The sequence below is a fragment of the Solenopsis invicta genome, chromosome 13 (genome assembly GCF_016802725.1).
Source record: "Solenopsis invicta isolate M01_SB chromosome 13, UNIL_Sinv_3.0, whole genome shotgun sequence".
In the NCBI taxonomy this organism is placed as follows: domain Eukaryota; kingdom Metazoa; phylum Arthropoda; class Insecta; order Hymenoptera; family Formicidae; genus Solenopsis; species Solenopsis invicta.
The window spans coordinates 14,195,996-14,265,645 of record NC_052676.1 but is presented as its reverse complement, the minus strand read 5'-3'; the positions used below and the strand labels follow the sequence as shown (position 1 = coordinate 14,265,645).

The following is a 69,650-nucleotide window of genomic DNA, read 5'->3' as shown; positions in this document are numbered from 1 at the left end:
AGCTCTTATATATATATATATATATATGCTGTTTGAAACGAAAACTCGCTCTCATTCTTTTTAAATATGATGTTTGTGTGGAATACTGTTCCACATAAAATTTTATATTTTTACATGTAAATAACATTTTGTATTGTTATTTAATCTTGTACATAAATGAAATGTTTAATTCAAATTTAATCTTTTTTTAATCCATTTTAAGGCTATACTAAAATATTCTGGTGAAAGAATTTTACAAATGCAACAGATATATATACAAATTTCTTGCAAAAATTTGACTGCAGAATCTTTCAGGAGAATTAAACAGAATGAGGAAGCAGATCATAACGTCCTGTTGACAGAATCTTTCAAGAATCTGCTGCAAGATTTACAGCAGTCTTGCAGAAAATTGCTACTAGGGTATAATGTATAAGACAATAGAAACGGGAAAAAAGAAACATAACCTCGAAAGAGCTAGAATAATACTTGTGTTATTTCCTATTACATTTATCTATGCTCTTCATTGTACATTAGACTCTAGATGCTAATACAGTTCTGATTAATTTATGACATGTTAAAACAAATACATAACTGAAACCCATTCTACAATTGTGTAAACGTGATTGTAGAGCGGTTATAAGACATAATTGTAAGCATTAGTTGTAAACGTGGATGAAATTCGACTATCTCCTACAACGTACTTTAAAACCGTAAAGCCTGTTTTATAATAGTAAACACAATAACGTAAGGTTGTAACGTAAGAAATGAAAATTTTTCATTCGTTTACGAGTTCTTAAAACAACGCCTTGCAACCTTATGATCTTGTGTTTATGCTATTGTAGAATAGGCTTAATAGCGGCTTACAATTGCGTCTTACAATCACTTCACAATCACGTTTACGCAATTGTAAAATAGGCATAAGACTTCGTGTAGGTGATAAGCTCTGATACCGATGATATCCCATACAGCACAGAGAGATTGCAGGAACATTGCAGAATGATTTCATTGAAACATTGTAATATTGCATTTTGATTGCGAAACATTGCTGCAACATTGCTGGAAGATTGCAGCAACATTAAGATGTACGCTTTTGGAAATATTGCATCAAAACGTCCCATTTTTCCAAAACATTCACATAAATATTATTACATCACATAATTCCAATAAACAAAACAATATTTGTGTAACATTTTAAAAAACATTTTTTGCAAAAAAAAATTCTCGGAAATATTTTTTCGGAAATTTCCAAGCGGTCACCCATCCAAGTCGCAACTCCGCTGAACGTTGCTTGACCTCCGTGATCGCTGCGAACTGATTCCTCACGATGACCTGTGAACACTTTATGCTGATATGTGTATATAACTGGTAGATCAGGTCAATATACGTTATCAAAAAAATGAAATATGTATAATTAAAGCATAATATTTATATAAACAAATATAAAATTATAGTTTTTTTTACTAATTTTGCAAATGCAGAATAGCATGTGGAATAACTTTTCTGTTATTTGTTTAAATAAGATGCAATTAGAAAATATATATCAATATAATACAATAATTAAATTAAATATAAAAAAATTTGTATTAAAAAAACAATTAAAAAATATTGTTTGTTCATTGGGCTGTAGATCGAGGTTTCTTCAAATATGAATTTATTTCGTCTATTGATATAAATATTTATGTTTCTTAACAATACTACGATGCACACAGCACCACGGGACCGCATGCCTTTTTCTAGACGTTTTAGAGTCAACATTTGAAGGATGTCTGCAGACGTCTATGCAAAGTCGATTTGCAATCAACTTTGAAAGCCTGACTTGGATGAGTCGACTTACAGTCGATATATGGACGGTTGTAGTCTTAGGGAATGTAGAGATTCAACGGAAAATTTAGTAATGTTGCCCGACCTTAGTTTGCTAAATGCGGATGAATAATTATGGATGAGTTAAATTAATATATTATTATATGCGAATATTCTGCTTTGGCTCTTTATTGCCACCACTTTATTAAAAAATTATGGTATTGCAATGTTTTCGGAATATTACTGGCATATGCCATACGATGTTACAGGCATATTGTTAATTTATGTTTCTGCAATGTCTCCGTAATATTGCATTGCAATCTGCAATATTGCAACGTTGCTGCAATGTTGTTGGAATTTTCTGTGCTGTGGGATTAATAAACACGGTCGACATAGGTATATTTTTTGTAATTTAGTATTTTAGTTATAATTAATAAATTTTTGTAATTGCCAAGTTAGTTTGAGGATAATTGAAAAAAATATTGGCTGTTTAGCGGAGAAAGTAGATTCTTTAATATTATGATTGATTTGTACATTTTGTTAAGAAAATAATTACGAATTTTGCTATCTATAATAATAATTTTTTTTTAATTTTCTTAAAGGTAAAAACGTTTTTTAATTAAAAGACCACCAAAAAGTAGTGAGATTTCTACAAAAATCTTTTTTTTTAAAAAAAGAAAAAATGTACCCCAGGTATAAAAAAGTGTGATATAGTATCTTCCAAAATTCTTAACAAAAACCGTTTTTTAAAAAAGTATCGTATATTAGTCTATCTTATATTAAAAACATGTTTTTAAATTAAATAATTCCAAAAAAGATTAGATCATACAATTAGCCAGGTATTTATTAGACATAAAATACAACAGAGTATTTTTCTCTAAACCCACGTAAATTCTAAACTTTTTTAAAACATATATATCAAAATGAAAAACAACCTGGCGTGCTCGAGTCTCTTTATATTACATCTTATATAGGTATTTAATACGACTCGGACACGCCAGGTTTTTTTTCACTTTGATATACATGTTTTAAAAAAGTTTAGAGTTTACGTGGATTTAGAGGAAAATACTGTTGTGTTTTTTTATGTCTAATAAAATACCTGGTTAATTGTATGATCTAATTGTTTTTGGAACAGTTTAATTTAAAAACATGTTTTTAATATAAAATTTTATTATATATAAACATTTCTTACTTGAAGGTGTAGAAAAAATCTATTATTAAAAGTGAAGCAACTTGAACCTATTATTTATTACATAAATTAAAAGAACAGAAAAATTAAATTGTAAATATTGTGCAATAAAATATTGTAAAAGAAAAATATAAAATAAAGCAACAGTAAAGTCTCCAAGATTTATTTCTGAATACTCTGTGTCCCAGATAGCCAAATAATTGCAAGTTGTCGACAACTTGTCACAAATATTCATATTAGTTGTCAGCAAAGCAACAGAAGGGGGTATCCTCTTACCATTACGTTCTTGCCAGCAATAGTTTTTAAAATATAATACCAGTAAGTTTCCAACAACTTATCAGCATTATACTTATTACAAGTTATAAATGGGAATTGTTGCTCACATGTTGCTGTCATGTTGCTCGCAGATTGCTATAAACAATTTTTAAAATATAGTAATGGCAAGTTCTAAACACAACTTACCACAATATAATAACACAGATTGACTTCAATAATTTTTCTCGACAATAAAACTCAGCATATTGATACTAAATTGACTAAAACATTTTTGTCGCATTAAATAAAAGGCAACGTAATAGCAATTAACAAGCAATTTAATCTGCGCGATGATTTGCTTTAGATTGAGTTATCACGTTTTGCTATCTGGGTGTGTCGCAATATACAGCAGAGGTTAGATGAAATTCCTTAGTCTCTTCATTCTCTTATTACCATGCGCACGCGCTGAGATTTGTTAATAGCAGTTACGGAAATGGATAACATCATTTGGAAAAAGCGCTTGTGTTTCTGTATCTATTTCGATCATATCAAATACTTACTCGTCTATTTTTACATGATGAATGTACGCTACAAAAGAGAACTGAAAGGAAGAGATGACTTCCCACAATTGTCCTCGCAGTGCAGTGTGCACTGTTCCACTTTTATGCGATATGTACGCGTTACGTATATATGCACATACATTAGTGATTGCATGCTCTTTCGTATTCGAACCACTACTATTCAGGGAATGAAATTATAAAATTGTGTACATGGGTCGCATCTACTTTTAGATTCACTCTGCTGGGGAATTTGCACAATGCACTCATTAGCCAGATTCGGTGACGGAAATCTCGAAAAATTCTCGTTCTGAAGAAAGTGTCGTTTATTAATGCTAGTAACGCACGCAGCTTTATTTAGAATGTAATGAATTGAATCCTCAAAAAAAACGAGGGGTGACTCATTCGATAAAAGCGCATGGAACGTTCCATTGACGAACAGTATCGTGGTGCATCTTAAAGTATATTTATTTACTGATCACAACAGAGAATAAAATGAAGACGATGCTTTATGAAATAAATACTTTATTTGGACAATTTTTCTTATTAAATTTCCATTAATAATAATCACAATAACATTATTAGAATAATAATAATAATAGTAATAATGTGACTTTATAATCTTAATAATAATAATAATATTAATATTAATAAATATTTTATACATACATATATGGATATATATGGATTTTTAACATAAATTAAATTAGAGATATGCAAATTAAACATTTGCATGGTTGAATCAAATCGAATCAAATATTAAATCTCTTTAATACAAATCAAACTCGAATCAAATTTTTCAGGATTTACGTTATATGCTAATACACATTCAATATAATAAAGAGTACTTTCAATAACGTTGCAAATTTTTTTAATGCGAAAAAATTAATTACTGCACAACTTTGAAAAAATATTTTACCAATCATAAGAAAGTGTTAAACAATTATAATAAATAAATATCAGTCAACGAATGAGCACGTTTTGTAAGTTAATACATACATAAATGTGATCAATTCGAAATATTGAGGTTTTGAAATTATTGGACGATTTTAATTTGAACCTATATGATTCGCGAAAACAAATTTGCATTGTAATTTGCTTCAATTCGATTTGAATTCAAACATTTCACATATTTTTACATTAAATAATGAATTGGTCAAATAAAAACTCTTTTTAGTATTAAATTTAAAAAATATAAAAAATATATAGACTGAAAAATATTATCTATTGAACATATATATATATATATATATATATATATATATATATATATATATACACGCACACACATGTATATAGTATATATATATATATATATATATATATATATATATATATATATATATATATATATATATACATGTGTGTGCGTGTATATATACACAAATTAATAGTGATATATCATAAATAGATTTACAGAACTTTTTTGTATTTATATTTTTAGTAACATCTTTCTACGATAATTATTTCATAGTCGATGATGTAATTTTATAAGTAGGTCTACAATAGCGTCGAGTAAACGAATAAAGAAAATACAAATTTTCATTAATGTTTAATAGATGGACATGTTGTAACGTACAACAAAAACATTTGTTAGCGTTTATCAGTGTTTGATTTGCGTTTGGATTGATCATTTATAATGCGTTTTACAGCCAGGAAAATTTGTGTACATGATTGACGGGAATGTAATGAATTCATTATCCACTCTGAATCCATTCCTGGTATACTATCGACGATACCATCTATACCGCCTTTCCCTTCTTCTTTCATTTTTTAATTAAAATTAACAGTTATGCTAAAACTTGCAACATCATTGTATTATTCGGCATTTTCATGTATGTATACGATAAATGCTGAATTTGATTAAATGTGAAAACTTTCATATTGAACATACATTGAACACAAATTCACATTCGTTGCTCTTTCGTTCAATATATATTCGTCTTATGATAATACAGCTAATCAGTTGTGTGTATAATCGAAATAAAACTGTTTACTCACAATTAGTGATTAGCACCCGTTCCCTCACCAACGAACCGGGGACGATACGGCCATCCCTCAAATAACAAAAATTCAACTAAACTCTGTGTAATCTCGTTTTAAATGTGGAAAGCAAAATCTTTATGATGTGTAAAACTCGAAGTAGATTGTGTCAGCAATTCTATCCGCGCTTTTTTACGCTGTTACTATTGCCCTTACTGATACGCGTCAACCAGCAAATCAACACTGTATCACTACTATACAAACATTTCGAATTCGATTATGATGAAATATCTCTAGGTAGCACCTCTGTGATGTACACCCATGGAATTTGATTCTGTCCATGGGGAAATTTTCCAAATTAGAAAGAAGTCGCTATCTTTCTACATACTTACAGTTTATGATTAACGTAACGACCAATAAAATCTAGTCGTTACATTAATCATAAACTGCGAGTATGTAGAAAGTGGTGACTTCTCAATTTAGAAAATTTTCCCATGGACAGAATCAAATTCCGTGGGTGTACAACATGCATAAACATGTAAAACAAAATGCTATCGCGGTAGCGCTAGTGCTGCCGCCGGAATTACGCCAGCGACGTCGTGGCGGTGAGATAAAATATTTCGACAATATTTCAAAAGTATTTTGCTGAAAAACAAAAATTAAAATGATATTAATGTCCAAACAAAATTCTTTATACGGTTTGTTACAATATCGAGTAGCAATTCATTTTGTTCAAAAAACTATCAATTTATTGCTATAATGTTAAAACTTTTTGTCGCATTATCATTTTATATTGTTGAAAGGTCAATTACTAGCCCAACAAAATTCTCTTGTGATTATTTAGCAAAAATGCTCTTTCCGTGCACTCTTAGAAATATTACATCGTAATATTTCTAAAAGTGGACATTTTAACGTTGTCGAAAACTTGTAGAAACATTACAGAAATATTTTGCAACTTCCATGCAATATTACAATGTTTCAATATAAGATTTATATAATCTTTCAGTGCTGAATGAGCTGGTGTACATAAAAATATAGATGCCACTGGATATTAATCTAACCTAATTGTAAAACTGACATCACGTATTACTTATTTTTACATTGATTTGTATATGATGATTTTAAATGTTCATCAAGGCGCATTAATGTATGCAATCGAATTCGTTAATGGAGAAACTTATTTCTAGAAACAATTTAAAATAGAAAAGAACTTAATTATTCTCATTGTCAATCATATTTGTCGACGATTTCCATTCTGTTATATAAGTATAAGTGAGCGATTATTCTTGTATTATTTAAAATTAAAAATTAAAATTAAAAATTTTTGATATTTTTTGCTTAAATGTTTTGAATTGAAACAATTTTTAGAAATATAAAAAAAAATAATTTAAAAATGAATATTTTAAAAATTGTTTCAGATTAACATGATATCTAAAATATTTAATGAAAAATTTAAACTACTCTAAAATATTAGACACAAATATTCGTGCTAGTATAATTTAGTATACTTTATTGTCAAAGCTCTTCATTTACTTTCATTTCGATATCTTCTGAGAGCTTAAAAATCAAAATTATTTCATGATTTTATTAAAATAGTTACGAAATCTTAATAATGCTACGCTTTGTATTGTACGTATTTTGTTTGTTTTTTTATTTATAAGAAAATAACTCCACTGCGTCTATCTGTATCTGTCGATGATGTGAAGATATGCAAAAGTCTATGTATATCTTTATAGAAAATTTATATTTTCTGCCATAATACCCGTCATTCCGCATAACTTTCTATTTTTCTGAAATTTGCAACTAAATTCGATAATTTCTTACTTTCGTTTTTTATATTCGAATCAAGTCATGTCAAGTATTCAGAGAAAAATAAATCGATATACATATACAATATTAAAATTTACCCTTGTGTAATTATTACTCGTGTCCCCAGTGAGAAATAAGAAGTCCAAACTATATCGAAACGGCATCAAAATTTGATCTAATATCGATTCGACATTCAAACGGGTTTAATTTCGAGAAATTTTTAATGTCAAAAATAATTCAATTTTGAGCAATTTTTGTCATCGAAAGCATTTAAATTTCAAACAATTTTTGATATCAAGTCACTACGAATTCACAGATATTGACAAACTTAAAAGGATCTATAGCATCTCCAGAAATCCATTAATTTTTAATTCTTAATAAAAAAATGACTCGTCAATGTCAAAATTATTTATTTTGATTCAACATTAAAGCGAATTGACGAGTAATTTCGATTGTTTTTCCCTCTCCTTATTTTCTAGCTATAATAAGATTTATTCTTTTTCTATACTTGAGGACTGAACTTGTACAATTTATCTTTTTTCTTTTTCTGTCAAATATAATAAAAGAAAAAAGATGATTCATGCAAGAAATTCAGTTAAAAAGAATAGACTTCAGTTAAAGATCGGACCCATTAAATCGTTATCGATAAATCCTTTCAATATCGGATCAAAAGTATTAATTATATATCATTTCGATCTCAAATCGACATTTTATGTATAAATGAACGATACATAAAGTAACAACAGTAAAATTGAATAAAATCGTAACAAAAATGTTTATCAATCATGTTTAGTATACAATTGGAAAATAAATCGAAATTCAAATAAACGTCGAGTTTTTTTATTCTTGTCAGAACTATCAAACTAATTTTGTCATCCTAAACGTAATGGTGTCGATATTAATTTTCTCACTGAGAACCTATTGTTTTACCTAAATTAACTTATATAAAAAAATTTTTTTTAAATCCGCGTATATTATATGTTATAATTCTGACATATTTTAATATTTTTCATTACATAATTTCTGAAAAAATCTGATAAAATTTCAAAAATATGAAAACATATACATGAAAATGTCTATATCTTTTTTTTTAGCAATCTTTATATAAATAAATTGTAATATATATATTTTATAATAAGATTTCTCATTTTATAATTTTTGAAGAAAATTTTATAAATCTGAAAAAAAGATATTTTTTCAGAAATTCTCATAAATTTAAAATATGAAAAATTCTTGAAAATATTATGAAATATTATGGAAACAATTTTCACAAAAAATTCCAGTTTTTATTATTAATTATTATTAAATTGTTATCAATTATTGATTAATCTTCTAATATTTCATCATATTTATCATTAAATTTTCAGGATATAATGCTATGACAATAAACAATTATCATATAGCTCATATTTGAACTATTTTATCGGTAAATGTGTATATTTATTTCTAAAATATTATAATATGTATAACAAAAACTATAATATATGATTAAAAGCGCTTTTATTGATAAAAATATTATTTTTATTTAGAAACATCTGTTACTTTAACAGAATTAATTATGAGAAATGAGTTAAATCTATTGTTCAAAAGTTTAATAAAATTATTTAAAAAGTCTTATTTAAAACAAAAGAAAGTTATAATACAAATTATAAAAATGCTAATAAATAATCTATCAATATCTGTAACATTTAAAGACGGGTTTTAGTCTATTATCTTTTCAAAAAGAAAAAAGAAATTTTGATGCTGAATACCACATTTAGTTCTAATTTCAGTTTATACTTTCTAATGTTTTTGAGAGTAACAGTTTCGATTGTGTGTTACAATGTAACCTGAACCGAATAAGGCCAAATTAATTAATTTTATTTTATGTAAACTCTATTGAAAATAGAGTTGTAATGTGATCGATTGTTTTAATGTGAATTCGTAAATTCTTCATGTACACAACGTTCATAACTTTAGTAGGATTTTGCTATAAAGCGGTTATTTCACGATAAGTATCAAAATGATAGATAACAGGGCGGCGAATGCAATTCTGACGGAATCAGCACCAGCGGTAAATTCAGGTAATTCAGGCGCCGTGCCGTTCTCGTAATATTGGTAACTCCTAACACTTACGCGTGATCGAATGAGACGATAGTTGGGTACGTTGACATCAACGCGACTGTTTAAAAAGTTTTGCAACATATTGGTAACGCACCAAACATTGCCGTCCTCATCAAAAGCGAAGCTGTCGGGCCACTGTGTCAGTACATGATCGCGCGATATGATTCGTTGACCGTTGGTAAAGGATACTGTATTCTTGGTATCCCACATAGCGATGGCGTCGTCAGCTAGTAGACCAAAGTAAAGCACACCAGTCGACGACATCGCCATGCCATCCGTCTGTGAAGTTTTCCGTCCAACTTCCTTCACGTATTGATCGATATTCGTCGCGTTGTTCTTCAGAGCGGACACCGGAACTGAATATAGATTGAAAGAAGACAAAGGCGAATAATAGACTTGCCTGAAACATAAAAATTTTTGTTTGTTAAATCTTATATCAAATTTCATTATAGGAATAGTACATTACGTACCCCGGAGCCGAGCTTCTCGACTTCAAACGCTGTTTTCAGTACAAGGCGTAGCTATGCGCGCTTTGCGCGAAGCGCGCGTAGCTACGCCTCGTACTGAAAACAGCGTCGTCCGAAGTCGAGAACGCGCTGGGCTCCATGGTGCATACAGTATTTTATGGAAAGGAAGTACACTTTTTCGCGTTACACCAGGAAAAACAAGCACAGATGAGTATCGCAATATCCCCAACTATGTTGCGTAGCGAGGAAGGTCTGAGGGGAGAGGGGGGGGGCAAAGCCCCCCAGCGGGTAGTCCAGAAAGCGGAGTCCCCTGGTCGAGGGTGCAAGGGGCGGCTAAGCGCCTGCGTCGGACGGTAAGTTGCGCTGCCTTTGTCTACTATGTGTATACACCCGTGATTTGCTAACTTTATCCTCTTATAATTCAAAAAGTAAGCGTCGGACAAAATTTTTGTACAGGAAAAATCGTCTCAGAATTTATCCAAGAATACGTCTTTACAGGGACACATGGGTCGTTCTGAATCACCCTGTATACACTACATGTTCCATGTGTGCAATCTCAGAAACTAATATGGCGGTCCCTTCCGCCGCGAACGTGTCTCACCCACGGACTTAAGAATAGAGGGACGGTGCATAACCTACAGGGGTGGGGCACATTTGCGGCAAAGGGTGGGGGGGGAGGTGCCATGTTGATTTCAAAGATTGCACAGATTAAAACATGTACAATGTATGTATGAAATAAACAGTACAGAATAATAAAGTTTAAAATTTTGTTAATCTTTTACATTAAATTTTTCTTTAATTCATTAATAACATATAATACATTTACCAATGTAATAAGCTAATATAACAAACATATTAAATAATATTTTATATATAAAAACAAATTAAAAAATAAACTCTGATAAAATAAAAAATAATAATTTAAAATAATTTTTTTCTTTTTTGCTTTAAGTATCAACAAATACATACATCAATAGTATTAACAAAGGAAATATTTTTTTAAATTAATAAAAATAAAATATTACGTATTAATAAGATTAATATAATTTCTTATCTGTGGAAACTAATTTTTATATTTTGTTTCAACACTTTCTGAAATTTATTTTTATATTTCTCTAAAGAATTTATCGTGAAACATCCTGGTACTATGCATTTTACCATTTTTATTTGTAAAGAGTGAATTAACGTTAATGAATAAGACGAATGATTTCGAGTATCTAACATAACCTAACCTAACTTTATCGCACTAACACAGCGCAAACAGGATGTCACTGACACATATCCCCTAGTAGCACAGTACATTGGCTTTACATTGGTTAACATTGGCGAAACATTGGTTATGTTGGGAGTACATTGGCCAATATTTCCCAATAAAGAGCCAATATTGGTCATAGAATCAATTGCACATGTACTTGTAATATTGCTCGCCACTTAATAAACAATATTGCATTTACATTGGAGGTGCATTGGCCAAGATTTGCCAATGTAAAGCGAATATTGTTTATTAAAGAAATGGTAATGTACTGCCAATATTACAAGTCAACAATTTTACAATATTGCTCTTACATTGGAGGTGTATTGGCCAAGATTTACCAATGTAAAGCGAATATTGTTTATTGAAGAAACGGTAATGTACTGCCAATATTACGAGTCAACAATTGTACAATATTGCATTTACATTAGAAGTGCATTGGCCAATATTTGCCAATCAAAAGCGAATATTGTTTTTTAAAGAAACGGTAATGTGCTGCCAATGTTACAATTGTACATACAATATTGCACTTATATTGGAAGCGCATTATTGGTCAAGATTTCCAAATCTAAAGCGAATATTGGTTATAAAAGAAATATTGCTGCCAATGTTACGAGTCAATAATTGTATTGTAAATATTATCAATAAACAAAATAGGTTCATAAATGAAGAAACCTACATTTCAATAAGCAAACAATATTTTTTAATTGTTTAAAAAATTAAAAAAAAAAAAATTTTTTTTTATAAAAATTTTTTATATTTAATTTGTATTATATTGACATATATTTTCTAATTCCATTCTTACTCAAACAAATAACAGAAAAGTTATTCCAGATACTATTCCACATTTGTGAAATTAGTAAAAAAACTATAATTTTATATTTGTTTATATAAATAATGTGCTTTAATTATACATATTCCATTTTTTTGATAAGGTATATTGACTTGATCTACCAGTCATGTATGTACACGTATCAGCACAAAGTGTTCACAGGTCATCACGAGGGATCAGTTCGCAGCGATCACACAGGTCAAGCAACGTTCACCGGAGTCGCGACTTGGATGGGTGACCGCTTGGGTTAAAAAAAAAATTCGACTAATATTGGTTAAAGTGTCAATCTTCTAATATTGGACCAATGTTGAAAATCCAATGCACAACCGATATATAATATCGTATTTATTTTTTTTCAATATTGGTTAAATAAGGGTCGATATCATACTTTGCAATATTGAAAATCAATTCACATCCAATAGATAATATTGGGTTGACATGATTTTTTAACATTGGACCGATATTGCAACTTCAATATTGGTTAAATAAGAGTCGCTATCATACTCTGCAATATTGGACTAATACTGAAAATCAATTCACACCCAATATAGAATATTGGGTTTACATTATTTCCCAATATTGAACCAATATTTTGTGCTACTAGGGTCTATGTAGTTTTTTAAAACCAATATGGCGGAGAACGATTCTCCCTGCATGCCTGAGAGAACACCCCCTCTTGCCTAAAGTAGAACTTTATGCTCCGTCCCTCTATTCCTAAGTTTGTGGCCTCACCGCTCTAGGTTATACACCGTCCCTCTATTCCTAAGTCCGTGAATTACAGGTTATGAGAGCTCAGTGTACTTCCTTCGTTCACGCATTCGACTCTATGCTCAGCGCATGCGTCACGAAACAGTCACAGTTTCTCGACAAAAGTGCGCGTGCAAAACCGTACAAGAATATTAATTTTGCCCATTTTGCCGTCCACAGATAGCAATATCCCTCACCCCAAAGATTGTCCATTTACGGCCATGTTACCAACTGTCCCGCAATGTCGCAAAAAACGTGCTTCCTTTGCATAAAATATTAAGTTTGAATGCCAATGATGAGCATTTTAAATCATTTAAATTTTATTACAAGAACTGTTTTGATAAGATGTAAATTAATAAATGTCAAATATTTTCGAATATACTCCCATCAGCCATACATTAAAAAATATTTATACAAAAATAAATCTAGAAACACTTAGTATTTAAAGAGAAATTTTATAGTGAATCAGAATATCTTGAAAACAAAGCAATTAACATATTATAAATTTTAAACAAAAATTCTATTGGTATAAAGAAAGCTGTAAAATCAATTGTAAAAATTAATGAGGAAATTGTAAAATTAATTTTTGAAAGAATAATTGGATTTTTATATGAAGGTTTCATTTTTTTAATGGAATTGTGTGATTTTTTACATAATATCCCTAGTAGCACAGTACATTGGCTTTACATTGGTTAACATTGGCGAAACATTGGTTATGTTGGAAGTACATTGGCCAATATTTCCCAATGAAGAGCCAATATTGGTAATTGAATTAATTGCACATGTACTTGTAATATTGCTCGCCATTAATATACAATATTGCATTTACATTGGAAGAGCATTGGCCAAGATTTGCCAATATAAAGCGAATAGTGTTTATAAAAGAAACGGTAATGTGCTGCCAATGTTACGAGTCAACAATTGTACAATATTGCACTTACAATGGAAGTGCATTAGCCAAGATTTCCCAATCTAAAGCGAATATTGGTTATAAAAGAAATGTTGATGTGCTGCCAATGTTACGAGTCAATAGTTGTACAATATTGCACTTACATTAGAAGTGCATTGGCCAAGATTTCCCAATCTAAAACGAATATTGGTTATAAAAAAAACGTTGATGTGCTGCCAATGTTACGAGTCAATAGTTATACGATATTGCACATGGAAATGCATTATTGGCCAAGATTTTCCAATCTAAAGCAAATATTAGTTATAAGAGAAATATTAATGTGCTGCCGATGTGCTGCCAATGTTACGAGTCAATAATTGTATTGTAAATATTATTAGACGAAATAGGTCCATAAATGAAGAAATCTCGATTTATATCCCAATGAACAAACAATATTTTTCAATTGTTTAAAAAAAATTTTTTTTATAAAAATTTTTTTTATTAAAATTTTTTTTATAAAAATTTTTTATATTTAATTTAATTATTATATTATATTGATATATATTTTCTAATTGCATTCTTACTCAAATAACAGAAAAATTATTCCAGATACTATTCCGTATTTGTGAAATTAGTAAAAAAACTATAATTTTATATTTGTTTATATAAATAATAGGTTTTAATTATACATATTCCATTGTTTCAATAACGTATATGACCTGATCTATTAGTTATATACACGTATTAGCACAAAGTGTTCACAGGTCGTCACGAGGGATCAGTTCGCAGCGATCACACAAGTCAAGCATCGTTCACCAGAGTCGCGACTTGGATGGGTGACCGCTTGGGTCCGAAAAAAAATTCGATTAATATTGCAACTCCAATATTGGTTAAATAAGACAAAGTGTCAACCTTTTAATATTGGACCAATGTTGAAAACCTAATGCATAACCAATATATATATAATATTGTATTTATATATTTTTTTAAATATTGAACCAATATTGGTTAAATAAGGATCGATATCATACTTTGCAATATTGGACCAATATTGAAAATCAATTCACACCCAATATATAATATTAGTTTTACATGATTTTTCAATATTGGACCAATATTGCAACTCCAATATTGGTTAAATAAGAGTCAATATCATACTTTGCAATATTGGACCAATATTGAAAATCAATTTACACCCGATATAGAATATTAGGTTTACATTATTCCCCAATATTGGACCAATATTTTGTGCTACTAGGGATAATCATTTAGTTATTCTATGTATAAAAATAGTAAAATAGACCTGTCAAAATATCAATTGTTTAGTTTTCAAAATAGAATTACTGCACCAGTCAATGAACATTTAAATAAAATTTTAATTACCTTTTTTTACCATATTAAAAAATAATATTTTAATAAAATTTTTATAAAAATTAGAATAAAAAATACAATTAATTTGCAATTTATTATTTAAAAGTCTTATTGTTTTAATACTTTTTAAAAATGATCATTTACTGGTGATTTGTCAGCAACTGGTGCAGTAACCCTATTTCACTGTTTTAGAATAAAATTTCTTTTATCTTACAAACTAAGTGTTTCTAGATTCATATCTATATGAACTTTTTTTAATGTTCGATGAAAGTATCTCCTTAAAATATTTGATATTTATTTACTTACTACTACAAGAGAAGATAATGAAGAGAAGGAAGCGAGTAGGAATAGAAATATCTAAAAGTAGGAATAGATAAGAAAACAGAATGTTATTGCTAATTTAGACATAGTCATTTCTTTGTTTTGTGAAGTTCGGCCATATTGTGACATTTTTTATTTTCCATTTTGTGGAAGCATAGTTGCGTTCTCAAATTCATTTCCAGTATTGAAAATCTGTAATTTACTGATCGATAATACATTTCTAGTACTGAAAATCTGTAATTATGTAAACCATAGATTTTTAATACTAGCAGTGTATATGGGCACACGCTACTGATATTTTTTTTCTGCGCTGCTCTCCTTTACAGAAAATAAATATTGAGGCTTAATACTGAATATTGAGATTTCAATACTTAGTATTCAAGTTGTAATACTGAGTATTGTAAGTCAGTATTGGTAAATACTTGAGTGTTGATGAAGGTTAAAGTATTGTTGTAAGTATTGACAGTTACTATTGGTGAATACTATATTGGAAACTGGTATTGATCAATACTCAAGTATTAGAAATAGTCAAGTATTGATAAATACTGACAAGGAGATGCTACGAATTGTAAAACACGGAATCAGATGAGCTTTAGTTTATTCAAAAGGGGAGATCGAGAGTATAAAAAGTGTCAGAGCGTTTGATTGCATGGACTTTTGTTTCAGAGAAATTTGCATGTGAAGTTCAACTTCACATGCAAATTTCTCTGAAACAAAAGTCCATGCAATCAAACGCTCTATTCAAATTTATCAAATATTCATCAAACGCTCATCAAATTAAGTTCTATTGCACGGTAGGTTAAAGCGTGGAGTGCGGTGACTGAGGAGACTAGGTGCGCGCCTTCTATTTTGTCCTCGGTGGCGCCTTCTATTTTGTCCGCGTGTGTTTGAAACCTTGCAATGCCATTTTTTTTTCAATAATAGCTACATTTATCAATTGTAATTAATTTTTATTATTTTTAGCAAGATATTAATTGTTATATATTATTTGAGATATGTAACCAAATGTAATAATCAGAAAGTTTGCATATTTATTCAAGTTTATTTATTTTTATTAATTATACAATTCTAACATTGCTGTACAATGTTGTGGATGAAAATTTACAAACATTGGAAAATTTAAAAACATTGGAAACACAAAATGATTGTATACCATGAACATTGTATAAAAGAATAACGTGTTTGAAAATTTCGCGTTTATGTGCTAACTTTGACCAAGCAAATTGTAGCATATTTTTAAATTTCGGCGCAGATAATAAATAGTGTGTTAACGATTGAATTCTGATTGCATCATATTGCGTATTCTGTTGTTTCTCCGCCAACAATAATATCAGAACAATGTACAGCAATGTCAGAATTGTATAATGAATAAAAATAAATAAATAAACTAGAATAAATATGCAAACTTTCTGATTATTACATTTTATTACATATAACAAATAATATATAACTATTAATATCTTACTAAGAATAATAAAAATTAATTACAATTGATAAATGTAACTATTATTAAAAAAAAAAAAAAAAAAAAATTGGCACTGCGAGGTTTCAAACACACGCGGCCGCCGAGGACAAAATAGAAGGCGCGCACCTAGTTTCCTCAGTCATCGCGCTCCACGCTTTAACCTACCGTGCCATAGTACTTAACGCACCGAGCGGCGAATGCCAAACTTCACATGCAAATTTCTCTGAAACAAAAACTCATGCACTCAAACGCTCTGACACTTTTTATACCCTCGATCCCCCCTTTCGAATAAACTAAGGCTCATCTGATTCCGTGTTTTACAATTCGTAGCATCTCCTTGTGAGTATTGACAGTTACTATATGAAGTCCAAGATTTTTTTTTTGAACACAGTACTATTGAGAAACATAAATATTATCGATAGGTCCATGAATGAAAAAACTTTCATATGCATCTCAATAAGGAAACAATATTTTTTAAACGTTTTTTAAATAAAAATTTGTTCATATTTAATTATTGTATTATATTAACATATATTTTTTAGTTGTATTCTTATTTAAACAAATAAAAAAGTTCTTCCAGATGCTATTCCGCGCTTATTTGTGAAAATAGTAAAGAACTATCATTTTATATATGTTTACATAAATAATATGTTTTAATTGTACATGTTTCATCTTTTCAACATATATTCACCTAATCTATTAGTTATATACACGTATTAGAGTAGGTGTTCATAGATTATCACAACAGATTCAGTTCTCAACAGTTGCAAAAGTAAAGCATCGTCCACCGCGGTCACAACTTGGATGGGTGGCTACTTAGGAATTTCCGAAAGAAAATTCCCAATTTTTTTGACGAAAAATGCTTTTTAAAATGTTACAAAAATATTGTTATTAGGATTATGTGGTGTAATAATATAATATTTATGTGGATATTTCAAAGAAATTCATAGAAGAGTATTTGCCAATACTAATACTGAATATTCATCAATACTGAGTATTGGCCAAAAAAGCCTTTGCCAATTTATAGCGTTTTCGGCTGCAGTGGGTTTTAACCCAGGTTTGTCGTCATTTGTCGGAATCGTCCAATTAGAACGGACGATCGTCCGTTTATTTTTGTTGAATACTTAAAATCAACTGCAGTCGAAAACGCTATTAATATTGCCAATACTGACAATGAGTATTAAGATCTCAATAGTCATTTTCCGTAAGGGCTGCTTCTACGTTTATCGTTTAATTATGAGTGCAAGACATCACGCAACATTGTCATTTGTAAATGTGCTATTAGAACAAGAACAGAAAATAAGAAGAAACTTCGTAAACAAGGGGATGTTTGGAAAAAGAAATCAATTTTATCTCATAAAGAAAGCAGTAATCTGGCTACCTGTCGCGACTGCTCGCTGGTGAAAGCGCTATGCCATCCACGTGCACTGGATTAATCACATGCGTCTTTGCTACCATGAATCCAACTGCATCTGACTTCGCTCTCATAGAGTTGTGTCGGACTTTCCAGGAATTGTTATCCCTTAAGGAGTACACAATGATGCCGGGATCGGTATTGCTAGTGTCAGTGATATATGCCATACCACCGTCCTCATGATCGAGAACAATGTCATTGAGATACGCATCTGTGCGACTAGTTACGTGCTCAGGGAATTCATAAGTACGAAGAATCTTGCTGTTGTCATTGAGATCAAGAATAACCAAGCGTGGCGAGCATTCGGTTTTGAATTCCCTGAGAGATGGATCCCTGAGAGGCCGACCAGTATCGAGCACCCACATGCGACCCTTAGGATCAATCTCTATGCTGTGCACTAGTTGGAATGCTGCACAATTACCCAGTTTCTGCATGTCCCAATTGGGGAAGGCCTCCAATTTAGGCGCTGTTATGCCGTTGATCGGTTTTGACGATGTAACGGCTAGCGTCACTGGCACGCCGTCTTTCCATCGCGGTAACGTTAGATACATTTTATCCTTCCAAAATTTTACAGTGGTTATGAAGTTATTCGCCGGTATATAATCGCCACGCCTTATAGCAATTTGCTCTTTTTCTTCTGATGGCCATTGGAAGTTAATTGACTTCCATTCAAAGATCACTTGAAACGGCTCGTGGCATAACGCTACTGTGGCTAGAAAGGCTAACAGCATCAATCGCTCCATCATCATTCAAGATGATAATGCCTTTGATATGGCGCGAGTATCACTATAAAGTTATTTTTTCTTCTTTGCTTGTTCACAGACGTTACACACCGCGCAATTGTTTAAGCTTGTTTCTAGGAATTTAATGAGATGTGATTGACATGGAAACTTTGGTAATATGTGTGTGTGTGTGTGTGTGTGTGTGTGTGTGTATACAAGGTGTACGAAAAGTGTGGAAACCCCTAAATATTTATGTTCTCTTACATTTTACAAAAAAATGTTTCAGACAAAAGTTATAGGGTTTCAAAAGATTTGTTTACTGATTTTATCAGTTTGACCTTGGATGAGGTTGCCAAAGTTACATTAAAATCACATTAACTTTTTTAAATAAAACACCTTATTTTTATTCCAGAATTTAATAGCTGGTGTCAAGACCTATCTAAAACCCTACAAGAAAGTTTATTTTTGTTGAGTACTTTCCGAGTTATGGGGTTTAAAAGCTACAGTGTACTGTAACTTTCAAACGTCATAACTCAGAAAGTACTTAACAAAAATAAACTTATTTATAGTGTTTTTGAAAGCTCTTGATACCAGCTATCAAATTCTAAAATTAAAAATAGGATGTTCTATTTCAAAAAATTAATGTAATTTTAATATGACCTTAGTAATGCCATCTCAAGTCAAACTGATAATATTAGTAAATATATCTTTTAAAACCCTACAACTTTTGTCTGAAACATTTTCTTGTAAAATACAAGGGAACGGAAATATTTAGAGGTTTCCACACTTTTCGTACACCCTGTACACACTTACACACACACACACACACACACACACACACACACACACACACACACGCATTGAAAAACAAACAAGAGAATAAGCGCAGAATTTTAATAAAAGAATCTTACAATGCTTCCCTTTCTAGTTTTATCTTGAAAAAAATAATCATTAATTATTGAAATTTAAATAGAATATAAGTTAATAATAAGTTAACAAATAAATTCAGAATACTTTCAAAGTCTTGTTGCAAATTTATTTTTACAGTCCAAACATGACACATAACAATCAATATTATTATCCCCATTATAGATCATTATTATAAATCGAAAGAACTAACAAGGGAACACAACCAATGTCCTCCTTCGATTATAATGAATTTTGGATATATTAAAATGTAGACAAAAATAGGAGATATGTATTTTTCAATACGTGCTGAGTCGCACGTTAAGGGGGTGAAATATCTCTTTGAAAAGAATCAGTTTTCTTCTTTCAAAGTGAATATCTAAACTATAAGAAATAAAGGAAAATATTCTAAATAAAAGTTGAATGACTCGTAAAATATTAGTAATTATGGAAACTATAAATGTAAAATATCTATTTACTATTACTTTTTTAAAACATTAATTCAATTTTTTCTCTTGTATTTATACATTGTGATTTACAAATGCATATAAAACATTTTAATTAAATTTAGGTATATTGGATGAAAAATATTTTATAATGTAATTTTTTATTTCAATCTACGATAATTTGGAATTTTATTATTTTAATACATAAAACAACGCTTAGAAAAATGAATACAACTTTATATAAATAATCCTATACAAATATTGGTTTATTTATTATAAGTAAAATTTTTAATTTATGCTTTGTATTTCTTTTTGTGTATGAATCTATGAGAAAGATAGTCATTAAGTCACAGAGATTATCACAGAAAGCAGCACGTAACTAGAACAAGCTATCAGGATTTGCTTACATCTCGACGAGATTTATTTTCATACGTAGGTCGATCCGCGTACCGGAGTATATGAAGTGCAATGTGTTAACGAATGATCACGCAACGACGATCGCGATTTAACTGACGAGAAACGCGCGGACGAACGGCGCCGCCGCCACAGCCATGTCGCTGCTGCTGCCGCCGCGCTGCCTCCACCGACGTTGTCGTCGATGATGATGATGCTTTGGGAGATGTTGCTCCCACTCCCATCCATTCGTTCAAAAGTGTATTTACACACGAACGGAGGCAAGGGGAAGATGTCGTCTATGTTACGCCGAGCTTACGCAGATGATCAAGTGACGCAGAGATACGAATTGCCGCGCTCTGTTGAATCGCGCCGTAAATTTTCGGTCCAGTGACGTAATCCCGCCGTAAAAATAAACAATCCTTTATTAACTCCACTAGTTTTGGATAAACGATTATATAATGGATTTTTTAAATATTCTATAGATATATATTACGATCCGTAAGAGTTATGATTGCTATCAATAAAATTAAAATTAAAGATTGTGATAAAAATGATGTTAAAATGCATGAAAAATAATGAAACTAAAAGCACTTAAATGTTTATTTTTATGCATTCCATAACATTATCTGTGTTTGATGGGAGAATAAAACTCGTAAATTCAGTATATAAGATAAATAAGATATTTAGAAAATTATATAGTTTTAAAAAAACCAAAAAAAAATTTGATTTTTTTTTTGAAAAATTGCTGTTTTTGCTATGTAAATGACATATGCTACCTAATTTTACAAAATAATAAGATAATAAAATAGGACTCGTATAAGCGCTGGAATTAATATTGAGCTAATTTTTATGTTTGGAATATTACATTACTTGAGGTTTAATAATTATTAATTATTAAACAAACTATCGTAAGGACAAATGTAATCCTAATAACCAGTTTAAAAACTAAATTAAGTTAATATTTATGTTAATTATTTTGTGAAGAATTTTAAATATTACCGATTGTAAAGAAGCATACGTTTTATTTTATTTAAAAAATATATTAATTCTGCTTTTATTTATTTTTGTGGTTTGCTTTTTGTTTCCCTCGTATTTATATGTATTATTATAAATAGAAAGAAAAAACTTTAAGGATAGAAACTTGAAGACAGAAACTATATAATAATATTAGTCTCTATTTTACGGACCACTTTCTAGTTATTTCTCATTAACATAGATTTTTAACTCTAGCTCACCATATCCTGATCCGGTGAACTCCTAAAGTATAATCTCGTTTCATAGTTTACTTTTTCCTGTATATTGCTATAAATTTAATTATTTCAAATAATTTTCTCGACCTGTTATTATCTTATGAGCATGGTATTTATATTATATATTTTTTTAATTTTTACAATATACAAATTTTGAAATATAAATTAGAATGACTTCTCTTATTCTGTTCTATGTTGGATGTGGAGCTGTCTCAATAATAATAAGCAGACAGTTCGTAGTCCTGTCTCACGGAACAAATCAGCTGTCAAGAGAATCTCTGCAGAAGTTCTTCAGAGTTCCCTACTAATTGTTAGTCTACGTAGAGCAGAAGAGGATAATATGGCATCTATTTTCATTTTATTGAATAACTTTGTTAATAATTAACATTTTATATATTGAAGTTGAAACGTTTATATTTGTCAAAGTGTTGGGTAACAGATTCTAGACTCAAAGTAATGAAAGATTTATTACTTAGAACTTATAAAAATGTGACGCACGTAAACAACTATATTTTGTTGCAGTTTTAGGTAACTTTTAAATGAGTAAATGGATCCGTGAGTGTAACTTTCACGAGTATATATCAGAATTTTATTGATTTTAAGAATCAAAAGTAGAGAAAAAATCAAATAACTTTTAAATTAAAAAGACAAATTGTGTTTAAATTTAACATAAATATTCAAATAAAATAATAAAACAGTCTATAAAATTTTTACATTTTTGGTAATGCTTTGAGATGTGACACATACATTCTCAATATATTAATCAGATATATTAATGTATTCGAAATCATGTTTACGCGTTGCATATGTGTACAATTTATTTTATGCAAATCTCTTATGACATAGCTTCTGTGGGAGTGTTTCCTTGTTTTGGCCTTGACGTCGCGGTGAATCATAATATAGAGAATTTGTCATTGTGTGTAGATACTGTAGAGAAACGCATCACATATACGCGTTTGATTCATGTCACGAAAGAGCGAAGAGGACAGCAGGAACGCATGTACTATCTTGCGTAACAGTTCTGTTGTTCCGTGCAACATTGCGTGGCGTTGATGCAACATTCAAAAATATCCATGGTATAGCTGCAGCGGCTATTGCGTACGTTAATGTGCATCATGTGCGTGAGTAAATTTGCATGGGAGTCACGTCGAGCGTTGCTTGCGAGGCTCAAGGCAATATTTTTGGCGACACACAGATGCGTTCGCTTTCAAGGCTCCTCTGAAACAGTAGCTCCAAGACAAGCAGGTGAAATTAAATCATCCGCATCATCTGCCTGTGGAAAGACCATAAATCTACGTTCTTATCATGCGTGAATTTAAAATATAATTCGTGTACATTCTAAAAAAACTTAAAAAAGATTCAACATTATTGTCTAAAATTATTGATGATTAATAACGTCTACCTACTTTTTATTATTTAAATATACTATAGATAAAATGTTTTAAATAATCTAGTCGAAAGTTCAGCAAAAATATTTCAAATAAAAATTGTTCAGATTTTTCAAGGTTATATGAAGATTATTGCCATTTTTAAATAACTTGGAAAGTTTAAAAAAAACGAGTCCTAAATTAAATTTTTAGAAAAAAATCTTTTCAAATTGTTTATCGTATAAATATAATTTTCTTCGGACATATAATAAATGTAAAAATAAAATTTTAGGCTTTGATTAATATTTTGAGAACCTATTTAAACAAATACCTGGAAACAACAATCTGGAACTTTTTGTTTGCTTCTGGAAAAAATTATACATTCATTGAAAAAATGGACAATATACGATTTCAATGAATTTAATTGATATTAAGATTTGAAAAACTACAACAACAAAGACAACGATAATATTTCACAGCTAACGTAATATAATACATATTAACACACTTTATATGCATTTACTCGTTGCGATAAATTTATATTATTTTTTCTAATATTGATAGTGTTTCAATTCTTTATAATTAAGTATTTTTTGTAATTAGATTGATGAAGATTAAATTAAGTCAAAACGTTTCTAATTTAAATATTGTTAATTAAAGTATACATTATATCTTTAAAAAAATTCTATGACCTTTTTTTGTGATCGTATTTTATTCTTTATATTTACTAGTTCCTGTAACATTTTACATTTACTATTTTTGTATTTAACATTAATAATGACAAAAATAAAAAAATTCGACACTGTTTTTTAAACGTCTTGTCGGATGTTAAAATTTGCAGAACTAATTCATCGTTGGATATAGCGAGAATATGTTTAGTCTTTAATTGATATAATTAATGGCGTTAAATGATTAAAAGAATATTGAAATCAAAATATAAAAGAAAGCAGAAAACTATTTGGTGCTGTTGAGTGAGATACAGGTTGACTATTTGTTATTCGTGTTCTGAATCGATCTTCGGAAACTTTAATACCAATCATTTATCATCGTATTGCACTTGGATACTATTACTCATAATGACTGTTAGCGTTCTTACAGCAAATTAAATATAGCTTTAAAAAAACGGTTTTTTTTAAATCGCTGGAAAAAAAACCAGAAAAATTCCGGTTTCTTTTTGAGAAATTGCTTTTTTGCGAAAAATTGCTGTTTTTACTATGTAAATAATACGTTATTTAATTTTACAGTATAATAAGACATTAAAATAGAACTCGTATAAGCGTTGAAATTAATATTGAGCTATTTTTTATGTTTATATTTGGAATATTACATCACTCGAGGTTTAATAATTATTAATTATTAAACAAACTATCTTAGGGACAAATGTAATCCTAACAACTAATTTAAAGACTAATGTAAGCCAATATTTATGTTAATTATTTTGTGAAGAATTTTAAATATTAACAGTTATCAAGAAACATATGTTTTATTTTATTTAAAAAATACATTAATTCTGCTTTTATTTATTTTTGTGATTTCCTTTTTGTTTCCCTCGTACGTATATTACTATAAACAGAAAAAAAAATTTTAAGAACAGAAACTTGAAGACAAAAACTAACTTTATAAGTACCATATTTTTTGGTTATTTCTTATTAACACAGATTTTTAACTCTAATTCACCATATCCTGATCCGATGAACTTCTAAAGTGTAATCTCGTTTCATAGTTTACTTTTTCTTGTATATTCCCAGATAGCCAAATAATTGCAGGTTGTCAACAAAGCAACAGAAGGGGGTATCTTCTTATCATTACGTTCTTACGTCAGCAATAGTTTTTCAGGGGGGAATGGGTATATAGATGCAAATCAGCATCAAGTACTATATTATATTAATTAATTTAATATAAACAGTGATATTACTAATTCTTACTCGACATGCTGTGTTATGACCGAAAATTAATTCGGCGCACATTCTGGTTGAGTTCCGAGAAGTATATAAAATCACATAAATAAAAAGCACTAAGACCTAGCTACGACTGATGAAGGCTTTCTTACTATTATTGTGTTGTTACACTATCGGTCCAATAACATATTTGTAATAGTTTTTAAAATATAATACCGGCAAGTTTCCAACAACTTATCAGCATTATACTTATTACAAGTTATAAATGGGAATTGTTGCTCACATGTTGCTCACAGATTGCTATAAACAATTTTCAAAATATAATAATGGCAAGTTCTAAACACAACTTACGGCAATATACTTATCACACATTGACTTCAATAATTTTTCTACATTTGCTCGACTTAAAACTCAGCATATTAATACTAAATGGACTAAAATATTTTCGTCGCATTAAATAAAATGCAACGTAATAGCAATTAACAAGCAATTTAATCTGTGCAATGATTTGCTTTAGATTGAGTTTTGCTATCTGGGTTGTTATAAATTTAATTATTTCAAATCATTCTCCCGACTTGTTATTATCTTATAAGCATGGTATTTAGATTATATATTTTTTAATTTTTACAATATAAGCTTTAAAATATTAATTAGAAAGAAAGTAACAAAACGAAGAATCGAATTGTCTCACGGATCGGAGCATTGCGAACTTTGGACTCAAAAATAAGTGTGGCGAGCTAGTGTTAAGAAATTATATTGTAAAACAGGTAATTTTGACACTGATGAAGTACCATCATATTATAACACTTTTTGAATTTTTCCAATGAATTTTTCTACTCTTGAAAAAAAATCCGAAAAAACCTGCGAAAAAATTGGAAAAAAACCGGTTTTTTTCTCGAGTCTTTAAAACTATAGAACTAAAACTTTATAATTATATACATAAAATTGTAAATCATAGTGAAAACTTTGTGGATCGTGATATAGGAAGGCACATACAAAATAACAAATGTCTTTGACGTGACATTCGACGTGTAGTTCCACGTTATGGAATTAAACGTTTTCATTATGATAATTACTTGGTTGAATTTATATTTAAACGATAATTACAAGGACAAGCCAATAAGTACCCGTGCTTGAAGACAGGCGGTGTTACTGATGCACGTTGGCATTACCATCGTGTACTACCATCTTTTAAACGACGACATACAAAATTTCAGAGTGATTTATGCAATAATTTTGATTTGACAACAATTCGTAATGAGCATGTTTGGTATTTTTTGACATAATGGAAAAAAAGCAATATCGATCCGTGATTTGCTTTTAATTTTTGGATGGAAAAACGTGCGAAGAAATTAAGAACAAAGTTGGATGTCGTCTATGGGAACCTTCATTATCTATGACAATCGTCAGATATTGGTTCATCGAATTTAAACGTGGTTATTCGTCTGTTTTTAATGAGAAACTCCCAGGTCAACATGGTTACTGAAGAAATCGTTGAAAAAATCCACGACATGATTCTCGTTGATTATCGAACGAAAGTGCGTGAAGTAGCAGAGACCGTGTCATACGGAACGGCAGTCAATATTTTGCATGATAATTTGGGAATGAAAATTGTCGACTCGATGGATGCCGTGATTGCTCACAGACAACAAGAGGATGTGGCTGTCAATTTCGAAGCGTAGTGTTTGGAGCTGTTTCAAGCGCAATCCTCAGGAGCTTTTACGTCGAGACGTAACCGTTGATGAAACATGGATTCCTCATTACACGCCGGAAACTAAGAAACACTCAAAACAGTAGACTTCACCCAGCTACGTGCTCCAAAAAAGATGGTCTCATCGACTGGAAAGGTGATGATCACATATTTTTTGAAATGCGCAAGGTGTGATCTTTATCGACTATTTAGAGAACGGAAAAACTGTCACCGAACAGTGCTATACCGATTTAATGGACCGATTCGATGTTGAATTAAAGGAAAAACAGTCTCATTTGGCGCAAAAAAATTTTGTTCCACCACGACACCATGCACCGGCTCACTCCTCTGCAGTTGGCACAACCAAATTGGTCGAATTGCGCTACAAATTGCTGCCGCATTCATCGTACTCTCCGGATTTGGTTTTCTGCGACTTTTTGTTTTTAATCTTAAAAAAATTGCTTGATGGAAAGAGATTCACGTCAAATGAGGAGATTATCGCCGAAACAGAGACCTATTTTGCAGAATTCAGCAAATTGTATTTTTCAGAGAGGTTAAAAAAATGGCAGGAACATTGGACAAAGTGTATCCTCCTAAAAGTGGATTACTTTAAAAAAAAAAAAAAAATTTTGTGATAAACTTGTGCTTTCGTTACTAGTTAACACGGGTATTTATTCATTTGCCCTTGTGTATACGGCAATACCATCCAGATAGCGAATTTCCCGCATATTGCTATTAATTTGATAAAAATGCATTGCTGATCAGCTTTACTGAGGAAAATGGCTTCCGATTTTGCTTATGATATTGCTGGTAACGCATGCCATGGTATGCGACTTTATAACAAGTTGTTGAAAATTATATATTAGTAAGTTTCGTACGGTATTGTCCTCAAGTTGCCTCGGAAATAGTTTCCTTTCTGTTATCTTCAAGTTATCCTATACGAAAAGTTTAGTGTCTCCATTATAGTAACGTGATTGCAACTGAAAAAATCTGTGTCTGTTTTAGAAAATTGGTTTGATGAGTTCTTCTATTTATAATAATATTTATTGTTTAACTAAAATAATGTAGATTGAAAAATTCGATTTGCTAAAATTCGATTTAATTAATTATTTAGAGACTGATAAAGATTTTGTAAATCAAAACTGTTCCTCATATAATCAAATTAGATCAAATATAAGAATCGTCGCTAAGGAGTTACAGAATCCCGCTACAGGTTATCTATTTTCGATGTCGTTTTTTTACTAATTAATGTAAGATCCTTTATTTTTCCGAATTAATGACGTACTATAGTCATTAGTAATCGCAATTAGTGATGTCCTTTATTTATCTATCATACGACGTATTTATATTATACCTTTTAGTCTCGGTCTACAATAGATGTAGTAAGCCTTAAGCCGTAAGAAATTGACCAATAATAGTTGAATATGAAGAAAATAATGAACCATAGTTGGTCAATTTCTTACGGCTTAAGGCTTACAATATTAATTGTAGACCGAGACTTATTAGAGGAGAATAGGCTACTATGGATATTGTGGCTTCCAGTATTATTTCCGTTATTAAGTGATGGATTCTAATAATTGTTTATAGAATTATTCACCTAGTAGCCCGCCGTTTTCTAATGACGCTAATATATACTAATACATAATAGTATAGCTAACAATTGTTATACGACATTTTTACTTTTGAGCACTTCTAAACTTTTTCAAGGTACATCTTAGCACTTGATTACACATACTTCCTCATTGTTTTTAAACTTGAGCGAATTATCACACAATTATTTGTACATTTGAGTGTATTTTTGTAATTTAACTTTTTATTCGGCTGTGCACACTTTGAGTTATGCAGAGTTAAACAACTACTTGTTTAACTCTGCATAACTCAAAGTTATTATGTTAATATGGTTTTTTAAACAAAATTTTCATATCAAAATATTTCTTCTCTATAAATAAATTGATTGTTACTTTAAAGGGTAATGTTCAGAAACATTAGAGATATTATTTTATGTTTGTTGTTTAATGTTAAACAGGAATAAAATAATATTTTTAATTTCATCCTATAACATCTTTAAAGTTTTTGAATGCAGGAAAATTTTAAGTCAGGAAAATTCTAAACGATAAAAAATTATTCCGTTAGCAATGTATTCCTAGCTTAAAAAGAGAAATACTACTACAAATTTTCCTTCGGTTGCAATTACACTGCTGTAATAAAGGCGTTAATCTCTTTGTATAGGGCAACCTGAAGGCAACAAGAAAGAGACTGTTTCCTAGACAATTGAAGGGCAATAACGTACAGAACTTATTAATATAAGTTCATTTTCAACAATTTGTTATAAAGTTGCATATGTGGCATGCGCTACCGGCAATATTATAAACAAAAGCTTAAGCTGCTTTCCTCAATTAAAGACAACAACTTAGCAATGCACTTTTATCAAATTAAAAGCAATATGCCGAAAACTTGCTATCTGGGTAAAAATAATTTTGTAACAAAATACTGTTTTTTTTTAAACTAAATTATTTTTTTTAATTATTTTTAGGCCAGCCATTGCATGTTACCGCCACTTTTTTTCTTTCACTAATTATGCAGTGCGTCACATTTTTATAAATCACGTCCTCATTAACAAATATTTATTTATTTTGAGTCTAGAATCTGTTAAATAACACTTTGACGAACATAATCATTTAAATTTTAATATAAAATATTGATTATATAACAAAGTTATATAATAAAATAAAAATGAGTGCTATATTACCCTCGCCTACTCTATTATTAGTCAAAATAATTATCATTAAAGAACTCTTTCTCATTGTATGATATATATATATAATACAAATGTAGTCAGGTAGCAAAATGCTGTTATTTGTCATTTTGACATTAAAACAACAATAAATAAGGTATCTAGGTGTGGTCTATGTGTCTAGGTATCTAGACATTGTTAAATAATTTGTACTTGCATTTTCAAAAATAATTACTTGTGAAATTTGAATTTTGCCTCTTTTTTAAAAGTCAAAATAGGTGATGTTTTAATTTTGGCATCGAATGTACAAGATATAAAATAATAATATTTTATCTGTGTAACCTTTTTATATTTTTACTACATAAAATAACTTACTACAAAAAACAAAAATTTAAACTTTAATTTTTATTTGGATAACATTCATCAACTTTTTCTTGAACATATCAAATTAACTTTTCAAACTCAAAAAAAGTAAACTTTAAACATTACGACAAATGTTATTTGCTATTTAAAGTACTGATACATTATGTAACCTATAGTAACCCAGTGTATCGTATAGTATATAAGACGCCAATTATATAAGACATATATAAATAGCGAGCAAACTTAAAAAATTTTCATTCAATGGAAAGCAACTTGTCACAAATGGATTTCAAAAATTTTTGCTTGTTTAGTCAGTTTCGCGAAAGCAAAACAAATTTTTAAAAATTTAACTTGAAAATTTACTGCACATGATAAATTTTAAAAATATTTTTATTGCAATATTTTATACCACAAGGTTTTAATAACATTTATGTTGCAAAATTTCACATAACATTTTGTAAAATCCTTTCAGAAATATTGACATTCACATGAAATATGAAAAATTAAAAGCGCAAAAACTTTCCACAATAATTGGTGTTATATAGGAAGTTCTATTTCGTTTTATATATTCAAAATTGTTGATGCCTCAACAATTTCACTAAAAAAAGATGTGTTCAAAGAATCTGTGAATGTAAAATTAAAAAATTTGCATTGAAATGTTCTGCGTATAAATACTTAAGCATAATAAAAAAATATTATATATATATATACATATATATATTACACAATGATGTCAAAATGATTTTAAAATAATTATTAAAAGTTACTTTTTGTTCAATCACGATTCATTTTTATGCCATTTTGACTTGTTCTATTTGGGTATACATATATATATATATATATATATATCTTATATACAAAATATTATATATATATATACATATATATATTACACAATGATGTCAAAATGATTTTAAAATAATTATTAAAAGTTACTTTTTGTTCAATCACGATTCATTTTTATGCCATTTTGACTTGTTCTATTTGGGTATACATATATATATATATATATATATATCTTATATACAAAATAAAAACAAGAATTATTTGCGCGTTAATTATATATCCATAAAATATTATTATTATTATTATTATTATAAATATTAATTGATATTTTTAGCATTTTATTTAGATCTTATTGATAAGAGCATAATATTCTCAGTCATTATGCTGTTATTATTTCAGAGGATCGTATTTATTGGAAGCAATTCTTTCTATATGTTCGACATAATAAATAGCTGTTAAGTCCGATAAAGGTCAGCATTCGATTTATTCATTTAATATTGATCAGTCGTGATTTCCGGGTCGCGTCGATTTAGTACATACATAATGTGTTCTTTTTATCTAGCTCTTTCGCTTTTGCCGTCGTTCCTAATTCACTGGAGCGCCTAGCTAGTGCTTTTCAAATGGCGATGCTATTTCGAGCGAGCATACGTCGATTTTAGTAGGCCAGTGGGAAACGGAAACAGAGCCTTTGCCCTATATATATATATGTATATATACATACTATATTCTCGTTAAATCGGACTGACTTATTCCAGTGATGGTAGTAGACTAGCCCATCCTAATCGCGTCTTCGATCGCTTGCTTTACAAAGAAATAAGTACGCGCTCCGTGATAACCATTTGCCGGTTTCTTGGAAAAGTAATGTTCATTTCTTTTAAGTTATGAAGTTTATCGATCTAAGGTTATTCATCTATTTGATTGATTTGCCTGTTTCGACTGATTGATTGCTATTCGCGCCTTTCATACATCATAGGGACACGCCTTGGTGATCCAGATGATAAGTCGGAAACTATAATTTCTTTAGAGCATTTGGGAATAATTAACTATATAACCTTAAAAGTTGTTTTCAATTTAATTAAATGTAATTACTAGAATTAATTAATAAAAGCTAACTTAATTAAAAAATTAAATTAATTGAAACAATTATTGCATTAACCATTCAATATAAATGATTAACACTATCAACATACTGTTCCATGTTAAAATGTATACATTTTCAATACATATAATTGTTGATAATATAAATTACTTAAATTTCAAAATAATATTAAACAATAAAATGTAATATTAGAAAAAAGTTAAAATTATACTACTTAAAATATTTCATGTTATATTTTTTAATTGGTACTAATTTTTTAATAGTGGAAATTATAGTTAGAATTATAGCATATTTAAAATACTCACTATCATATATTTAATGTTTTAACGTCAAAAACAAATTAATTAATTTTTGTGATATAATGTACGAGACACCATTTAAGTAAATTGATATTTATTTTAATTTTACTATTGCATGTTTATAGATAATAAGAAAGAAAGTGATGAGGTATTTGAATAATTGGTATGTATTAAATACTTCTATTCTACATATAAACAAATAAAATTAGTACAAAACAATTTTTTTTTTTAAAAGAGAATTTATTTGACCAATAATGTGAAAACACAGTATAAACAAAATGCCTTAAGAGTTACAGCTAAATCTTAATGCTGACATATTTATTTTGTGATTTTATATACCTTTTAAAGTTCAACAAACTGCGCGCCGAATAGATTTTTTGGTCATAACACAATTCAAAGTTAAACAAGAATTAATAACATCACATTTATTAAATTAAAAATCAATTTAATAATAAAAAATGCTAATTCGCATCTGAATATGACAACCATTTTCATTCTAAAAAAATTGGGAAGAATTTATTGCAACAGTTCTTTTTTTTTCTTATTTTCTTAGAGATAAATCGATGTCATAAAGTTATAAAGAAATATGAAAGTAATTCTTTAATCACAGTATGACAAAAATGTGAATATCTGGACTTACCAATTATTACAAAAACATCATTCGATTCTCTTCGAAATATATAGTATTATATATTTGTATATAAATAAAAAAATGTATTAATGTTACAATTACAGAAATAATTGCTTTAATATGACAATATGCTGAGATATCGTTTATAGTCTAGTGACTGTATAATAATGGAACTTTTTAAGGGACGTGTAGGAATGTCGGGTCATGGATGGTGACCCTTCTTTTGCAATTCCCTTTCCTCTCTTTCCATCTTCCATTAAATATGATTTCACATTGACTAATTATGCAGCATGCAAGGACGGTGACCCTAATTCACGAGGCGCGTTCGTCTACAACTTATAAATTTTCTGTGATAGAGGAAAGAACGTTTATTGTAAGAGTAGTGACAAGAGGAAATAAACATAAATATATGTTGATAAAAATAATAATTTCAATAAGACTAATTGCATTGAGTTTAATTGTGAAAATTGAAAATTACATTTCAGGTTTCGATAATTTTGGAATCTATATAATTCTGTCGTGTATACTTTGTGTTTTGATTATATTAATATATCACAATAAAATCACATTTTAATCAATGTAAATACTAGTGTATTTACATTACTAGTATTATACAGTACTAGTATTATAATTATACATACTTTTTGTTAAATATTTCCGAAATCATATTTACACTTATTATTTAATCAGATTGCAAGTAATAAATAAAAACCTAGAATTGAAACATTATATAATTATATTTTATATATATATTGTATACAATTTTTACTTTTATTTGTTAAGGGGATGCTAAACCTAAGGACAAACTTTCTCGACGTCGGTACTACAGATTTTTTTTCGACAGAGAGTCGTGAGGTCGCATACAGGACGAAGAATAAGGGGAATAGGCTAGCGTTCTTTGTTAAGCGTACTCATGAATATATTATCTGTCCTTGTTTTTCAATTTTAGCGCAATCTAACGCAAGATCTGTCACATACTGTCTGATGATTACTGTTCTACTTGCCATTGTTTATCTTCTCTAGCCTAAACATGACGCGTAAATTGTAAATCAGGAGTCTTTTTTGTTAGGCTTTTGATCGCAATTTTATAAGTTTCTGAATGTTGTACGAGTCCCGCATGTGTCTTATTTTGAACGTACGATCGAACTATAGATCTTTTATAGTATAGGGTAAAAACCGCAGCTGATAGCACGAGCTGAACGTAAGTGAATTTTTAATAATTTCTCCAGAATTTCTCATAATTTGTATTTTTACGGAATTAATTTTTGTGCATATTTTTACTGTGTAAAAGATTTTTGTGATCTGTAAAGCCCTTTCAAAGAAAATGGTTAGTTACAAAATGTTGATAATTTCCGTAGCTTTAGTATACCCTTAACGATATCATTAAAACAATGCAAATATTTAATTAGTAAAAAATATCGATATTTTATTATGGTTTATAATTTATTGCCGAAATACTTAATATATTTGTTTTTAAAAAAATAAGTTCTTTTTGGAAAAAATCAATCGTTATACATCGATCGATAAATGAAAGCGAGCTTACAATTAAAATTCTAAATGCGACAATAAAACTACTGCTTGGTCGTTTCATATAAATTTTGTTCTTCCAACTTTTTGATTTTTGTTGAACGTTCTCGTGCGATATATTCCAAGTTGTTATAAAATTCTGAATTTGTGGCGAAAAGGCGTTTAAAATCGCGACGATGTAAACGAAGTAACTCACATACTTCTAAGGCGATTACCGATTCCTCTCTGCGTTGATTCGGATAGATTAAGCCAGTCTCGCCAAAATAATCACCATCATGGAGATGATATATCTTTAAAGAATATTAATGATCAAAAAAAGTATACAAGATGGTAAGATCTTCGTGCTAAATATTGTTTATATTAACAAATATTAACATGTTTAGATACACAAGAGTTTTAACCTGCAATAGCTCATTTTCAATGTGTCCGGCGTTCAATTATAATAATTATGAAAAAACATTTGACTGTACATACATTTGTGTGATAATACGCACAAGTTTAAAAACAATAAGGAAGTGTAATTAAGTGCTAAAATATACCTTGAAAAACTTTAAAAGTTCTCAAAAGTAAAAATGCTTTATAACAATTGTTAGCTATTGTGTATTGGCATATTAGCACCACTAAAAAAAAGGCGGGCTACTAATTGAATAATTCCACGAACAATTGTTAACTATCGTGTATTGGCATATTAGCGCCAATAAAAAAAGGCGGGCTATTAATTGAATAATTCCACAAACAATTGTTAGAAGTCGTCGCCTAATAAAAGAGATAATGGGCGTAGCCGCAATGTCCATCCGTATATCCTCCCGTCAGGCGAAAGAGAATTCGGTTCCTATTCCGGAACCCGGAAAGAGTTTTCTTTTCTGTATAAACGTTCGAGTTCCCTAGAAACCTTTAGCAGGGAGATGGAACGCGAAGAGCACCGTAATTGCAGTGTCCGAATCTTTTTCTCGAACTTTGAAAATCCAGGAGAGGGCCATGTGAAGATGTCGCATCAGTTCGTACCCATATCTGCAGCAAGTCTCCAAGCTAAAGAGTTTCTAGTCGATAGACTAATGTAGGTAAAAGAAGTCGGCAAATTGGATCCGTAATTTCGAAATAAGAATTGGCTCTGAGGAGCGGGACACGTCAGGCTTGATCGAGAAGCGGGTCTGGCTGACATACCGGGCCTGGACGAGATAAACGCTCGGCGTTTTGGAGCCAAATGTGGGATTGGAGCTCGGTCCCGTGCCTTGGCCTCCCGCGGATCTTCCTTGCTGCAAGGCTTCTAAAGCAGTGCGAGCTGTCGTGGTCATCCTCTTCGATCGCCATTCAATGCTCAGCTCAGAACTGACACGGACTAAGAGAATCCGACTGTCTAATTAAAACAAAGCATTGCGATGGGCTTCGCAGGTATTGACGCAATGTGATTTCTGTCCAGTGCTCTGAATGTCAACGTGAAGAAATTCAAGCAAGCGCGGATAAACGGGAGTGACTATGACTATTTACTGAGATAAACGTTAAGGAAACCATTTCAATTGCATAAATATTGAAAAAATTGAAAAAATGAGAGGTGGGCATCGGGGTACCCGGGTGCGTCCGAACGTTGGTAAAGTTGGGTGCGTACACAAGGGTTAAAATTCCTAGTACTTGACAGATCCCGCGCTGACGTTAACCCAGAGAGAAACGCAAGATCGAATAAACGTCTATTAAACGTCTATTTGACCGTCTAAAAATAAGTCTATAGACGTACCTAGATAGACGTCGAAATGTTATCTTTTAGATGTCTAATAGACAGGTCTAATAGACGTGTTTATTAGACGTCTATAAGATGTCTAATAAACGTGTGCACTAGATGAAAAAAAGAGGAAATAAAGATCAAATTAGAACTAATAAACGCATCAAATGGGGACGAAAAAAACGCGCCTGGAGACGATGCTGGAGACGCGAATCCGCCAAAAAGAGACCCAGAGAGACCGAAATTAATAAGGACTGGACTCAGGGGAAGACCAAGGAAGCAGTATCACGAGGCTGCACTTGTAGATAAGAATACAGAGCTTGCTTACTCGGCGGAAATTCCAATCAACGCGGCGATGCAGGGACCAAATGCGGACAAATGGCTCGAAGCCATAGTATCGGACGTCAAGTCGTTACTGAAAAACGATACATCCAACGTCCGAAGGATAGAAAACTCATCGGCTGTCGTTTCGTTCTCCGGAACAAGCACAACAGCTACGGAACACTGTAGCGAAAAAAGTCTTGACTCGTAGCGAAGGAATACGCGCAAAGGCCTGGAGTAGATTTTTGCGACACTTTCGCGCCAGTGGCCAAGATAAGCTCTATACGTGCCATGTCAGTACTCGCAGCTCAGTTCAGATTAACACTACATCATTTTGACGTCACCACCGCTTACCTAAATGGCGAGTTGGAAGAGGATATATTCATGAAGGTTTCTGAGAATATTGAAGACTACCTGGAAGAAATTGTTCGCTCTGGTAGGAAAGACTGTGGCATTCGGAAGAAAGCGGAGAAAATGCTCGAGGAATTGGCCGACGAGGAAAACGTGCTTCTCCTACGCAAATCTCTATACGGACTACGCCAGGTGGAAAGGCGATGACACGTAAAATTGAGCGGAGTCTTCAAAGAATTCGGATTCTCCCAATCGATCTCGGATCCGTGCGTGTTCACCTTGGGCAAGGGAAAGACTCCCTCTTAGCCGTAGTGTATGTGGACGACATTTTAGTGGTCTCCAAAGAAGAACAGATCGTAGCGAATCTGTTCCGACACTTGTCGACGTGTTTCGACGTTAAAATCTGGGTCCCGTGAAGTACTGTCTCGGTATAAAGTTCTCGCAGGGCCAAGGTTTTGTCACCATGAATCAGAGGAGTTATATAAATGACGTTCTGGATTGTTTCAGTTAAAGCGATTCTGCATGTCTGAGTCAAAGCGATTGTTATAAGAATGCTGAGTTATAACAGAGTATTACAGAGTTTAAAGAACTGCCACAGTAAACGGCACAGCTTAGGTAAAGGATGTTGAAGAACGGGAAAGATATTGAACTCTGAAAGATTATATACATCTCTTATATAGGAAAAAAGAGGATCTACATATTGGCGAGTAAGGGGGCAGAAAAACAGGCAGTGGTTGATATCCTGATTGCCTCTTTGGGCGATTGCCTCTTTGTTGGTGATGGCGTCATATTTTTTCTCCATAAACTATAAACGAGGTTGTAATGGTTATTCTGAATGCGATTGACGATCATTATTTCCTTTCTTTTTAACTTAAAGAATTTTCCATGAAACCATGCCCTCTTGCGTAGATATAACTGATATTCTTGAGCGTGCAGAACACTTGTCTTGCGCCGCATTCTCCCTTGAATTTTCTGTCTTTGAAATTTGTGGCATATGAGTAAACATCTGTGTGTGAGACTTGAAACGGGATCCTAAGACCCTTTTTTGCGGCATCTTTGGCTGCCTGATCAGCACGTTTGTTACCATCAATTCCGTGGTGCGCTGGAGTCCAGAATATCAATATTTCTGAAGAATTATCCAGGTGTATTTGATGTAGCTTTTTCCTGATTCTAGTGATAAGGTACCTCTCTTTTTTGGTAGAAGTTTTGCGCAGGGCAAGTAATACGCTGAGAGTCTGTAAAAATTATTGTTTTTTTCAGTTTTATTAATAGGATGATGCTGATTGCTTTCAAGATTGCGAGTGCCTCAGCAGAGAATACCGAGGCGTCAAGAGGCAGCTTGTATAAAATGCTACGGCTAAGATGGGGAATATAGATACTGTCACCCACACTAACTCCATTATCCAGCTTAGATCCATCTGTATAAAGGGCTCCAGTGTCCTCGACAAAAATTTTTTCTGTATGCATTTTGAAAGTTTGTTGAATTAGATTGCTGGAAGCCTCGCGAGAATTTGGAATAGATATTTTCAAGGAGGTGTTGATATTTGATATAAAGGTTTTTGATTTGAGAGGTTGATCATATTCTGAAGGTGTGACACTTTTATATATAATGTTAGCACCATGTTTAAACAAGATGTAGAATTTAAATAATGAAAACATTTTTATGATATGAGCACGTGCTTCTGGGGAACGAGCCGCACACATGAGATCTGTGAGTGCATTGGTTACTGGATTGCAGTCTCTTGATAGGCTGTTTATAATGAACTTGATGGTTAGAAAATCGAATCTAGCGGGAGGGTTCCGATAGCGCACATCCCGATAGCCCACCAACCAATCATCTTGACTTATCTAACCAAATCTACGGAAAATCTCTAGCCATCTGCCATTGTGAGTGGTTTGTGTGCTATCGGGATGTGCGCTATCGGAACCCGCCGGAATCTAGCGACCGAAGTTGGTTCCCCGGCTTCACTTAGCATAACGTTGATTAGTGTGAAGCCCCTACAGCCTAGTGCAACTCTAATAGCTTTGTACTGCAGACGGCAAATGTTTAAAAATACTGTTGAGTATCCTCATATTGATATATCTGACATCCATACGCTTCGGATTATGGCTCGATATATATTTATTAGAAGCTGAGAATGTGATCCCCATTAAACTCTGATCAAGGCTGAAATAATGTCCACTAGCTTACGACATTTGCTAACTAAAAATTGGTAATGTATTTTGCGAGTAAGCTTTTTATCTAGCCAGAAGCCTAAGAATCTGACGTATTTAACTCTTGGAATTTCTGAATTTTGTATTTTAAAAGAGACGTTAGAATCCTGAACTTCTTTGTTTTTGGAGAATATGAGAAAATTAGACTTACAAGGGGAAGACCAGGTGAGAGACCCTGGGATTTTAATCCCAATTTTTTTAGTTATTCTGGAGACGAAAAAAAAGTTTACGTCTCCCGGCGTTTCATCGAATAGGCCTTCGTTTCGAAATAATAAATTTGTAAAAATTGGCCATACCGCGGCGTGGCATATGAGCCTTCCCGGTAATTGTTCTCGCAACCAGTGCAGTCGGCTCCGTGCATTAGGTGCTTGCTTCACAATCGTAAGATCCGGGTTCGCTCCCGGATGTGTGCAATATTTTTTTTCTTTTTTTTTAAATAAATGTATTTATTTATCTTGAGGATATTAATATAGTGCAAATTTCTAAAATAGAAAATTTAATTTAATATTATTTTCTAAATTTTAATTTAAATTTAATTTGAAGGAAATTTGAATTCAAGTAATAATATTTGAAATAATAAATAGGTAATAATAACAATAATACATGGTGCGTTCCATAAGTAATGCGACCAATTTTTTCCTGACGCGACGATACACCGCAGCGTGTTCTAACCTGTTGGGAAAGGTGGAGGGGAGTGTTAGCTTCAAAATGCGCCCGGTCTCGGTCGCTTCCGAGCAGCAGGAGAGTCAGGACGTGCATTCCCGTGAACCGCGTTTGAGGTTAACGTAACACGGCGCGATGGATCGTACTGTGGAGCAACGTTACGCTATCAAATTCTGCGTTAAACTTGGAAAGTCCGCCACCGAAACGTTGCCATTAATTCAGCAGGCCTTTGGGAGTGATTGCTTGTCAAAATCACAAGTTTTCCGATGGCACAAGTCGTTCAAGGAGGGCCGAGAGGAAGTCACCGACGAACCCCGCATTGGACGTCCATCAACCTCCCGAATTGACGAAAATGTGACGCGTGTGCGTGATTGTTTAAATTTTGACAGACGGTTGAGCCTTCAATTGATAGCAGAAACTCTTAACATTACGAAAACAACAGTTTTTCGTATTGTAACCGACGATTTAAACATGAAAAAGGTGTGCGCCAAACTGGTCCCTAAAGTGTTGACCGACGAACAAAAGAACATGCGAGTGCTTCGATGCCAAGAACTCTTGGAAATGTGTGAAAATGATCCTAATTTTTTAAACTCAGTTATCACCGGTGATGAGTCGTGGATTTTTGAGTACGACCCGGAGACAAAAAGACAGAGTTCAGAGTGGCACACTCCATCGTCGCCCCGCCCCAAGAAGGCACGCATGAGCAAATCCAGAATCAAAACCATGCTCATTGTCTTCTTTGACGTCAGAGGCATTGTTCACCATGAATTCGTACCTACAGGGACCACTGTGAACGCAGCTTTCTACTTGGAAGTGCTAAAAAAATTGAAAAAAAGGGTCACACGTTGCCGAAGCGACATCAAGAACGCGTGGAAGCTGCATCATGACAACGCGCCAAGCCACAGCGCCTTCGTTGTCAACGATTTCCTGGCCAAGACCCACACCCCATTGTTTCCCAGCCTCCCTACAGTCCCGACCTGGCACCCGCAGACTTTTTTTTGTTTCCTCGTTTAAAACAAGGCCTGAAAGGAAAACATTGGGGCACAATTACAAACATCCAGGCACATGTGACATCGGCTCTAAAGGACATCCCGGAGAAGGCCTTTCAGGATGCCTTCCAGGCCTGGAAGCATCGCCTCCAAAAATGTATCGATGCGGGAGGGTGCTATTTTGAAGATTTCTAACCATTGGTACAAATATATTCAATAAATAGTTTTTTATGAATTTGGTCGCATTACTTATGGAACGCACCATGTATATAAGTTATTTGAAATAGATAACATATAAAGGCAACGTATCTAAATTTTCAAATTGTTTAAATTTAACACTTGTAAAAGAAGCGGATATAAAATGGTAAATAAACGAGAGATTTTTAATCCCCTTGCAGGTATGTAGTCGGTTATAAAGCCGAAATTCTTTCACGTTTTGTCCTTGCTGCGCAATAACTTCTTCGCAACTCGACGCTTGCATGTAACTGCTCCTTCAGGTAGGGCTTTTAAAAAGTTACGGTTATAGTTAGGTTATTATTCTTCTTTTATGATTAATTATTTTAAAAACTAGAATTTTAAAATACTGTTAATATTATTTTAAAATTATTTTAAAAACTAGAATTTTAAAATACTGTTAATATTATTTCCAATTAAATTTTAAATTAAACAATTTGAAAATTTAAATACGTTGCCTTTATATGTTATCCATTTCAAATAACTTATATATTATTATTATTATTACCTATTTATTATTTCAAATATTATTAATTGAATTCAAATTCCCTTCAAATTAAATTTAAATTGAAGTTTAGAAAATGATATTAAATTAAATTTTCTATTTTAAAAATTTGCATACTATATTAATATCACCAAGATAAATAAATGCGTTTATAAAAAAAAAAAAAAAAAAAAATATTGCACACATCCGTGAGCGAACCCAGATGTTACGATTGTGAAGCAAGCACCTAACGCACGGAGCCGACTGCACTGGTTGCGAGAACAATTACCGGGAAGGCTCATATGGCTCGCGGCGGTATGGCCAATTTTCACAAATTTATTATTTCGAAACTAAGGCCTATTCGATAAAACGCCGGGAGACGTAAACTTTTTTTTCGTCTCCAGAATAACTAAAAAAATTGGGATCAAAGTCCCAGGGTCTCTCACCTGGTCCTCCCCTTGTTAGTAGGGGATAACTCCAGGCCCTTGTTTTTTAAAAATAGACATACATTATTGATAGCCTGTTGTAGCATATCACTTACAGAATCAATGTTCTTGGTAGAAGCATAGATCACCAAATCATCTGCATATTGCAATGATTTGACTCCTGATGGGAGAGATTTAATGATGTCTTTTAGATATAAATTGAAAAGGATGGGACTTAAAATTGCTCCTTGGGGGGTACCCTTTTGTAAGTTGAGTGGCGCCGATAAATTTCCATTGATAACAAAAAATACTTTTCTGTCCCAGATTAAGTTTTCAACGAATTTACGTGTTTTTGCGGGGATACCAATTGTCTCTAAATCGTTGATAGAGAGGATGACATTGTCAAATGCTGACTTAATATCTAAAAATATACATATGACAGAGCGTTTCTTGAGGAAGTTGGTGTGTATAAAGCTGGTCAAAATGGTAAGGCTGTCGATGCAGGATTTTCCAGCCCCAAATCCCCTCTGTGTATCCGGGAGCAGACATTTTGACTCCATAAGCCATCTCAGTCTATTATACACCATTTTTTCGAATAGTTTCAGGTAGCATGAGAGTAGCGATTGGTCTGAGGCCCGAGTTAGCGGGTTTAGGTAAAGATAATTAGAGAGTGCTTCCACGTGTCAGGGAAGTCGCCACAGTTGAAGATATTATTGTATATTTGTACAAGTTTTTCTAAGTATGCCATAGGCATAGTACGAATGAAGCTATAGTTTACTCTGTCCAGGCCCGGTGTTGAGTTTGCTTTCATGGAAAATAAGGCACTCATGAGTTCCTGTAGAGAGGTCTTCATTCAGCTCCAAGAACAACTGGGCTTTTTCGCCGCGCCTCAGCGCAAGGTAATCCCGCTCGTTCATTGTGTTAATATTGACACGATTAACAAAAAGGCATGAAGGAGGACACAGATTGGCGATTATTTCCGAGCATGCGGCAGATTCGCCCTGAAAGCCAGAGTTATTATTAGAGTTTAAGTTTCTTTTTTTAAAGCCTTTGACCAAGGACCACACTTTTGTGGAAGAAGTATATTTATTGAACAATTTGCAAAACTTTCTCCAACTTTTCCTTTTTTTTCCTGGCTAAAGTTTTTTTGCATAGTTTAGATATCTCTGTAAATTTTTCGTAATTATCCCGTGTAGGCACTCTCCTAAAGTTCGAGGTGGCTTTTTTACGTTTGTTTACCGCCGATTGACAGACACCATTCCACCACAGAAAGGGCGAACCGTCCTTGTGCGACATAGATCTTGGGCCTGGTATATGTTCGCTCTCTGGGATAAATGTAAAGATGATGTTCTTGATGTGATCTTCAAAGTCCAGATATTTCTCCACGGCGTTAGGGTATAAATAGTTGAGACTATCAAGCGGAGTACTCGCACATAAAGATGTGAACGCCCGAAGTTGTTGCGGGTTTAATTGAAATTTATATTTATAATATGCGGTGTTAACTGCTCGGGAGCCTATATTAGTAAAGCGTGATAGATGATCGCTGCCCCAGGCATCATTCCCGGTGGTGGAGGAGCACCACGAAGTGAGTGAGGCTGAGGCGATTGTAAGGTCGATAATAGACTTTCTTCTGTTAGGATCGAGGATCATAGTTCCGGACTTGTTCAGTATGCAGAATTCAGCATCCATTTCACCAGCGAGCACGCGTCCAGGGGCATCCTCATAAGTGTTGAACCAATATGGATGATGGGCATTGAAATCCCCGAGTATTAAAATATGATTAAATGTGTTGGTTAAATTAAAGAGCTCGTTGTAGAAACGTCTTGGCGTACGAATGTTTGGATGCCTGTAAATGTTGATTATTACAAGTCTAAATTCTTTTGTTTTGATTGAAATGCTTTGTAGTTCTACTGAATGGTGTTGAATGTTGCCTAAGTCGATTATTTCAAATTGTATGAAGTTTTTGATCAGAATGCATACGCCTCTTTGGCCGGGAGCATCGATGTCCTTTCTTACCGTACAGTAATTTCTGAGGAAAAATTGATTGGAATTGATGAGGATCGTTTCTTGTAGACAAATGATGTCAATGTCATATGTATGTAAATTGTGTTGTAGTGAAAGAAGGCTGCCCCTAGCGCCCCAACAATTCTACTGCGCAATTCGCAACTCCGCACGACGACGCGTCGAGCCGACAGTAGAGCGGTGTCGATCAAAAAGAGTAGTCATGTTGGTTAGGAGATGTCCTTATTATGTCTTAATTAGAGTGTTATCTTTTGTTTAATATTGATTAAAAATTAGTTATAAAATTATTATTGATTAAAATTAGTTATAAAATTGATTGTAAAATTAAGAACTTGCTCTAAAAGATGGTTGGTGTTAATATCAGCTCTTAAACAGAGGATAAGATTTCTTTGTGCAAAATCTAAAAATGCCAATCGTAAATTTGATGCATCTGATGCATAAGGGAGATTCTGAGAGTAACTGTGATCTTTGACAGAAATAGAGCTGTCCAAGTCATTGCCTTGAGTCCAATATTTGTAATTTTGCGGATAAGTAAATAGGGCCTTCTGAGGCCTTTCTTGTCCATCTTTCTCTGCATGCGCTGTTGGTTCCAGAATTGGAGAGTGTTCTTAAAGATTCTACATTGTCAGAAGTTGGTTCTTTGCAGAGACTTTTATCCATTGAGACAGATGGCGTGTTTCTCAGGATAGGTCTGTCCTTTGCTCAAAGAGGGAACGGAACATCCCGAAGGTAAAGATATTTTATCTGAATTTTTGCGCTGTTCCTTGTGTCTTTCATAAGCATTAGAGTTGTTCAATGACACACACCGTCTGATTCTTCTTGGGAGTGGAATAAGGATTTTTGTTGCTATGTATGGTAGAGATGTTGCTATCTCAATTTCTGCAAAAATTTGCAGCAACTTGCACATAAGTCGGGCGTATCGTAGAGATGTTTTGTTCCCTTTCCGCACAGAGAAGATCCTAGCGCTTCAAATCTATTTTTACTGTAAAACAGCGGTTCGCTGTTAGAGGTAGAATTATTGTGATATTTTAGGTGTAGAAAATCACATCGTTCCTTATTCGACTACAAGCAAACTGTATAGCTTTATCATAGCTATTCTTGCCACTATTTTGACCATGAACAATATTGAGAGAGTTTTTCGGCGATTCAGAGCTGCTATTGTGGCTGTCATGAGAGGGATACATAATTCTCATTCTGCGCTTGGCTTCCATGAGTGGAATGTTGTCATAAGCAGCCATTGTAGTAGCCAATACATATTTTTTCAAGGCTCCGCACTCAGGCGCGGTGGCAACAAGTTCGAGCTCGCAGTTGAGACATTTGGGGGGAAGCCCGCCACGAGGGCATTCCATCCCCGTGGGATGTCTGTTCTTGCCGCACGTAAGACATCTCGCGCTACTTTTGCAACTAGCGCCAATGTGGCCAATTCGGAAACATTGGAAGCAGACCTTGACCTGGGTACAAAAGGAGCGACCTCGTATCTAAATTTGAATATGAAGATGTATCTGGGTAACTCCTGTCCATCAAAGAAGATTTTGATTGTAGACGAGGGCACAGTCTTAGATTCGCCATTTATGGTGATCCTTCTATTCATACGTTGTATCCAGGATTTCACAGGGAGATTCCAGTCCTTTTTTAATTTTTTCCAAAGAAACTGATGTTGGAATTTTTCGAACAATTCCGGTTCTGTGAGAACAAAAAGCTGGAATAAAAGCATTGAGATTGTGCGCTTTGAGTAAAGTAGATTGCAAGAGATTGTTGGCAGTGGAAACGTTTGAAACCTCTACGCACGTTTTTCCTGCACTAAAAGATTTATTGATGATTACGTCATTAATAGCAATTTGAGTGATAAGTTTGCCCACCAACACTGGATGTGGGATTTTGTCACTAGGCAAGTCTGGATATATAAAAATAGTGTAGGGAGGCTTATCAATGGGAAGATATTTATTTTTTCTAGGAATGTTTATGAGATGCAATAATGTTAGGTGGCATATTGTTAGTTTTAAGTATTTTTGTCCTCACAGCCTCCTTATTTATAAGTATATTGTTTAACGGAAGACAGTTTATATTTGAATCGTGCGAAGCTGAGGGTGTGTGTTCACATGTAGATCTTTTAGTTCCTTTTGAATTTAGAGCATCAATGTCTATATTCGTAATATTTTCATTTTTATTGTTGAGAGACATACCTTTGCCTGTAGAATGACCCGTTTCGGCACTTATGGTTAACTTAGTTGACGAGGTTATGGTGGCTGCACAATTTACCTGATTGCCGGTTGGTTTATCTTGACGTGGACTTCTATCCCTCTTTTCTGGCTTAATCTTGTTTCTGGTAGAAGTGGCAGTAGCGTTTTTATTCCCTGCAAACATAGTTACTGATTCCGAATTTGTACCCCCTCCCGAATTTATCATAGGTTCTAAGGCACTATTAGAATTGGAAGCAGAGAGTTCTTCAAATTGTTGAAATACGGATAAAGGAGCCGACGGGATTCCTGAAAGATCTGGTGCTTTGTTGGGATGAGATGAAAAGTTCCGGGGAAGAATCCCGGTGAACGCACGCCCAAACCCCCCTCCCGGATCCCAATCCGCCATGATGCCGGCTAGACGATAGCCGGCCTCGCTAGAAAACTACCAATCCGCGAAAGTACGTCACCCGAAGGGTTCACTCGATACTATGATACGCAGGGATTCTAAAAAGAGCCGATTATGTGGCAAAGGGATGAGGCAGTCTCGATCCGTAAGCCGAACACCCGAACAATTCCTGCAGAAACACAGCAAGCGGAAGCACAATGGCGGTATTTGCGCACAAATCGCTTAGAACTCCTGGGCGTAAAAATCGATGAGAAGCTCACAGAATCACTCGCGCATCGAGGGGAAGTGTTAAGATGTCCCTATGGGCTCATTGATGTGTTGCGATACGCGCGTTTTATTGTCGCCCTCTATCTTGACTCGCGCTTGACTTTCGAGTCTACCAATCTAGTTTTGCGATTCTCTTTTGTTCTGTAGGCCCGCCTGTTCACGTCGTTTTGTCCTTCCGCAAATAAAGATCTTTGGTTTTACTGTGAATACGCTGTGCACCAGTTTATTAAACCTGCCTCCACTCAGCCTACTCTAACAAAAATTATAGTGTTTTACTATTTTTACAAATACAGAATAACATTTAGAATAACTTTTCTGTTATTTATTTAAATATAAGAATGCAACTAGAAAATATATGTCAATATAATACAATATTTAAATTAAATATAAGAAACTTTTTATATAAAAAAACATTTTAAAAATGTCTGCTTATTGGGATGTACGAGTTTCATAAATAAATTCACATTTTTCGATTTATAATATTTGTTATAACCTTACTTTCCGAACATACCTCGTAGATCGAAGTTTCTTATTTTGTCTATCGATAATATATGTTTCTCAACAGGGGGTCTATTATGTAACATTTCTCCTAGAGCGGAAACGTGAAAAGTGAAAAGTTTCACGTGAACTGCGCGATCATGTACGATTCCACGGAATCATGTAACTCACTCATAAGCGGAAATATGAACTTTTTCACGTGAACTTTTTCGCCATCAGCCGTGATGGCGAAAAGGTGAAAATTTAGGGAATTAATAAATTGTATGTATTTTGAAATAAGAATGAAAGTGTGGTAACAGTGTGGTAATAGTTTGAAAAGGTATTATTGAAGAGGTTAACCTTTTTGGTATTGCATTGCGTTGATAGAATAAAGTAATACATACATAAATAAAAATAATGCTTTTGTGATGTAATTAGGTTTGATATTTATATTTGACAAATTGATATTTTGATAATTATATAGAATGAGGTTTCATCAAATGCAAATTTAGATAAAAATGTACTTTAAACGCGTTTTGATACACAATGATATAAGAAAGGTACGTCTTGTGAAATAGAATATTAATCAATCATGTAAGTGTTTAGGGAGGGTCCCAGATGCGCACGGACCCAATTGGACACCACCAATCACGTAATCTAATCTAACCCAACCAACGGAAATACTCTAGGCATCGGCCGCTATAATTGCTGGTGTCCAATTGGGTCTGTGCGCATCTGGGACCCTCCCAGTGTTTATAACTTATAAATTTGGAAAATACATGTGTGAGCGGAGAATTCAGTTTTGATCAAGGTTCGTATTCTAAATTATTCAATATTTTTTAATTAAACAAAGTTAAATTTAATGACTAATGAAATTAATTTACTTTAAAATTTGCACACATAAAAAACTAATTAAAATTAATTTTGAAAAACAATGTTTGAATTAAATTACAATGTAATTTTGAGTATTAGATTACTACATAATAAAATAGTTGTTACAATATATGGATCATTAAAAATAAATGTAATATATATTATATTTGTAAATTAAGTTTATGCAATATAACTAAGAAATATTGCTATTTATTTATGAATATTTTTTTACAATTTTTTTTTATATAATAAAATTTTTACAGTAAAAGTTATACTATAAAAGCAGGTAGAAACCTTTTTCACGATCGCTTGATAGTTGCAATGGCAGAGCCTCTAATAGTGAATTTTGGAACGCAAACTAAACTTCCGCACATTATTCATACATAATCGCTGTGCGTGAAAAGATTCACGTGAACTCTCTATGAGTGAAAAATGAAAAATAAAAAGTGAAAAGTGAAACGTGAAAAGTGAAAAGTGAAACGTGAAAAGTTCCACTTGAAATTACATGATTGACCCCCAGGAGCTACGGGTAGTGATTCAGGATATTTACCACTTGCCGCAATCAACAGCCAATGGATTGAAATACTGCGGCAAGAGAGACGGGCTTAGGATTCCCCAAGCTGGAGACTTTGGTGATGAACTCCAGCTTGCGGACTGGACTAACTTCTTAGAGTCTACAAACTCGGTGATGCGAGCTCTAGCGGAGGCCAAAAACATGGTGAATCGTCTCAAGAGTCTAGATGTTTCCACCCGGATCAACTGGCCAGCTGACATACAGACCATCAAGAAGTACAAAACCACAGCACGGAAATAAGAGCTTGCATCATGGGCAGCTCTGGTGTTGCAAAGTAAATCGGTAGAGTCTCTCATCAACGATAAAATTGGGAATGCCTAGCTCTACAACCCATCGCTTCTGAAACCGGGCAGACTTATAACGGCTCATAAAATGCACCATCACCGCTAACAGAAAAAATTTAGATAGAACTGGCCCGGTGATGGACATGAGATACCGGAAATGTAAGACAGCCAGAAACTCTCGCACACATTCTGGGATAGTGCACAATTATGAAGGAGAACACGATCCGCCGCTACGTCGAGATAGTCAAATTAGTGATCGATAAGATCACACAGAGAGACAAGAAGGTAGCGGTAACGAGGGAAACAATTAATAAGAAGCTCTCGGGCGAGAATCTGAAAATCGATCTGATGATACAGAGATGGAAAAGAGTCTTCATGGTCGATATTACAATTCGCCACGAAGACAATGATTACTTTACTCTGCAGGGACACAAAGATAAGATATAAAAATATAACCGTCTGCTACCTCTCCTGAAGCGTGAATTATAGGAGCAAGCGCTGCGGAAATCCTACCAATTGTGATAGGAACGCGAGGAGCTATACCCAAAAAGACGGTCAAGAATCTGTCTAAATTGAGTATTGTAGATCGTAAAACGCTAGCCACAATATCAATGATAGTGCTACATAATTCAAGCAGTATCACATGTTCATGGATTACGATGTTCCACGCTATTTGGTGGAGGCCCACAGCTCGGTCGGATAAAACTTCCGACCCAATTAAGCTTTGCAACCAGTTAACGCACTACAGGTAGATGTAGCTACCTGTTAACTTATTTCGTAGTCTTGTTTACTTATTTATTTATTTTGACTTCAAGCGTTCTGACTTTTTACACCCAACGTTGATAAATTTGGACGGGATCCGATAGCGCACGATTCAATAGCCCAGCAATCGATCATCTTCACTTATTTAACCGCAAACAACGGAAAAACCCTAGCCGGTCGCGGGTGAGTCCTAGTTGCGCACAGATCCGATCGGACACTACCAATCACGTAATCTAATCTAACCCAACCAATGGAAATACTCTAGGCATTAACTGCTATGATTGGTGGTGTCCAATCGGGTCTGTGCGCAACTGGGACACTCCCTCGGTCGCTGTAAGTGGTGGTGTGCTGTTAGTCCCGTGTGCTATCGGGATCCGCCCGATGGATTTTAAAAGCCTTTGGGCAAGCAGGCTATATACACTGGTAATTGTTAAGAATACCGACTGCACCTCCGATTTTGATAAAATTAGGCTCATTTGACGCGTTTTTACTCAAAATGAGAAAATCTGAACAAGAAAAAGTGTCGCTTTGGCTCGCGAATCGAGATATCAAGCGTTAAAGTTGGCGATTGTAACAGGTTAAGATATCTGTCATTTCGGCGTTATGTAGCGAACTGAGCATGCGCTGTGGTCACGTTTGCATGCTTCATGGGCACACATATACGAAAAGTGCGCAAATTTGAAACATAAATACAGAGCAATATAAGTGATTTAGTGATAAACGAATAAATTTATTAAGTTATCGTGCGGAAAGTAAATGCTTAAAAGGAGGAGGGGCTTTGCCCTTCCCCTTGCCCCCCTTTTTTAACCCAACCCAACCCGAATCTTAGTTTTAAATAAAAAATTGTTTTGCATGGAAGTTGAAATTACCGATGTCTGTTTTACAGTGCAATTAATTTTTATCTTAATTTAGATGGAAATGGACTTCGCTCCACGTGGAAAGTGCTTTGTAACATGTAAATTAAGATAAAAATTAATTGCACTGTAAAACAGACATCGGTAATTTCAACTTCCATGCAAAACAATTTTTTATTTAAAACTAAGATTCAGGTTGGGTTATTATAAGAAATATTGTACAGATTCATAAATTTCAAAATTTTTATTTATAAATTATTTGTACATAATAAATTTTTTATAGTAAATGCATGCGCATGCGGTCACCAGCATGCAAACTTGACCACAGCGCATGCTCAGTTCGCTACATAACGCCGAGATGACAGGTATCTTAACCTGTGCAATCGCCAACTTTAATGCTTGATATTTCGGTTCGCGAGCCAGAGTGACACTTTTTCTTGCCAGATTTTTTCATTTTGAGTGAAAACGCGTCAAATAAGCCTAATTTCATCAAACTCGGAGGTGCAGTCCGTATTCTTAACAATTATCTATACACCTGCCACCAGGGCTCAATGACTAGGTTGCGACACTTATTTATTTATTTATTTAATAATATTTATTTATAACTAGCTAGAGTAAGTCGTAGTTGCGCACACAATAAATCAGACACAACTAGTTAAACACCTCCAATTTTGATGAAATTAGACTCATTCAACGCGTTTTTGAACAAAACAAATGAATCTGGCAGAAAAGTGTCGGACTGCCTTGCGAACCGAAATATCAAGCGCTAAAGTTGACGACTATTGAGGTTAGGATACCTGTCATACCGACGTAATTCACGTAATGTAGCGACTTGACAAAATAAATGCTTGGAAGGGGGAGGGGCTAAGCCCCTCCATCCACCCCCCACGAATTCCTAATCTTAACCCAACCCAAATCTAATTGTATAAGTCAAAAATTTGCGATATATTCAACTCGCTGTGTACGATTCAGTCTGTGCAAAACTGGGACTTCTCCATTGGCTGTGAGTACAAGTCATTGTGCTTGGAACCTGCCATGGCGACCCCAGAGAGAAATGATAGGTCGAAACGACATCAATTTGACGTCGATGGCGTCTAAGGGTGTATTCCGAAAGTTCTATCGAAAATATCCCTTTTAATAATAAAGTTGATAACACTGTAATTAACTACGCTGTGTTCCGTAATAAAAGTTAAGTTTGTGATTTTGTTAGCTTGCAGAGACCATCGGAAAAGTTGTAATTTAATTTCTTGTAATTTAATTACTTATAAAATAATTTTCATGACGTATTATTTATTAAAATAATTCTAATCATGTATTATTAAAATAATATTTACTAATAATAATTTTTATTTTAAAATAGGAATTAAGCAAAAGATAGATTTTCAAAAATTCCGTGAAGCTAAAACTCGCAAGTTCTGATTAATTTTAAATTATTAATTGTAAGTAAATTAGATTATATCCATTTGTGTGCACTAAGAGTGCATAAAAAATTTATTCTGTTTAAGTAGTTGGAGAGACTATAGTAGCTTAGCTGGCATGTTTACAAATGTTAAAATTTTATTACATATTATTATAATATAATTTCATACTTATTTCATATAAAATCAAATAAGTGTAAGATTATAAAAAAATAATATCAATATCAAAAAATTTATCCTACAAACAAACTTTACAGTTAATTTTCAGTCTTTGGAAGTTCTTGTGCTCTTCAATTCCTATTTTAAAATCAAAGTTATTGTCATATAATATTTGAATTAATAATACATAATTAAAATTATTTTATAAATAATTAAAATACAAGAAATTAAACTAACCTCTCTGCTGATCTTTGCAAGCCAAGAATAATCACAAATTCAACTTACATTACGGAACATAGCGTAGTTAGTTACACTGCTACCAACTTTATAATTAAGAAAACTATTTTTAATAGAACTTTCGGAATACACCCTAAAGCGTTTCCAAGTCGAGATACTGACGTCAATTTGACGTCGATCGTCGACGTCAATCAGACATCAACAACATTTACAATCTTTGATAGGTTTAGTTAAATAATACCTATAAAAAAATTTAAGTTTAATAAAATTTAAAAATTGAATAAAAAAATTAATAAATTAAAGATTGCATTAAAAAGAATTAAATTAAGTTAAAAGTTAATTTTTAAAAGTATTATTGATATTGTTTTAAATAAGAATGTAATTTTTTTAATTAAATTTTTAAAATTATTCTAAATAACCAAACAGTAAGAAAACATATATAAACATATTTTATATATAATTATATATATTTTTTACATAAAAACTTTTACCGGTAATTGAAATTTAAAATTTAATTATGTATAAAACAAAAAATTAAATTATTATTATATTTAATTGTATGTATAGAAAAACTTATTTACATGGTAACATGCTTTAAATTATTTAGAAGTTTAGCTTTCCGTTATTGATTGCATAGAAAAAAGGAGCGCTGCAGAAACTATAATAAAATGATAATGGAATCAATGTCAAATTAACATCAACTTGATGTCGAAATCATTTCGATATTGATTCGATAGGTCATTTTTCGTTAAGTTATATAGTAATACCGATAAAAAATTGTAAGTTTAGTAAAATTTAAAAATTGAATAAAAAATAAAGTAATTAAAAATTGCATTAAAAAATTAAATTAAATTAAAAGTTAATATTTAAAAGTATTATTTGCATTGTTTTAAATAAGAATATAATGTAATCTATCTGACACTTAAACGTCAACATCTACACTATCTGTATTAATTTTTCAAAATCTATAGATATATATTACATATCATATTTTATTTTTCTAATTATTATTAGATTTTATTTTTCTAATTTTATAAATTGTTTAAGTGTAATGCATAATATAAAAATTTTTAAAAATTTTAAATCAGTTGCATTAAGAATCCTAAATACTCACAGCGACTACATTTAGGAATACTGACATTAGTAACAAGAAATGATACGTTGAGACGCTGAAAATTCTTGCGTGCTATTTTTAAATAAAAAGCTTTAAAATAACATTGTAAATCATTTTAACTAATTTGTAAAATTGTTCGAAAACTATTTTTTTTTCTTGATAGTTGTTTATTAACTGCCAAAAAAAGCATAGCCTTCGAACAATTTTATAAATTTGTTAAAGTCATTTATAGTGTTGTCATCAAAATATCTCTTTATTTAAAAATGGCACACAAGAATTGTTAGCATCTCACGTCATATTAAAATTTGATTTAATCATAATTTATAAAATCCTGTAATTTCGGATTAAAATGATAGATTTAATAAGTGAGTGCTGGCGCCACTGCTAGTTGACTACGTCGCGGTGGATCTTTTCGTAAATCGAAGGAGGTCACAGGCTTTATATCTAGGCGTTACCGCAGCCGACTCCCCAGCTCATACTTCTGTGAAACTTTTAAAAGCTGCTTATTGTAAATTTGAGACAAATACTCGCTTTCGTATTTTTTATACGTAACGTGTGTGTGTGTGTGTGTGTGTGTGTGTGTGTGGAATACTGTTCAACATAAAATTTTATATTTTTACGTGTAAATAACAATTTGTATTGTTATTTAATCTTGTACATGAATTAAATATTTAATTCAAATTTAATCTTTTTTTAATTTTTTTTTAACAAAAAGGATACAAAAAATACTTTTTTGTAAAATAAACATTTATTACATTTACATTAATGTATTCTGTTTTAATAAATCTATCTGGGTTTCAATTTTATTTTTAATCGATCTTAATACCGTATTTTCGGTTCAGAAATCCCGTTCGATTCAAATTACTTTTTTTTAAATCGGTTTTAATCGCACTTTTTCGGCATATTGTATTTTTTAATCAAATCTTTTAACTTTTGGCGTGATTTTTCCATCCTTCCAGTTCATTAAATGATTTTTGGGAAATGATAATGGAATTGATGTCAAATTGACATCAATTTGACGTTGAAATCATTTCGATATGATTCGATATAGGTCATTTCTCGTTGAGTTATAGTACCAAAAAGATGTTAACAAAATTTGAACATTTTAACATCGATGTCGACGTGAAATTTAATCTCATTTCGACCGTCAAAATGACGTCAATTTGACGTCAATCCGACCTATCATTTCTCTCTGGGGCAGAGCCGGAAAGGACCGGGTACGGACAGACGTTCTGGGCGGGAACATTCACGCGGTGTCCCTGAAAATGCGCTGTACGCCCGGTTAATATCCTCTTCCTTAAAGCTTGAGGACTCTGCTTGATTTAATTTTTCCTTTTCACGGTGAGAATTCCCTGGCAGATCAGTCAAACGGGTTTCATTGCACTGCGGCGCAATCGGATCGGAAGTCTAGATACTACGAAACAAGCAAAACCGAAAGACCGTAAGCACGTAATCGAAGTAATCTGTACAGTTATTTTAATATTGTTGGGAGTTCCGTGCAAATAAGGAGCACCACCAGTCAACTCGCCAGTACCCGAAGAGCCGGAATTCTATTGTTTCTGGACACCACACCAGCAACAAAGATGGAAAGTCCGCGGTTAAAAAAAGGTCGCACAAAATATATCCATATACCTCGTCATCTAATTAGTGACGCATGAATGGATTAACAAGATTTCCATTGTCCCTACCCAAGCAGAACAGGGAGTCATCACGATGTCAAAATGATGTCACAGTGACTGCAAGATCATTAAAAGTCACTTTTCAATCAATTGCGATTCATTTTGATGTCATTTTGACACAATTGTGAATCACTTTGATGTCATTTTGACTTGTTGTTCTGCTTGGGTACCTACTCTACTAGAAATTATCGAAGAAAACTCGCGTAAGGAAATAGAGACAACGGGCTAAATGGTCGTTGATCGCATTTTAGAATAGAGTGGATGGCCAAACTTTAGAGTTCCGAGCGGAAAACCGAGGCAATCTTGCTTAGAAGCAAGGAGATCGAGAAGGTCCTAATAGAAAGAAGAGGAGAAGTGCGCGCGGACAGAAAACGAAGAAAAAGGAAACAGGTAAGCAAATTTGAAAATAGAACTCCGACAATCCTTTATGTTACTGCCAAAAAAATTGTACATAGAAAATTACAACAAAATCCGCTATTTTCTGTGATTTCTTTAGAAACTTGAACGATTATATTCATCAAAATGTTGCTTGTGTATGTATATGTACACACACATATATTCTACATTGTGTATTACTGCCAATTCAAAGAAATTACAGAAAATAGCAGATTTTGTATGTAATTTTTTCAGTAGTAATACTTTTTCATAAGGCACGTTTGGCAACAGAGTTGGTTTGCGTTTGGCATCATTTGTAGGCGCATTTTACAACAGATTTGTTTTATGTTTAATACCATTTTATCATCCCATTTTTGTTATCAAATCTGTTCTGGTATTGGTTTTAATTTAACTTCAGATATGTTTTTCAGATTTGGTTTACATTGGACATCCTAATGCGGACACAGTAGGATACTGTTTTGGTAAAAAGTTCCGGTGGAATTTGATGCTAATTTAATATCCTTCTGCGTACAAAATGTTTTCTGGATGAATGAGGCAAATACAATGGAGAATGATATGAGATGAAAAAGTGGTTTAATACAATGCACGATAATAAATATAAATAAACGCGTAATGGAATTGAAACATGTTTCAATTCGTAAAAAGAATCTGAGAAATTTTCTAGAGATTATAAAAATTATAAAATTTACATAGAAATTCTGAAAAGTCATTGTTTATATAGATTTTCTGAGATAATTTTATAGGGAATCTTTTCTGTTACTTACTTCTTTTCCAGAAAATGTGATTAATGCGACGGTTCCGCTGGCTATAAAATACATGCAATCACCTTCAAAACCGGCTTTGTAAATTACGTCATCCTTAAGATATATCACTAACTTCAGTGAATCTACGATAAGCCAATTTATTGTTAGAATTGGAATCTGCAATTTTCCAAACAAGTAATAGCCGGAAATATAAAATGCATACAATATATAGTAATACTGCAGTCATATAAAATATCGTTGTAATAAATGTTATATCCATTTTACATTAAAATAAATGTAAACGATTACACATTGTGCATTCATCAAGATTACTATTTATAGCACATTTTTGATGGATGCGCAGGAACAACACATGTTAAGTTATTTAGGTTTTAGGAAAATAGAGAAATTATTCTACTAAATTAGTCTTCTGTAATTTCTGGCTAGAAGCATTACTAATCAAACACTTTGAAGTAAAATGTATTTATTATAATAAAAAATAATAAAATAGAATCAAAAAGAAATACTACATATAAAAATTTTTACCACTTCGAATAAAATGTTATAACTTCCGTAATTTTTCAAACATTTTAATAAAAATTTAATGGTTGATTCTTAAAAGTATGTACTTTCATAAAACGCAATTTTTAAAAAATCGATTTTTTGAGCCCCCAAAGGGTCCTGCCCCCTTAAGCAATATTAATGAATGATATTATTCTTAATATGTTCTGCGCATGTATTCATCTCTCAATAAACAAATTGTTGGAATGGTAATTGTTACTCGTTGTGGGCCACCTTGTTGTGATGAGGGGGCTCCCGTTTCCCTAGCGGAAAGCCTAAGTCTAAGAGCCCACCACATGTTACTCCACCGGGATGTTTTTGGGCAGGGTGCGCGTATCGGTGACGCGTCATCCTGGATTTTGGACAGAGAGACCCGGCTGCGTCACGGGCGGGGCGGTCATGATTCAAAAGGACGGGCGCGGAGCTTCTGGTCAGGGGCGCAAAGCTCTGATCGGAGGCGGGGAGCCCCCGCCCTAATAGCACATGATATCCTGCGTATCATCCCATTTTCATACTGATCGTACTGTGATCATCTCTAACATACTGAGATTATCATATATAATATTTTGTTCAGTATCATTTCGTTTTCTTTCGCGCACGTATATTCTGAGAATCGACGCAACGTACGACATGTTATGTATGCCTTTCAGTCGCGCGCGTATATTCCTAGGAGTAACGCGTGGTACGGTGATGGGATGTCAATCATCACGCCATCTGCGGAATTCAGTCGCCTTTATCTTTTCGCTCGCCCGGCACGCGGTATCACACGGATTAGAGGGATCTCCGATATTTATTTAATCATTTTATCTCATTTTTATTTTGATAATTACAAAAAGTTAAAATCATATAAATAAAAACATATCAAGTATATATTTTTATATAATTATTTTTACATATATTTATGAAATTATTCTACTTTACAATAGTTTGAGGTTATGTGTACAAAAAAGATCGGATCATAACATTTAATAATTTTAGCATAAAATATCTCAGTACAGATATGTAGTTCATAATGAAAAAATTATCAGCAGAATAATAGTTTCTAGTTAGAATTATTTCGTATCACGTGTCCAGATTATCAAGCTAAAGCTTGACATTAACCTAAACAAACGATATTAACCTAATCGCTAGAACAGCAATTTAAAAAATATGGAATGATATGATATGATATGATATGATAGATATGATATGATATAAAAATTATGGTATTATTATTGATTTTTTATTTAGAATAACAAAATACAAAGGAATACAAATTTCGTTCTATCGATTCTCGTGCTCGTTTCACAATTTTATCTTGATTATTGATAATCGTCAAAGATATTTCCTCTCTTTTCACGCTATTTGAAATTCATTGCAGTAATTCATCGTCTGTCTTACATATATTTCTTATTTTGTTGCAGTAACAGTCATTTAATTATTGCACTATTTCGTACGAAGCGCTACGATTCTGATTTAAACATTTTTCCGGGGTTTGAATCTTTGTATGTCCTCCGACTGATTTTGAAATTTCTACGTTATCTAAATCTCTACATTGCTCTTCAAAAGGAAGACGGACGGTTTGAAGTTTGTGTTACGGCATCATTGCGAAGCTAAATTGGAAAGTAAGTACTTGAACTACCACTGTTGTTTTATTTGCATATAGAATTAGCGTGACATGTACGTACCTCCTTTTTTACTTTAAGAAAGTACGAGAAACGTTTGCAAATGATACAAAGATTTTATGGAATATTATTGATTTTTTGTTTATAATAACAAAATACAAAGAAATTAAGTTAATAATAAAAAATATGTATTTCTCTTACAGAAAATTTCAGGCACTTTATGATTTCGAAAATCATACACTTGGAAATAGCGATACGAGATATCAAGAAGAGCGTCAAGCAAATATCAGAAAAATTGTCACTTGATTTATTCGACAAGAAAGAAAAAGAAAACATTGATACGTTGAAAGATTTCCGTTGAAAGAACAACACAAATTGGATATTTTAGAACGGAAGTTACAAAATGACACAAGTTTTCGAGACGAAATGGTAAATTGAAGTTGGCATTTAATGTAAAAGTATTTTTTAAGATAGAAAGGACAACAGTTTTAAATCTAACTAATTATTATAATTATTAATAATGTTAGACTTTATTACAGATTAAGCAATTGACACGTATTCGCAGTGATTTAATGAGAAGCACTTCTGTTCGAATAATGAAACTTATTTTGTCAAACAAACTAGCTGTAAAATATAGTTGGTTTGGAGCCAAAAAGAAACAAAGCTTTTCTTCTTTAAATTTATGCAAAGTTGTTATGAGTAAGTTACTTAATTACAAGCAATTTTCATATTTATATTATAAATTCTATTATAAAATGTTCTATTATAAATATATTTTATTTCATAGCTGTGCTACGAAAAACACATCCAGATGCTTCTGATGACCAGATCTCAGATCCAATCAAGATCTGGTTAGCCCATGCTAAAAAACGTCTCGACAGGCAACGATAACATGACAATGCAAATAACGCAGAAGAAGACACAGAATAAATGAATTTTATCACTGCATAATAATGAAATGAGCAATATTTTAATGCAATAATAGTACAAAAACGAGACTAAATGCTGCCACAGTAATCATTATTAGCATAGGTATGTTTTGATGCGTACATTAATTACAATATTAAATGTAATTTTTACGCTATCAATAACGCTGTGTTATTAAATTGTTTTGACAGCGCTCATTTATAGTTGATCAATTCTTGATCTCCTTCGAGCTATATAAGTATATATGAATTTATACGTAAATCGTAAGCAAAGTTGTACGCTTTTTTTTAAGACGGATCTAAGTTGTGTTACTAAGTTGTTAGAAATTCTTTTGACAGCGCTCAATTTTAGTTTATCCAATTGTTAGTCTCCTTCGAGCCATATAAGTATATATGAATTTATACGTAAATCGTAAGCAAAGTTGTACGCTTTTTTTAAGACGGATCTAAGCTGTGTTACTAAGTTGTTAGAAATTCTTTTGACAGCGCTCAATTATATAATAGTTTATCAATTAAGTCTCCTTCAAGCCACAAGTATATATATAAATTTATAAATTGTAAGCAAACTGTGGTGTAAAATGCTACTAACATCATTTATTGATGATAATTATTCAGCGACATAATTATGTTTTCGATGGTGTAACATTGCTAATAATAATTTTATAATTAATTCTGTTGGCTCAAGCTGCGTCAAAATTGAAATAAATATATATTATACATAAAATAAAGTGTACATTAATATTTAACCCAACTTAGCCTACAAATATGTGATCTCGCGTATATAGCTGTATATGTGCATGATATACCATTCTCTGACTGTTTCCATCCTATACGCATACTGCGGGATGTTCTGAGTATCTACTACGATTCAGGGTACGCGAGACATAGGAAATTTTCTAGTATGTACTGCAGTATATCGCAGTACGTATTTCGAATGTTATGAGGATCTACGCAATCTACTTTTCAAATATCCCGCAGAACGTTCTCAGTATTAACTTGTGCTATTAGGGCGATTAAAGCCAGGCCTAGAGATACCCTTAAGCCGTCTCGTGACTGAGCAAGGCTGGTATCTCCCTGAAGAAGTCACGCGGGATGTTAGTTTACCCGCCTGGGCGTGCAATTCCCCGGAAGGACTGGCCGGAGGAAGAGGAACCCATAGCGTAACGCTCAAGTCCCGAATCTGAAAGCAATCAGTCTTGGTGCCACCGCGTTGGCACCCGAGTGTGGGACTCTTGGGTGTAGCTGTCCTGGCCGGTACTGCACCCGAACGGTCACCACCCCGCTAGTTAGCTAATCCCACGATAGGAGGATCCCACGATGGGAGTACCGGGTAGAATTCCTGTCTTGTAAACCGTTGCAAGGCGGGTACTCAGAGACGGCGTGGGGATTCTCTGAGGCACATGATAGGCGGGGGGATGGAAGGTGGAGAGGTCACTACCGGGATGGCCCAAAGACCGACATCCTTCCAATAGGGGTCTGCATTCTCCCTCGTATAAAAACTCGGATGCAGGGACACGGGTAGGTGGAGGTAGGTTGACGCGGGCCTTCCACGTGGGAGCGCACGTGTCGCACAGCGGCCAGCAGGGGTCTGCCTTCCCCTAGTCTAAAACACAAAGGCAGGGACACGGGTAGGAGCGGTGGATAGACGCTGCGGTTTTCCAAGATCAAAGGGAATCGCTGATGTCACACACCGCAAACAGGTAACTTCCTCTATCTGTATACATCACCGGTGGTACAGGGGGGCGGGGTAGGGAGGAACGTAGCTTTGAGCGCGTTTTTGGGTAGGCGGAGGTGGATCGGTTCTCACACTGAAAGGGTTGTGAGTTCATGTGTCACACATCGACCAGCAGAGGTTTGCCTCCCCCTAGTCTAAAACTCGGAGGCAGGAACACGGGTAGGTGGAGATGAATAGACGGTGTCTCCCACGGAAGGAAGTCGTCTGTCGCACACCGGCCAGCAGGGATTTGCTTTTCCCTAGTCTAAAACTCGAAGGCAGGAACACGGATAGGTGGAGGTGGATTGACGCAAGTCTTTCTCTAAGGGAAAGCGCGCGTGTCGCACACCAATTAGCAGGGGTCTGTCTTCCCCCTAGCATAAAACTCGGAGGCAGGGAAACGGGTAGAAGTGATGGATGGTGGAGGAATTCGGATTCTGAAACCATTTATCGGTAGAAAGGGCTCGCCTTCTCCATTCGTCTGGCGATCGGGTCCAGGGTGCTACTCGCCAATGTCGAAAGCGTTCCTGAGAACTATGGCATGACCTGACCGGTGGTTGGAATTACGTTATCGCACGACTCGTCGTCGCACATGAAGGCTCGGGTTGGTCTCCTCCTTGCTGAATTGTGCTGACGATCCCGACTCTGCCCGGGGTCGTGGTTTCCAGGTAAACGAGGATGGGAGCACTCATCTGGGTGTGCATTTGTGTATGCACCCATCAGGGTGCATATTTATTCTGGAAGGGTCGTGCGGTTCGGGCAACTGCCAACACAGGCGTCCGTGTAGTGGGGTTTTGCTCTAATCCTACTATAAAATAATCGCAGAGCACACGCGTACGGTCTTCCCTGGCCAGAAGGAGGGTGCCGGAATCCTCCTTCTAGCGTAGGCAGGGATCAACCGTCTTTAGGTTAAGTAGGGCGGCAGGAGAGGCTGTCAAACGGGACAGCGGCGGATGGTCTCGCTTGTGAGATTGCCTGCCCTTTCATTTTTCTTTTTTTATTGCCGGCATCCTGGCGGCGACAAACATGTCGCCGCCAGCGATAGTCTGCTAGCGCGGCTGCCATTCCTCCTCCCCTCTTCTACACAGAGGGGGGAGGGAGATAGCCGGAAAGGAACAGTGGGGAGGGGGAACCCTCGCATCGCCGACTAGATCGGACAAAGGGCCCTACTCTCTCCACTGTTGAGGAGGTACGCCTCGGGCGGAATCAGCGGCGGGGTAGTTGCCCGGCTGACCCGTCTGAGGCTTGGGATGCGGGAGTGCGAACCTAGGGCCCTCTTCCACGGGGGCCCGTTGCACCCCTAGCATCCCGGTTCGGGCGGCTGGAGCTTCGGTCGAGTCTCGGCCGCTAACTCCCTGCTCTCGAACGGAGACCCGTTTGGGCTAGGATGGATCGCGGTGCATGCTAATCAATTCAATCCCGTGATCCCTCCCGAGCCCAGACGCCGGAAAAAGTTGGGTTTTAGTGAGTATGTCGGCCACGTTTAGGTCGGAGAGTCTCACATACCCCGCGTCCTGTCCCCACCGGCGCGGGGACCCATAAAGGCGTTTCCTAACTATAAAAAAAAGGTAATTGTTATCAAATTTGTTTAACTTAATTGCATCAATAAATTTTAATTATTATAAAAAAATTGCTAAAAAAGCATTTATAACTTTTACTTAAATTGTTTTATGCCGCTCATAATGCTTGTATTATTATGCTAAAAATGTGTTTATAACAATTAGTTGCAAAATTGATTTTTCAACGTGCTTTATATATTAAAAGAACTTTTTAAACTGCGGTCTTATTTTTAATTGTTATTTTCTGGCTAACCTCATTAATCTGGCCATGAGCCTTAATGGATTAATACATTGTAATTTCATGTTTCCGAGAAATAAGGATTTAGGAAGGCTATTACAGTATTAACAACTTTCCTCTAATAACAACAACAATAATAATAATAATAATAATTATTATACTAACAAAAATAGTAATAATAATATATAAGGTGCGCAACTAAGTTCTCGCTGTTTTCTTTCATGAAAATGCAACTTTATTGTGAAAAAATGGTTACAAATGAATCATTCAAAGTATTGCCCATTGCTAGCTACAACTTTTGTCCATCTTCAGAGCTCGAATATTGTTACGATAAAAGTGTTCGTCTTTTGAGGCTATCCACGAATCTAGCTATTTTTTGATGTCTTCATATGAGCGGAACTGCTGATCAGCCAGACCATGTGCCATCGAACGGAACAAGTAATAATCGGACGGCGCAATATTTGGGGAATATGGCGGGTGGGGTAATACTTCCCATTTGAGCGTTTCCACGTAGGTTTTAACGGGTTTGACAACATGAGGCCAAACGTTGTCATGCAGTAGAATCACTTTGTCGTGTCTCAGCTCGTATTGTAGCCGTTTTTCGCGCAGTGCTCGGCTCAGTCGCATCAATTGAAGTCGATACCGTTCCCCAGTGATGGTTTCGTTCGGTTTCAACAGCTCATAATAAATAATACTGACCTAATCCTACCAAATATACAGCATAACTTTCGCAGCGTGGATATTCGGTCGAGTCGATGACCTAGAAGCATGATCGGGCAATCCCCATGACTTTCTTTTCTTTGGGTTGCTGTAATAAATCCAGTTTTCATAACCTGTCACGATGCGATAAAGAAAACCCTTCATTTTTTGCCGCTGGAGCAGTTGTTTACAGGTGAAAAAACGACGCTCAACGTCCCTTAGCTTCAAATCATTAGGAACCCAAGTTCCTTGCTTTTGAATCATTCCCAAGGCATGCAATCGCTTGGAAATGGCTTGGCGGGTAACTCCTAATGCTGAAGCAAGCTGTTCTTGCGTTTGGCACGGATCCTCATCGAGTAATGCCTCCAATTCAGCGTCTTCGAATGTTTTTGGCCTTCCTTTACGCGGACGGTCGTCAACATCGAAATCACCATCTTTGAAGCGACGGAATCAATCACGGCATGTTATTTCACTTAGAGCAGCATCTCAGCAGTAAACTTTTTGGAGCTCTCAATGCGCTTCAGCCACCGTTTTCTTTGAATGGAGTAAGAAAATCAACACTTCCCGCAAATGACGATTATTTGGCACAAAATCAGACATTTTCACACAATCAAAAGTATATGACACCAAAAGAAAATCACTAACGTGTCAACGCGGTTTGTTTACCATATGTCTAAACTTGGTTCATGACGTTTTGGATATGTTTAAATCAACCAGCACTTACTGCTGGAGCCATCTATTGACAAAGAGAACTTAGTTGCGCACCTGATACTAGCAACAACTATTATTATTGATATAAGAAGAAAAAAAATTACTTATTAAATCACTAAGCACATTGCGAGGTAAGTTATGAAGAATCACAGTATCTAGCAATCTCTGACTATTATGGAATAGAATTTCTTGATTTAAATGACCTAAAAAAGGATAATAGAAAATGTTACTAAAAATTATACACTTTGTTAGTTGATTTTTTAGCATTTAATAATTCAATAATTTATCCTTCTAATTTAATTATTTTTGCTTTCAACTAACCTGAAAGTGTGTCAGATATAATATTCTCCTTAAAAAAACTATCTTGATAACGATACTCGTAATAGAAAATCAGCTTGTTTCTCAAATATAGCGGAAGCTTCTTTTGACGAATATATTCTTTTACTTCGTGCATTATTTGTTGATATTTAAGTTTCGGTTTTGCCGACGATTCCAAAAGTTGCAGGATTATAACTGTAATAACAAGAGATATTTTTTTAATTGCAAAGTCAATTTTTATTTCATTTATATGTATATCGTATCCCTCTTAATATCCTTCTGCTTTTATTAAAATAATATTTAGTAATTATACAGAATAAAAAACTCAGCTCCAATGGTCTTAAAGTATTAAATATTATACTGTAACAACCTGACTTTTCCGCTCACGGGGCGGCGTGACTTCGGTGGACGAGGACGCGGAGAGGTCGCCAAGAGAACTAGACGTTTGTTGATGGTGGACAAAGCGTGGTTTATTGCGAGTTCTGTAAAGTACAAACAAGTAGCGTTCTGGGCGCGACGCGCGGACGGACAAATGGCGATGACGCTCGGACGGACGCAACGAGAACTTACTTCTACGCGCTGACAGACCAACGGAAATATAACGCGCAGACGGACGAACGGAAACAGAACGCGCGGACGGACGAAAACGGAAAATAGAATGCGGACGACAAAGACGGAAATTATCGAATGCGGTATTTACAAGTCGTGGACTATGTACAAGCAAGGGATTCCGAGCCGAGTTTCTCGGAATTCGGAATACCTGTTTACGCGTCGATGTCGTGGTTTTGTTGAAAGCCGTGGCCACGGCCACAGGCACGCGGAGACAAAGACATCGCGCGCGCGGTACAGCTGTACTGTTGTTCGAAAACGGTCGCGGAGCGCTGCGATTAATACCACGATGTTATGCGGCAGTGGCAATCGACTCACGCCAAGATCACTTGGTAGAGGAGTAGAACTCCACACCCCGAGTCGTGAGTCAATGCCGAACAGGAAGAGCGGATCAGGAATGCTCCGACTATCAAGATCTCCCGGTGGAGCCCAAGATTCACTTGAGCCGTAAGTCGACGGTCTAGGAGGCGGATGGCTAGTCGCCAAGATCTCTTGGCAAAAGCTAAGATCGCTTAACTTTGGGCTAACTTTAGGAGGCACTTCTTTTGCGGACGGAAATTTGGACGGAAAGAAGCCTCGACTGTAGAAGCGGCGGCGCTTATATAGCCGAATCTCGAGGGCAGGGACGGTGCGGGGGTACAGAACGGTGCGGTCACGGAGGGACCCAAGCAGAACAGGGAGTCATCAAGATGTCAAAATGATGTCAAAGTGACTGCAAAATGATCATTAAAAGTCACTTTTCAATCAATTATGATTCATTTTGATGTCATTTTGACACAATTGTGAATCACTTTGATGTCATTTTGACTTGTTGTTCTGCTTGGGGAGAATCCCTGCCGCTCGAGATTGGCAGCGACCGCCACTTCGGTCGCTTCTCGAGCGGGTGCGCGCGGAGATCTCCTCGACGCGCGGATGCGTGTTCGCGCGCTACGCCGGTTTGAAGAGTATTATAGGCGCCTGTGCCGGTTTTTCACTGTCGGGCGGTTATTCGGCCGAACAGCCTGGAACGGTGGACAGTCCCAGGGGAAAGCGGAAAGGCGATTTGTTACAATACCTATTACATAATAAGACTTCCTTTTCACTATTGTTTTGTTAATAAATAATACGCTCCAAGAATTATCAATCTTGATTTACCTTAACTTTGTTAGGGACCAAGATCATTGCAACATCAAAATTATCGGAAAAATCATTAGGTTGGCTATGGAAAGGTAAATTATTATTATTATTATCATCTGTTACTATTATTTATTAAGGAGGTAATCTATTTATGAAACTTTTTTATTAATAATGTTTTAACAAATGACAATCGACAACTGAAACTTTCAGAAAATCACTCAAGGTCATGATCTTAACAAGGTCGGTGTCATCGGAATAGAGTCCCCTATTCTGCATAATTACTTAATAACTCTTTAAGAGTATTTTAATTTGAAAGATAAAAAAAAGGATTTTTTAAAAATATATCTTAAGTTTAAAACATATATTTTAAGTTTTTAAAATACATTGCTTAACAATAAGTATTTTGTCAATATTTGATAATTTATCGAAGTTATAAATCGCATGCTATATGTATACAAAAAAGTGTACTTTAAACGTTGAAATCATTTTCCCTGAAACTGTGCTTTTTAATCTGGTAAAATTATTTTTTTGGAAATCGACACAAATTTTTCGTTACAAATACATCATAATACATACGTCCTCTTTGGCTTTCTTTGGCTAGAACTAGAATTATTATTATGTAGGGGAGACCGGGGCAAATCGTTAGACGGGCTAATTCGATAATTAGAAATATCTTTTTATGGGTACATATTAAAAATTTACTTTAAACACGTCCTAATGTAACAATGTTGCTAACAAAGTTTTGTTGGCAACAGCATCATATTGAAGTCGTCGTAGTGAAAAATATGTTTTGCGACAATCGAAGTAATTTCTGATAATCAGCATTTCTTTGAAATTTAAGTAAGATAATAAGGTTTTTTTGAAAACTTTGAATGTATCGTGTCCAGTTAAATGTATTTGAAACATTTCATGTTTACTTTTTGCTGTGTCCCAGGTAGAACACAAAAGTCATAATGATATCATTAGAATATCATCACGACTTTATTTATCATTTAAAAGTCATCGATAAGAAATGACGCAAAAATGATTTAAAAATAAAAAAGAAATTTACAGTATATTATAGACAAAATCATTCTTTATAGTTCCCAAAATACTTATATTGTTTTAATATATTGTTAAAGTAATGTAAACAATAAAAAATACAATTATAAATGAAAATTAAAATATCTGACTTTATTATGATTGATAGATTAGATATGATACCGTCATTATGTTCCTATAGTGATTTGCTTATTATAGACTAATGTGTTTCTATATGGAAATGTTGATTTCAAAATACATACAGTTATGAATGTGGAATACCTCATTCAAATCTTATAGATGGTGAATGTATATAATTCAGCCGAATTAATGTGTATAAGGCCCCACACAAACAAGTGAGTGCTGGCGCCACCGCTAGGCGGCTACGCCGCGGGGGATTTTCTCGTAAATCGATTGCGGTCACAGGCATTATATCTAGGTGTCACCACGACTGACTCATCAGCTCACACTTCAATAAAAATCTTAATTAGGAGCTGATTGTTGTAACCTCGAAACGAATACTCGCTCTTATTGTTTTCAAGTGTGACGTTTGTGTGGAACGGTGTTCCACATAAAATTTTACATTTTTGCAACATACCGTCAATATGCTGTTAAACGCGGACAACAAACTGATGGCAACAGTTGCCATTATGTTGCTATCATACGTATCCCTGCCGCAAATTTACTTTAGAACACTAAAGAAAAAATTTACAGTTTTCTGAATGTGTTTTTTGAAACAGGCATTGCATAGGATTCTCCTTATATACAACTTTTATAATTTTTAATAACGGTAATAACCATACGTATGTAAAGTAAATTTGTGGCAGGGATAAAATCGTGATTTCCTTTATTATGTACGTAGTTAAAAAATTACTTAAAAATCATTTCTGTATCACGAATTCATCACAAAATCAGAGAAAATGAATCCTAGAAAGTGTATCAAATGTCGTCATGATGATTTTTCTCAAAATGACTTATATTTGATGTCATTATGATCTAATTATGATTTCGTGTTCTACCTGGGGTGATGTCTATTTTTGTCGATCATACGCAATAATTCGCACAGTTGACGTTGGGGCTATTTGTAATATCGAGCACCGGGACGATTTGTTAATACTGATTGCAGCGCCTATGGGTAACCCTAACTTTTCGTTGACTGCGTTACGAACGTCTAGGCTACGCAGAATTAAGCATTGAGATAAACTGAAGTTCTTCATTGATTTAGTTCAAACTTGATAATATTGTGTATTTTAGTAGACAGAACATTAATATGAATATAAAATCGTCGCTTTTAAGCAGGTAAAAAGTTATAAAGCGATAAAGATTGACACTTGTGAGGTTAGAAAATCTGTCACACTGATGGCATAAAAAGACATGCGAACGTGTATGTTTGCATTTGTTTTTTTTTTATACCTATATCCTTTTTTAAATAAAAGAAAATATTAACAACAGTTTTTTTATAGTCTTTCAACTTAAAACACAAACTTCGGAATATTCCCGCACTAGTTACGAATCACCCCGGGCTTAAGGCTATTCGTAATTCTTGGTATTGGTCGACATATTTATATGTACTTTAAAGCAAGTACACTTTCATGTTCTATCTATACCAGTATTGTGAAGGGGAAGGTTCAACCTTTCAAACCGTCCTATCCCAAGCAGAACAGGGAGTCATCACGACATCAAAATGATGTCAAAGTGACTGCAAAATGATCATTAAAAGTCAGTTTTCGATCAATTATGATTCACTTTAACATCATTTTGATGTAATTGTGAATTACTTTGATGTCATTTTGACATAATTGTGAATCACTTTGATGTCATTTTGACTTATTGTTCTGCTTGGGATGTTTTCTTTTTTTTAACGAATATAGAACTCAGGAGACACAAACGAAAAAAAGGTCTAACGAATAACCCCGGTTTACCGTATTTATTATTTTTGTTTATAAAAAATCAAAATAAAAATTTACGTCAAAAATAAAACAATGTGTACCAAGGTTGTCATTTTGTCGAGTACTTTTATTTAGTTCTCGTTTCTGCTACAGTCAATTAATTTTCATGAAAAAGAAAAGTTTTCTTAGTTTTTTGACTTATTAGGTATTAACAAGTGCTATTGTTTATTCCACTGTCTCGATAAATATTTTTCTGCAAGCTATTAATTGTCATTGTTTACCACACGAAACAGTAG

General features: G+C 33.5%; 2 protein-coding genes and 2 long non-coding RNA genes across 4 annotated transcripts; 2 read left to right on the top strand and 2 right to left on the bottom strand.

The window, feature by feature from the left end:
* Nucleotides 1-9,055: 9,055 nt before the first annotated feature.
* Nucleotides 9,056-21,071, bottom strand: LOC105192829 (protein yellow). The gene is made up of 3 exons (XM_026140198.2): nt 20,915-21,071; nt 18,401-19,289; nt 9,056-10,075 (listed from the first exon to the last, which is right to left on the bottom strand). The coding sequence occupies exons 2-3, from the start codon at nt 19,180-19,182 to the stop codon at nt 9,553-9,555; spliced, it is 1,305 nt and encodes a 434-aa protein (XP_025995983.1). The 5' UTR covers nt 19,183-19,289; nt 20,915-21,071; the 3' UTR covers nt 9,056-9,552.
* An 18,877-nt stretch (nt 21,072-39,948) lies between these two features.
* Nucleotides 39,949-40,827, top strand: LOC120359356 (protein GVQW3-like). The gene has a single exon (XM_039456501.1). It carries the CDS (start codon nt 39,949-39,951, stop codon nt 40,825-40,827), a length of 879 nt encoding a protein of 292 aa, XP_039312435.1.
* A 17,082-nt stretch (nt 40,828-57,909) lies between these two features.
* LOC120359307 lies at nt 57,910-60,246 on the top strand. The gene is made up of 4 exons (XR_005576111.1): nt 57,910-58,555; nt 58,759-58,984; nt 59,095-59,254; nt 59,343-60,246. It is a non-coding gene; the product is annotated as an uncharacterized LOC120359307 (long non-coding RNA).
* Nucleotides 60,247-62,931: 2,685 nt separating this feature from the next.
* LOC105200963 lies at nt 62,932-67,144 on the bottom strand. The gene is made up of 2 exons (XR_005576113.1): nt 64,724-67,144; nt 62,932-64,605 (listed from the first exon to the last, which is right to left on the bottom strand). It is a non-coding gene; the product is annotated as an uncharacterized LOC105200963 (long non-coding RNA).
* Nucleotides 67,145-69,650: the final 2,506 nt, after the last annotated feature.

Coding starts and splice junctions, on each gene's coding strand:
- LOC105192829 (XM_026140198.2), bottom strand. CDS start 19,182: ATGATGATGGAGCGATTGATGCTGTTAGCCTTTCTAGCCACAGTAGCG. Junction 10,076..18,400: donor CCAGCGAGCAGTCGCGACAG/GTAGCCAGATTA, acceptor TTTATGTTTCAG/GCAAGTCTATTATTCGCCTT.
- LOC120359356 (XM_039456501.1), top strand. CDS start 39,949: ATGGATCGTACTGTGGAGCAACGTTACGCTATCAAATTCTGCGTTAAA.